Source organism: Jaculus jaculus, chromosome 18 (genome assembly GCF_020740685.1).
Source record: "Jaculus jaculus isolate mJacJac1 chromosome 18, mJacJac1.mat.Y.cur, whole genome shotgun sequence".
NCBI classification, from domain to species: domain Eukaryota; kingdom Metazoa; phylum Chordata; class Mammalia; order Rodentia; family Dipodidae; genus Jaculus; species Jaculus jaculus.
The window spans coordinates 20634460-20696868 of record NC_059119.1 but is presented as its reverse complement, the minus strand read 5'-3'; the positions used below and the strand labels follow the sequence as shown (position 1 = coordinate 20696868).

Here is a 62409-nt window from a genome sequence, read left to right as displayed (position 1 = left end):
TATCCAAAATCCACTCTTTAAAAATTTTTATTAAGTGTGGGGGTGGGGAGGGAGGGAATTACCATGGGATATATTTTGTAATCATGGAAAATGTTAATAAAAATTTAAAAAAAAATTTTTTTTTTCTTTTTGTTTTGTTATTCAAGGTAGGGTTTCACTCTAGCCCAGGCTGACCTGGAATTTACTATGTAGTCTCAGGGTGGCCTCAAACTCATGGTGACCCTCCTACCTCTGCTGCCCCATTGCTGGGATTAAAGGTGAATGCCACCATGCCCAGTTTAATTTATCTATCTATCTATCTATCTATCTATATATATATGTACACATACATACACATACATATATATATATATACACACACACATATACATATATATATACATATACATATATATATATATGTATATACATATACATATATATATATATTTTTTGTTTGTTTGTTTTTTGTTTTTTGGTTTTTCGAGGTAAGGTCTCACTCGAGCCCAGGCTGACCTGGAATTCACTATGGAGTCTCAGGGTGGCCTCGAACACATGGCAATCCTCCCACCTCTGCCTCCCGAGTGCTGGGATTAAAGGCGTGCACCACCACGCCTGGCTAATTTTTTAAAATATTTTAAAATTATTTGCAAGCAGGGAGAGAGAAGGGGGGCCAAATGGGGGCACCAGGATCTTTTGCCACTGAAATCAAATGCTTGTCCAGTTTTATGTGGGTGGCTGAGGGATTGAACCTAGGCCAGCAATCTTTGTAAGCGAGCACCTTAAACCATCGAGCCATCTTCCCAGGCTCAAAATGTATAGCCCCCGTTGGCTTTGAGCTCACAACAACAATCCTCCCACCTCCAGCTGGGACTCATGGTTTGAGCCAGCACAACTGACAATGTTTTAAATATTTATTTGCGCACCTGTGTGTGTGTGGGGGGGCACACCATGGTCTCTTGTCCCTGCAGACAAACGCCAGATGCTTCTGTCACTTTGTTGTTGTTGTTCTAAGTAGGTCAGCCCAGGCTGACCTGGAACTTACTCTGTAGCTCCAGGCTAACCTCAACTTCTCAGCATTCCTCCTGAGAGCCTCCGAGAGCTGGGATTAAGACGTGTGCCATTGCTCCCTGCTTTGTCCCATCTTTTGAATCTGGCTTTATGTGAGTACTAGAGAATGGAACTGAGGCCAGTAGGCTCTGCAAGCAAGCATCTTTAACCGTAAAGCCATCTCCCCAGCCCCAGATGTAACACTTCTGAAAGGGAGCTCTCTCTATATAATGTTTTGCTCAAAGTTATTAAGAAATTGTTGATGAGGGCTGGAGAGATGGCTTAACGGTTAAGGTGCATGCCTGCAAAGCCTAAGGACCCTGGTTCGATTCTCCAGGTCCACGTAAGCTAGAGGCACATGGTGATGCATGTGTCTGGAGTTCGTTTGCAGTGGCTAGAGGCCCTGGTGTGCCCATTCTCACTCTCCCCCCTGCCCCCATCTCTAATAAATAAATAAATAAAAATAAAATCTTAAAAAAAGAGAGAGTGTTGATGAGATAGAGATGTTTTACATCCCCAATGACATTCTTTCAAAACACAGGAATCAGCCCTGGTGTAGTGGTTGTGATCCCAGCTCTCCACTCAGAAGGTAGAGGCAGGACAATCAGGAGTTCAAGGTCATCCTTAGCTACAAAGCAAGTTCAAGGCCAGCCTGGGCTAGCTGAAGTCCTGTCTCAAATAAACAACACATAATTAATATACTAACTTCTCATTCATTTTCCTCTTCTATTTTGTATATGAGTATGTATGTATATATGTGGATTGTGCATGTGTATGGGTGCTCATGTTCATATATGTGTGGGCACATGGGTACACATATGGATGTGGAGGCCAGAGGTCAATGTTGGGTGTCTTCCTCAATCACTTTCCATTTTATTTTATTTTAAGAAGTTTATGTTATTTATTTATGTATTTGAGAATGAGAGGGACACAGAGAGAGAATGTATGTGCCAGGGCCTCTAGCCACTGTAAATGAGCTCCAGACACATGTGCCGCACTGTGCATCTGGCTTCTGTGGGTACCAGGGAATCGAACTTGGGTCCTTAGTCTTCACAGGTAAGCATCTTAACCACTAAGCCATCTCTCCTGCCCTCCATGCTATTATTATTACTATTATTTTGAGGCAGGATCTCTTACCAAACCTGGAGCTCCCCAGACTCACTTAACTAGCTAGCTAGCAAGTTGGGGGCTCCTCTTGCCTCTGCCTCCTCAGCCCCGGGAGTCCAGACACAGGCCATCACCCACCCACCCACACTCAGGACCTCACGCGTGAGCAGACACTTAGTGACCGAGCCGTCTCCCCGGCCCCTAGCCTCTCATTCTCTGGAATTTCTCACATAAAGTTGAAGAGATTTGGCAACTTGAACAGAGCATTACAGTTCTTTTGTGTGCATCTCAATACCGAAACACAATGACTTCTTTTGTATGCATTCTGAGTGCTTTTACCTATCTTAGCTCTGTAAGTTTCTAAATTGTTGTTTTGCATGAAAACATGAAATTTCGCTTTGTTATCACATCTGTGTACCACTACTCAGCTACCACAAATTTCTGCACATGTAATGACTTATTTCAGTGTCAAATCATAGTGTGATGCCTTAGATTTTTTAAAACTTTATTATTTATTTATTTATTTGACAGAGAGAGAGAGAGGAGAGAAGAGAGAATGGGCACGCCAGGGTCTCCAGCCACCACTAATGAACTCCAGATGCATGCGCCCCCTTGTGCATCTGGCTTATGTGGGTCCTGAAGAATCGAACCAAGATCCTTTGGCTTTGCAGGCAAATGCCTTAACCGCTAAGCCATCTCTCCAGCCCAGATGCTTTAGATTTTTATAAAGAAAGCAAGTGTAACACATCGAGTATAAACAATGTACAGACCTCAACTAAGGGGTCAATGAACTGTGCAGTGATGACCATATTGGCACATTCAGGCCATGAAAACAACATCACACTGCCATCCTGTCAGTAGCAATTGTCAAGTATCGTTGGCGGCAACGTATGACCCAATTTCAGAGATGTACAAATGTGAAAGTTCAAGATGATAAGATTTGTTTTTCTACAAGTAAAGAGAATTTAGGGGCTAGAGAGATGACTCAGTGGCTAATGGCACTTGCTTGCAAAGTCCAGTGGTCCAGGTTAAATTCTCTAGTTCCCATGTAAAGCCAGATACACAAAGTGGCACATACATCTGGAATTCATTTGCAATGGCAAGAGGTCCTAGCATGACCTTTATCTCCCTCCCTCTCTCTCTCCATGCAAATAACACACACACACCACAAATGTTTTTTTCAGTTTTTCCCAATAACTGCCCTACATGAAAAAATAAAAGCCAATTACTTTACCAATACCTGAAAGCAAATATCATAAGTGAAAAAAATACTAATTTAAACAAGGAACTAGCTTTGTACCTCTATAGTAGTGGAGTGTTAGCAATTTCAACCAAAATCTAATAATTAATATGAATATTGGGAAAGAAGACTGTCTCTTGTTGCTCATGACATGACTGCATCCCTAGATGTCCCAAGGCATTCTATTGAAAAATTGGTTGTGGGCCTGGAGAGATGGCTCAACGGTTAAAGGTGCTTGCTTGCAAAGCCAAAAGAGTTGAGTTTGGTTCTATAGTAAAACCAGATGCACAAACTGGTGCATGCATCTGGAGTCCGTTTGCAGCAGCTGGAGGCCCTGGCATGCCCATTCTCTCTGCCTGTATCTCTTCTATCTTTGTCTGTTTGCAAATAAATTTTTTAAAGTTTGGAGTTAATTAACCAGCTTGAGATTTTGCTTAAGCGGTAGGTAGAATGCTTGCCCAGCATGGACAAGGTATGGCTCAACCACCCAGCCCCTTAACGTAATGGCTGTATTATTATTTGTAATAATAAGAAATCTTTTTGCATGCCACAGCACATGTGGTTTGGGGCATGTGTGTAGTGTGTGCACGTCAGTGCGTGTGCCGATGCAGTCCTCCGAGAGCACACAGTGGGAGCCGGGGGAGAAGGTCAGGTATCCCTTCCTATCGCACATCTGCCTGTTCTCTCTCATTCCAGAGCTTGCCATTTTTAGCAGTCCTCAGTGATTCTCCAGTCTCTGCTTTCAACAGAACAATGGTAACAGGCGCGCGTGTGCATTTGTGTGTGTGTGTGTGTGTGGTGTGTGTTTTCACACCCAGTTGTTTCCAGGTGTGCTGGAGAACCGAGCTCAGGCGGTCTCAAGTCCTCATGCTTGTATAGGAAGTCCACTTAACCCCTAAGCAACCTGTCTAGCCACAGAAAATATTAATATGTAATTTACTGTGCTCCAAAGCCTGTTCTAAGTCTTCAGATGGGTTACTTTATTAGATACATCCAGCAACCTTCACAAGCGTTGCTATTCGTTTGATAGAAGAAGAAGCTGGCCAAGGAGAGTAACTTGCCAGGGTCACACATCTAGAAACCAGTAAGGCTGGAAGCAAGTCTCTTGTAGTTTGAGACTATAACATTGCATGTACTGTATTTCCTCTCTAGGGATGATTTAGGATGGTGGTAAGATATGAGGGATTTGTACCTGAAAGTACCTTCGGACATTGAAAAAAAAATTCCATTCACAATCTTGACAAATGTTAAGATATTTGTATGGGCCTATATTGAACCATAGAGATGCAGGAAATGTTATTAAAATTCTTAAAACAAGGGCTGGAGACATGCTCAGTGGCTAAGGCTCTTGCCTGTGAAGCCTAAGGACCCAGGTTCAATTCCCCAGTATTCACATAAGCCAGATGCACATAGGGGCATGTGTGAGTGTGGGGTTCCTTTGCAGTGGCTAGAGGTCCATTCTCTGGAATGGCCATTCTCTCTCCCAAATAATAAATAAATAAATAATTTTAAGACAAGATCAAAATAAACCAAGAAACCCATCAAATGAAAGAACTTGAATATCTTGAAAACATCCTTTTAATGAATATATAAATTTAATGTGTTTCAAATTGGAAGCATCAAAGTGTTTATTTATAGAACTATATAGCGTGGGCATGGTGGCCCACACCTTTAATCCCAGCACTCAGGAGGCAGAAGGATCGCCATGAGTTTGAGGCCATCCTGAAACGACATAGTGAATTCCAGGTCACCCTGGGCTCGAGTGAGACGCTACCTCAAAAAATCAAACAAACAAACAAACAAATGGCATAGCAGCTAGAATGATGGCTCAGTGGTTAAAGGTGCTTGCTTGCAAAGTCTGACAGCCTGAGTTCAATTCCCCAGTACCCATGTAAAGCCAGATGCACAGAGCAGAGCATGTGTCTGGAGTTCGTTTGCAGTGGCTAGAGGTCCTGGAGCACACATTCTTTCTCTATCGCCCCTTTCTCTCTTTCTCTCAAATATATAAATAAATAATAAATAAAAAATATTAAAAATGACATAGACAAATGTTAAGGTGTAGCTAGACACTATTTTTTTTTTTTTTTTACTCAATAGTAAGTTGTTTGCCACTAGTTTCTTCAAACAGAACTGTAGTTGGGTCTAAGAATGTGCAGACAGGCTTTACTTTTAGTGCAAGTTGCTCCCTACATAATTCCAAAGAGTTATGACTGTTTATAACCACTAACTGTAATTTCACTTCTCTTTTTTTTTAATTTTAAATTTTATTTTATTTTATTTTATTTATTTGCAAGCAGAGAGAATGAGAGAGAGAGAGAGAAAAAAAAAAAAGAGAGACTGAGAGAGAATGGGCGTGCCAGGTCCTCTAGCCACTACAAACAAATTCCAGACACATTACCACCTTGTGCATCTGGCTTACGTGGGTCTTGGGGAACTGAACCCGGGTCCCTTTGGCTTTGCAGGCAAGTGTCTTAACCACTAAGTCATCCCTCCAGCCCTCCCTTCTCTTTTGCCAGAGATTTGGCCAAGAATGAGTATCTGATCTAGTTTTGCCTAATGAGATAAAGGGAATCTGATTTGTACTCTACTGAGGCCACCTGAGAAACGTATTTTATCCTTAGGGTGGTAGAAGGGAAGACAGATGATTTCATGAGGAAAAAATTCCTGCTTCCCGCCTTTGGGTATAGTTGCTGTGCCCGAATCTATGCAGCTGCATGATAATGTGGCAACAAACAGGATATATTTATTATCAGCGGCTGAGGGTGATGAGGTAGAGGGGGAATAAAGTCTGTGTTTCGACCTAATTCTGGACAGTTTACCCCTGAGTGTCTTGTGAGTAGACTTGGGGTGGTCAGGGCTATTGCTCGTTGAAGGAGGAGGCAGACTTTCTCTGCACTCACTTTGGCCTCCAGAGAGGAAAAAAATCACTCAAAGATTTTTCCTGCCTGGGTCTTCTGTTTAATGATTCCCAGTCTTTGTCCCTCAGTTGCCATGAAAGTGGCTCCTGTGCAGCCAATAACAATGGCTCCTTCCAGCTCTCCCAGTGGAGATTCCTAGGGTAACATGGCCTTTTTGGAACACTCACACTTTGGGCTGGAGAGATAGCTCAGCCATTAGGGCATTTGCCTCTCAAGCCTAAGGACCCAGGTTCAATTCCCCGGAACCCACGTAAAGCCAGATATGCAAGGTGGCCCGTGTGTCTGGAGTGCGTTTTCAGTGGCTGGAGGCCCTGGAGTACCCATTCTCACTAAGAAGTCTGCACATGCCTGCTGCTATCGGGCCATACTGCCCTCTGACCTATCTCCAACTCCCATCTGCCTGGATGCACATGCTGTCTCCCTCAGGCTAGATTGCCTGCCTTAGGCCTTCTGCCTGTAAAACACTTCATGCTCAAACGCCCTCACACTGCGTGTGGGCTGCTTCCCCTCCATGTAGGCTCCTATAGTTAGTTCCTGCCTATACTGCCTCAGTCCCTCTCTCAGCCTCCTCCACTCGAGCCTCTGGGTCAAGGGCAGAGAAGAGAACTTGCTGGTCCTGTCCCTGTCCCCAAACAAGGAAATGGTGACTCTTATAAGAAGAATGGCTTGCCCCCCTCCACCCCGTACTAAAACCACCCTGGCAAGAGAGAAGATATTACAAGTATCTTATCCACCCCCCTCCCTGCAAAAAAAAAATGTGTTGTTTTCACAGAATGTACTAAACATTGTTTAGATCTAACAAAAGATTAAAACAACTCATAAAATTGTCTCCAGTGGGGCTGGAGAGATGGCTTAGCGGTTAAGGCATTTGCCTACAAAGCCAAAGGATCCCGGTTCGATTCCCCAGGACCCACGTAAGCCAGATGCAAAAGGGGGCACATGCATCTGGAGTTTGTTTGCAGTGGCTGGAAGCCCTGGGGTGCCCATTCTCTCTCTCCCTGCCTCTTTCTCACTCTCAAATAAATAAAATTAAATTTAAAAAAATGTCTCCAGTGTAACAAGGAGAGAAATTTCTTCAGTTTTGATTTGTTTTCTTACCCCTTGGCTCCTGAGCCTTGCAAGCTTTAGGGAAGCCATCTTTGGTTTCCAATTTATCCTTCTAACAACCACCATTTGATGTTACATATGGTGTGTTCCAATGTGCACAATCATGTATGGAACAATTCCCTTACCTGGAAGAAGTCATGCTGAGTGACTGAATGCAGAGCAGCAAGAAGTTGGCTTTCTTTCTTTCTTTTTACATATTTTATTTATTTATTTGCAAGGAGAGAGAGAGAATGAATGAGCATGGGTGTGCCAGGGCCTCTAGCCACTGCAAATGAACTCCAGCTATATGAACCATTTTGTTCAGTTGGCTTTATGTGGGCACTGGGGAATCAAACCCCAGTGGTTAGGTATTGCAGGCAAGTGCCTTAACCACTGAGCCATCTTTCCAGCCCCAGGAAGTTGTCTTTCTCCTTACCTCTATCTTATAGAGATGAGTTATTCTTCACAGTGGACATGATGGGGACAGGAATGATAGATAGGGACCCTTTAATCTATATTGTAAGGACACATTTGTGCTTCATATTCTAGAAAGGAATCTGAAAGCACATGCTATTAAGCACTTCACACAGACATGCTGTGAATAGTTTGTTCCGAGTTAGACTTCTCCAGCGCAGAGCACCCTAGAGGCCTTTAGGGTTGATACCAGTAGACATGAGCTAGACTCTAGAAGGGTCTGAGCCCAGACATCCAGAGAGTGAGGGTATGTAAGTGTGATAACAAAAGAGGTGCAGCCATCACAAATCTCAGAAGCCTGGTTGACCACCTGAGCAGAGGGGAGCTGAGAGATGAAGCTGGGGAATGATTAATTCCCTTCCCTTCTCCTTCCCCATATAAACTGCCGGCTAGAGATGAGAAGTCAGTTTTAGGGTGTTAATCTGCTCCCTCCTCAGACCACTAGCTCTCTAAATAAAGCAGAAATTAAGGATTTAATTCCTGTCTCTACTCACTGGTGTTTGTGGCAGTAGACAGCAAGATCTCCTGAATTCAAGTCACAATACCATCCCTAGCCAGCCAACATTCGGACTGGGGTCCAAACCCCAGAACGTTTCAGTGGATCAACTCAGGTTTTTGTTACAGTTTTCCCTGCAGAAGAATCTGAATAGAGCTTACTTCCTTCTAGAACTAACAACCAGGCACTCCTCCACTCAAATATTAATCATCTCAAAACCACCTAAGAGTCCTTTCGCTGCCCCATTAAGTCACCATGCTGGGGGCACAGGTTCTCAGGAACATGCCTTCACATCTGATCTTTGGCCAGACCTGTCCATCATGTTACCCAGGAGAGGAAAATCAACACCTTTCTTTCAAAGGAGACTGCATGGATTCTAAATGTTTTTTCTCCAGAGGACCTTATGCATGGCTGGCTTTACAGGATGTTTGTCTGCATACCTGGCAAGTAGTCGCCCACATTGCCAACAAGTCAATGCACAGCTCATTGGGCAAATGATTTATAGACCAGGCACCCATTATCTCCCTGAAAAGGGTTTCCTGATACTATTGTGGCTGGAATTGTTACCGTGCTAACGCAATACCAGGGCTTCCTTTGTAAGACCCTATTATAGCTCATTTGGGCGGTTCTGCGTTAAGATCTTGGTGTCATTTGACTCTACAAGTTTCCTGAAATGAAGGCGTCATTTGACTACAAATTTCCTGAAACGAAGGTCTCCTGTGGCCACTGAAGTATCAATTTCAAGTTGATCACTTTTTGAGAGGCTTGCTGTTATTTTTAACAAGGTAGTAAAGAAACTTGCAACTGAACTCATTTCATTTTTTTTTTTTTTTTGCGTATGTGGTGTGGCGTGGTGTGTTTGGTGTGTGTGTGTGTGTGTGTGTGTGTGTGTGTGTGTGTGCATGCGTCAATGTGCATCCCGTGTACTTATGTGTGCAGAGGCCAAAGGAGAATGCCACCTGTCCTCTATCAGGCTTCTGCTTGTTTCCTTGAGACAAAGTCCCTCCTTGAAACCAGAGCTGCCATTTTCTGCCAGACTGGCTGACCAGTGAGCTTTGCAATCCTCCTGTCATTCCCCCCCACCACCCCCGCCACAGGACTGAGGTGACAGGCTTTGTGGTCAGGCCCAGGCTTTCATGAGGGTGCTGGGGAATCAAACTCGGGCAGTCTCAAGCCCTTGCTTGCTTCATGCTTTTGTGGCAAGCAATCGCCCACAGAGCGGTTTGAACCAGCCCCATGTATTGATTGCATTACTCACACAGTCATTCATTCACCCGTTTGTTGACTGAACTCATTTCATCGTAAACCTGAAGGGCCAAATCAGGTCTCAAAGAAATATTTGCACGCTCACGTTCGTAGCCGCATCCCTCACAGAAGCCAAGATCGGGAAGCCACTCAAGTGTCCGTCAGCAAAGGGCTGCACGAAATGTGAGCTGCGCTGGTTTCCCTTGTAGCCAGAGCGTGGAAATTAACCCAGAATTTTTTTTTTTTTTTTTGATGAATTGGTCTGTTTGGCCTAAAGTTTTTCTCTAAAGGGGATTTTGTGATTAATGACTAGTTATGTGTGCACCTCAAAGAGCAGGCACACCTGCACTCAAATATTAATCATCTAACAGCCCCGCCGCCCTCCTGAGTCACAGAGCTGCATACGTACATTCCAATGTATAGTCTGGCACAGGGACAATACAGAACATTTCTACACACAGCATATATACAAATATCTACCATCTACCTACCCGGTGCAACATTATTCAGAAAAAGGAAAGAAAGCCATGCACTGCAGCATAAATGAACCATGAGAACATTCATGTTAAGTGAAATGAAACAGTCACGAAAAGACAAATGTCATGTGAGTCCACTTATGTGAGGTACTTATGTCAGTCAGATTCTCAGAGAAGCAGAAAGTCTAGGAAGACCAGGAGGTGGGGAAGGGAGTTATTGTTTAATGAAAACTGAATTTAAAAATATTTTTAAAATATTTGTTTATTTGAGAAAGAGAGAGAAAGAATGGGTGCCAGGGGCCTCTAGCCATTGCATACCAACTCCAGACTCATGTGCCATCTTGTACATATGGCTTACGTGGGTCCTGAGGAATCGAACCTGGATCCTTTGGCTTTGCAGACAGCGCCTTACCTGCTAAGCCATCCCTCCAGCCCCCTCCCACAATATTTTCATTTATTTATTTATTTGCAAGCAGAGAGAAAGAAATAGAGAGAAGAGAGACAGAGAGAAGGGCATGCCTGGGCCTCCAGTCACTACAAATAGACCCCAGATGTATACACCACTTTGTTCATCTGGCTTTACGTGGGTACTGGGAAATCAAAACTGGGTCGTAGGCTTTGCAGACATGCACCTTAACTGCTGAGCTATCTCTCCAGCCTGAGTTTTAAATTTGCAAGACGGACAGTTTCTGGAAATCTGTTGCATACTATTGTGAACACACTTAACATTGTTAGACTATCCAGTTAAGTCCAGTTAAATGGTAATTTTATGTTCTATTTTTTATAATCCACAATAAAAAAATTAAGCAAACAGTCTAGTATGGTGGCGTACACCTTTAGTCCCAGCACTGGAAAGCTGAGGTAGGAGGACCACTATCCAGGCCAGCCTGGGCTACAGTGTGAACTCTATGTCAGCCTGGGCTAGAGGGAGAGCCTGCTTCAGAAAAAAAATAATAATAAGCAAACAAAATACTGAAGAATCTTCAGGGCCACCCGGCCCACCCTGTCACTACACACACGCACGCACGCACGCACACACACACGCACACATGCACACATGCACACATGCAAGCACATATAAATACATATAACCAAATACATATAACACACATATAGCTACACATAACTACGGAAATGATTCTCAGGCATGGCCTTGGGGTCTGACAAGGGCAGAAGTCCTGAATGTTGAGACAGAGTGGCAGAGGGGACACACCCAGTCCCTGGGGGATTTCTTTTCTTTTTTTGAGCCCTTGCTGGATAAGGAGCCTCATTCCTAGCAGACACCACCCTTCCTCAGGGCGACTTTCCCACCCTCCTTGTTGGGCTGGTTGTTGGCCTGGTGAAACTTTTCAGTTGAGGCTCAGGGCGATTTTGCTTTCAAGTTGGAATTCTCCTCATTGCTCCTCCTCAGAGCACCCGGGGAACTAATGCACAGCTCCTTTTGAGGTTTCCAAGACTTCACTGATCTACTTTCCCAAGCCCAGCTCCTTTAGAAGCCAACGCTGCACAGTCGTTAAAAGCGTGGTCACTGGGTCAGGGTTGAACTCCACATTTAACAGGCCTTATCTTTGTAACCAGAGATAGTCATTTATCTCCTTAAGCCTGTACTTTCAGTAAAGTAAAAGAGCAGCAGTGTGTGTGTGTGTGTGTGTGTGTGTTTTATGAGATATGCATCAAATCTTAGCCCCAGAACACTTGCAGGCACTCTTTAAAGTATTTGGACACCAGGGCTGTGGTCACTGGCACAGAATATTCCAGCAGAATGGGCTCAATTGCCTCCATTGAGTCAAGGTCTCCATTCCAACCTCTGCTTCTTTTCTGCTCTGCAGCCCCCCCCCCAAACACTGCCCGACTGATACCGATTTTGAAAGTGGCAAGGCTCCTCAGTACCTTGAACTGGGTGTGGTGCGATGAACCTGAAATTCCAGCACATGGGAGGCAGAGGCAAGAAGATCAGAAGTTCAGATGCACAGTAAGTTCAAAGCCAACCTGGGTTATGTGATCCAGTCTTATTAAAAAAAAAAAAAAAATGAAGTTTTCTTGGGCTTAGGATATTTCCTGGGCCCATCTGGCAGGCTATAGGCTGTGCTCCAATTCACCCACAAAAGGGAGCTCTGGGAGGTGAGGTGGGATTCCCTCTTGGTTCCATGGGCCTGACCTCTGGCCCTCCATCTCCTTTCCATGTTGTATCCAAAGATCAGACCGATTCTCATCTCCAACGCCCAGAGCCAATGCTCCTGCCTTGAACCCTTGAATGCTCTGAATAACAAAAGGTAGGAGCAAGGCAGCCCTCTTTTGCAGGTAGCTAGGCAGGGTCACAGGCCCAGATAAACATAAATATCTACATGCCCTGAAAAAAGTAGCAGTCAGCTCTGACGGCACAGACGCCTGAGGATGAACTATCAGAGGAATTGAAAAAGGCCCAGTTTCTCCTTGGGCTTTTCCTAAGCCTTCCTTCTTCTACTCAATCCCTTGACTAATCAGGACTCCCCCTCTACCATATATGTCCAAATTAACCAAGCAGGCTCACTCCAACTTGATGCCTATTTTGCATGTGACCAATCAGGTTCATTCTTTTTTTTTAAAAAAGTTGTATTTATTTATTTACCTGACAGAGAGAAAGGGAATACAAAGAAAGAGAAAAGGAGAGAATGGGTACACCAGGGCCTCCAGCCACTGCAAACAAACTCCAGATGCATGTGCCACCTTGTGCATCTGGCTTCCATAGGTCCTGGGGAATCGAACCTCGGTCCTTTGGCTTTGCAGGCAAGTGCCTTAACTATTAAACCATCCCTTCAGCCCCCTTAAAAACTTTTTTTTTTTTTTTTTTATTATCGGTTCATTCCTGAAGTGCTACCTGGTAACTCCTTTTAGGGCTCCTTGTTATTGTAGGGAACTATTATTTTTCTTTCCCTTCTGAATAAAGATATTGTTTCTTGCTTCTGCTGTCCTCAGTCGTCACTCTTCATGGTCATGAGACAATGAACTCTGACCCAAGGAGCCAGTGACTGTGGGACTTGCGGTTCCTATCCTGAGGCATGACTCCAGTGCTCACTGCTCAACTATTGGGTGAGAAGGACTAGGGCAGGGATTATGTTGGGCCAATTTTTCTTTATAAATTTTACTATTATTATTAGTGTGTGTGGTGGGTTATATGAATATCTGCCATATCCCTGAGGCACCACATGTGCTCATCTATAGCAGGATGCACTCATCGGCGCTGGACTGAGCAGGGTGTGGGTGCCCCATTATATTGTTCTGATGCCCATTCTTATTTTATCCAGAGTTGTCTTACTGATCCTGGGGTTTATTGGTTTTTTTTTTTTTTTTTGATTGTTTGATTTGTTGTGTTTTTGTTTTTTTCAGGAATATAAAGTTCAGGAGTGATCAAGACCTCACAAACCACTCTGAGGCAAAAATGAAAGCTTTTATTTGGGAAAAAACCCAAGTTGCCAAGGACTGACTCTCAAGAGCGGAACACAGCCAACCTGAGATTCCAGATAGTGGGCTTTATAGGGCTTCTTCAGTTGGGGGAAGGTGAGGAAGGGAGAAGAACTCCTTTGTTCTTTACATTAACCATTTCAAATAGCCAGGGTTTGAGACCAGAACAGTGAGCAGGTGACTTAGAAGATAAGGGCACAGGAGACCTAGACCTGGGGCATTGTTAGGTAAGGAAGGGATAATGGCTGGGCGGTTTCTTGAGGAATGTGCGTAACCTACTTCCTTTTGCCTGTTGTTACTCTTCTGCTGTCCTTGGTGATTCCATTTTGGGAGCTAACAAGGAACTGTGATAATTCCTGAGTCTCTGCTCCTCTATGGCTCTAGGGTTATAGATAGGTCTGGCCATGCACAGCTGTTTATATGCCCCAGGGATTGAATTCAGGTGGTCACTCAGGCTCTTATGCTTGCAAGAGAAGAGCTGTTAACCACTGAGCAATCTCTACAGGCTCTCTTTTTAAATTTATTTTTTTAATTTTATGTTCATAAGCAGAGAAATACAGAGAGAGAGAGAGAGAGAGAGAGAGAGAGAGATTGATTCATGGTTTGTGGGGAGTCCAGGAAAATCCTTGAGCCCCAAATGCTTAGTTTATACCTGCTTTAATTTTTTTTATTTTTATTAATTTATTTGAGAGAGGGAAAGAGAGAGGGAGAGAGAAAAAAAGACAGTGGGTGTGCTAAGGACTCCAGCCACTACAAATGAACTCCATTGTTCATCTTGTGCATCTCGCTTACATGGATCCTGAGGAATCGAACCTGGGTCCTTTGGTTTTGCAGGCAAGCACTTTAATCACTAAGCCATCTCTCCAGCCTGGTATCTGCTTTTAACAAAATAATTGGATAGAATAAGACTAAGAAAGACAATTATTAAATTATTATATTTATTTAGGGAAGTACAAAACAAAGAGCAATTCCTACTTTGCCACCAGCTGGGGACCTAGTTTTCAGAATACATAAGCTTATGGGGCAGGGGACACCTGAATCAAGCCACCACTCATGCTAAGCAAAAAGCATCAGATTGGAGAAGTCAAATGTCAAGTTTTCTCTAATGTGCATCATCTGGACTCAGTATATCTATATTTATGTGTATGTATGACACAAAAGTAAAAGGGGGATATTTGGGGGGTGGATGGGGAACAGCAAGGAGTGGGGAACACAAGATAGTCATGGGGTGAATATGAGCAAAGCATATGATGTACAAGCATGAAATGTCATAATGCCGGGCATGGTGGCACACGCTGCCTTCAACCCCAACACCTGGGAGGCTGAGGTAGGAGGATCGCTGTGAGTTTGAGGCCAGCCCAAGACTACATAGTGAATTCTAGGACAGCCTGGGCTAGAGAGAGAGACAACTGAAAAAAAAATTGGAAAAAGAAATGTCATAATAAAGCCTCTTATTTTGTACAGAAAGAAAGGAATCTACACCTACAAATTAATAAGAAATTGACAAGTAGCAGTAGAATACGGGCCAGCAGTAATATAGTTTCAAACCACGGAAGCAAGTATTTCAAAGCATTTGACATAAATTTGGAAACATGTTATTCCCTATGACATTAGTGCTTTTAAAGGGAAATTATCTTGGAACTTTTAATCTATAAATTGTCTTGCACGTGGATTTATTAGGCTCAGGTTAAAGGACCCAATCAGTGTTGCTGAAACTGCTAGTCATTTTGCGATGGTTCCTCAGTGTCATCAGAATGTGCATGTAGTTCGTGGAATGCACATTTAAACCCCTCTTTCTATGTCTGGTTGACATTTACAAAACACTGTGAAATGGATAGGGGTAAGAATGAATGTTGGTTCATGAGTTTGCATTTGCTTAAACACACAAGATGCAAGCTGCCTCTTCTTTGTGTCCACAGCCATTTCAGATTAAAGCACATGAAATAGGGACATGGTATGTGAAGCAAACAAACAAAGAAGAAGAAGAGGAAGAGGAAGAAGAGGAGGAAGTCAGAACTCCCTTATAACAAGAAAAACTACAAGATGGATGAGTTTTAGTGGACCCATCAACAAACTGAGATGACAGACAATTTAAAAATATATTCACTTATTATTTGTAAGCCAAGACAGACAGAGAGAATATGAGTGTGCCAGGGTCTCTAGTTGCTGCAAACAAACTCCAGATGCATGGGCCACTTTGTGCATCTGGCATTCTGTGGGTACTGAGGAATCTAATCCAGGCCATCAGGCTTTTCAACGAACTGCCTTTAACCATTGAGCAATCTCTACAGAATCACATATCATCTTTCTACAAAAAGAAAAAAGAAAAAAATTACAAACTTTCCAAAAGGGAAGCATCATCTGAAAAGATGAAGCAAAGATCCAGGCTGAACTGTGATGCAGATGTTAGAGCAGACAGGGAATCAAGTGTAACTATGACTGGAATGTAAAAGGCCTTAATAATAAAAATAAAGACAACATGCAATGCTCGTGAATGCTATAAATCAAGAAGTAGAAATTTAGCCGGGCGTAGTGGCGCACGCCTTTAATCCCAGCACTTAGGAGGCAGAGGTAGGAGGATTGCCATGAGTTCAAGGCCACCCTGAGATGACAGAGTTAATTCCAGGTCAGCCTGGACCAGAGTGAGACCCTACCTCAAAAAAAAAAAAAAAAAGAAGTAGAAATTCTATAAGAAACCTGAAGGGAAGGGCACCACCACAGAGACCCCGCCAGAACTGTAGGGCTTCTGTTTTCAGCTGTGGCCCTGGGAGAGCTTCAACTTCAGCCCCAAAGAGCAGCTTGCCTCTTGGATTGAGCCTAGCAGAGCCACAGGAACAGAGCTGCATGAGGCGCTGGGCTCACGACCCTCGCTTCAGGGGGCTCAGGGTGGTGGGCATAGGCTCAGATCGTTCTTTAAGACTTACTTCTTCTATTTTCTCTTTAGTTTCAGATTCATTTGGGATCATTCATTTGTTCTTGCTTGTTTCTCCTGTCAGGAATGGGAATGGCCACTATACCACTATACTTTGGACCCCACGCTGTTTATTAATTTCCCTCTCTTCTCAGCGCTCCTGTCCTCCTCACCATGAATCTTTTGAGTCCCATGTACCACCCCCCAATACCCCCGCCCCAGCCTGTTTCTTCATTTCACTAGCTCACCACTGCAGAGGAATTTGCCTCAGGATGAATCATGCCTTCTTAATCTCCCTCTATCTGATTCAAATAAGACTCTGCACTTTGAACTTCTGAGTTGCTGGAGGTGGTTAAGGCTTTGGGGCTGTAAGGATGGAACAGCGTCTTACATGTGAGGAGGACATGAAGTCGGAGGCTCAGCAGCAGAATGCTATGGTTTCTACGAACTTCCCCACCTTCCCACCCTTACACGACAATGTCAACAGGGGGCAACTAAGAGATGACGAGGTCATGGGCTGGAGGGAGGGCTCAGGAGTTAAGGTACTTGCTGGCGAAGCCTAAGGACCCAGGATTAATTCCTCAGTACCCATGTAAAGCAGATGCATATAGCGGCGTATGTGTCTGGAGTTTATTGGCAGTGGCTGGAGGCCTGGTACACCATATTCCCACAGCCCCTCTCATATCTCTGTATGCAAATTCAGAAAAAAGAGAGAAGATGAGGTCATGGAAAGTTTACTCACATGGTTTGATTAAAGTTGTCATCGTCACTGGGAGTAAAAAGTGGGTTGGTTGTCACAGCAGTGGGGTCCCAATAAAATAATGAGCTTGGTTCCTCTGTCTCTCATTCTCTCTCTCTTCTCTCCCCCACCTCTCTTTCTCACATTCTCTTCCTTCTATTTTTCACCAGAGTATAAGACAGTCAGAAGGCCTTTATTACATGTAAACCTCTTGACTCTTGACTTCTTAGCCTCCAGAACTGTAAGAAATAAATTTCTGATCTTGAGAAAGTTCCCAGTCTCAGGTATTCTGTAAGGAGCACAAAATGAAATAAGATACCATTGATAAAATTGAAAAGAAAAATAGTTAGCTCTCCAACGGGATACTCACCCTCTCTGCTGGTAATGAATAGCTCCAATACACGGAAAGTCAGTACATATAGAATCCCCTAAGCAATGCCATCCATCAGCTGGATTTTACTGACATTTATAAACCACTTCACTCAATAACCTTAAACTACTCACTCTTTGCAAACTGTTAAATTAAATTTGACCTAAAGCTGCCTCCATATGTTATGAACTGTAAACTAACTGTAACTAACTATAAACATATGCACTCAAGCTCAAGACTATATTCCTTTATTTTTTATTTAATTTGTTTGCAAGGAGGGACTCTTGCCACTGTCAATGAACCCAAGATACATGAGCCACTTTGTGCATCTGGCTTTACATGGGTACTGTAGAATCAAACCTGGCTCATCAGGCTTTGTAAGCAAGTGCTTTAACCACTAAGCCATCTCCCCAGCTCCAAGACTATATTCTTTTTATTTATTTACTTTTTATTTGAGAGAGAGAGAGAATTGGTGCACCAAGGCCTCAGCCACTGAAATCAAGCTCCAGATGTGTGTACCACCTAGTGGGAATGTAGGTAGTGCCAGGCACTGAGAGGTCATGAATATTCAGGGCATTTTGTGTCTGAAAGAGTATACTGTAAGCCATCCTGCCCTTCCTTTGGATCTTAAATTTTTTTCTGCCAACTCTTCCACAATGGAGCCTGAGCCTTGCAGGGCGCAACAGAGATGGGGGACTGTATTCCTAAACAAACAGCAACCTTGGCCAATGATGACAGCCAATCATAGGCTACATGTTGCTTAGACATATCCAGATAAAACCAGTGCTGAGTTTAATCCGATCAGATTATCTGTGGAAATTTACACAACACTGGTGAGATAAATTTGAATAAACAGAACAATTGTATTCTCATGGATTGAAACTCATGGATTGAAAGACTTAAGATTGCCAAAAATGTTCATTCTTTCCAACTTGAACTATAGAATCAATGCTTTCTCAGTCAAAATTCTAGTAAGGCTTTGTGTATATATCCACAATTAAAAAAAAAAAAAAGTGTTTCAGGTTGCTGGAGAAATGGCTTAGTGGTAAAAGGTACTCACTTGCAAAACCTGACAGCCTGTGTTTAAATCCCTAGTACCCATGTAAAGCAAGATGCACAAAGTGGCACGTGCATCTGAAGTTCGTTTGTGGTGGCAAGATGCCCTAGCATGACCCCCTCTCTGCAAATAAATAAATAAAAAGATTGTTTAAATGTTTAAAATTTTGGAGCTGGGTGAGATTGCATACACCTTTAAACCCAGCACATGGAAGGCTGAGGTAGGAGGATCACCATTAGTTCAAAGCCATCCTGAGTGAATTCCAGGTCAGCCTGGGCTAGAACAAGACCCTACCTCAAAAACAAACAAAAAAGAAAGAAAGAAAGAAAGAAGAATGTTAATTTTACATATCAGGTATAGTGACACACACCTTTAATCTCAGCACTTGTGAGACAAAGGTAGGAGGATTGCTGTGAGTTCAAGACCAGCCTGGGACTACAGAGTGAGTTCCAGGTCAGCCTGGGCTAGAGTGAGACCCTACCTTAAAAAAAAAAAAAACAGCTTCATAAATTTTATATGTCCATGTATGTGTGGTGTGTATGCATGTGCATGTGTGAGTTCATATGTGTATGTGTGTGTATGTGTGATGTATGATGTGTGATGTGTGAGTATACATGTGTATGTGAGTGTATATGTGCGTGTTTGTGTGAGTACATGTGAAGGACAGAGGTTGAAATCACATCAGATATCTTCTTCAGTTGCTTTCCACCTCTCTCTCCCTCTCTCTCTCTCTTTTAAAATTATTATTTGCAAGTGGTTGGAGGTGTGAGTATGGGCGCACCAGGGCCTCTGGCTGCTCCCAGTGACCACCAGTTCTTGGTCTCCCTTTTACATCCTGCTTAGGTGGTGGTTTTGGAATTGGATCAGGGTGATCAGGCTTTGGAAAGCAAGCCCCTTTAACCACCAAGCAATATTCTCAGCCCCTCCACTTCAGTTTTTGAAAGAGGGTCTCACTGTTTCAAGCTCACCAATTCGGCTAGTCTGATCACCCAGCACGCCCTAGGATCCTCCTGTCTCTGCTTCCCCAGCGCTGGTATAGCCAGCACGTACCACCATGCCCAGCATTTACATGGGTTCTGAGCATCCAAACCCAGATCCTCATGTGGGCACAGTAAGCACTTTAACCACTGAGTGGTCTCTCCTGCCTGATATCCACAAATTGAATTAGAAGGCAAAATTTCAGAATATCTAATACCATAGGGAAAATAGTGAAGTAGAAAAAGGCTGGTGTTCCTTCATGACCCAATCTCAAAACTTCCCATAAATTGAGGTCAAACGGTGTAGTCGGGGCTGGAGAGACGGTTCAGCGGTTAAGGTGCATGCTTGCAAAGCCTAACAGGTGGGGCTTAATTCCCCAGAACCTACATAAAGCTAGATGCGCAAAGTGGCGCATTCATCTGGAGTGTACAGTGGCAGGGGGTCCTTGTGTGCCCAAACTCATTCTCTTTGTCTGTCTGTCTGTCTCTCTCCCTCTTAAATAAAATATTAAAATAAACTGTACAGTGGACACAAATGTGTTCATGCAGAGAGTAATGGAGTAGGTGAAAATACAGAAGCAGATCCATGCAGGTGAATGATCTTTGACAATTACTCCAAGGTGATCAACTGAAAGGTAATCTTTTTTTTTTATTATTATTTTAGAGAGAGAGAGAATTGGCACACCAGAGCTTTAGCCGCTGCAATTGAACTCCAGACGCTTGTGGAAGATTAACTGTCTATGCTGGCTCTGTATAAGTAGATGGAGTGAACCCAGAATCCCTGCCTTTGAAAGCCCCCTCCCACCCTTTTTTGGAATAGAGAAGTAGCCATTTCAATTGGAAGTTTCCAGAAGCTAAAGTGTGGTGGGAGTTTGAAGAGATATTAGCCAAAGGATATAAAAATTCTGCTAGATATGAAGAATAAGTTCAAGAAACCTATTATTCAACATGGAGATTTAAAATCACCAAAGAGGGGCTGTTGAGATTGCTTAGTGGTTAAGGCACTTGCCTGCAAAGCCAAAGGACCCATATTCAATTCCCCAGGACCCACGTAAGCCAGATGCACAAGGGGCACATGCATCTGGAGTTTGTTTGCAGTGACTGGAGGCCCTGGCATGCCCATTCTCTCTCTGTCTGTCTCTCTTCTTTCTATCTCTCTCTCTGTGCTTGCAAATAAATAAAATAAAATAAACAACTCTATGTCTACTAAAAAAAAAAAATCACCATACTAAGTAGATTTTAAGTGTATTCATTACTTTAAAAAGGCAAGAATGTGAAGTAATGCACATTTTAATTAGCTCTATTCAGCTATTTTACACTGTATACATATTTCACAACATGTTTACACTGTAAATATATATCATTTTATTTGTTAATTGTGCAGACTAAAAAAAAAAAAACTAGCTATTTCAAGTTTGTGGGGTACTGCTGCCACCATGTGGCTATACAAGAGAAAACATCCTGTTTATTTTGTGGTCACTGTAGACAAGAAAATAGTTTGTGTGTTTGGGGAGTGCCGGGTTGAGCCCCAGCAGCCATAAGAAGTGGCTTAAAATCATGCACATGGGTCACAAACACAGCAATGGCGGGGCCAGCAGTGGCACTTGGATGTACAGGGCGTTCCTTGTGACCTGGATAAGACCTCCTGCATTCACGTGCTCCACATGAATTTATTTGTCAGAGACAAGTGGAAGTTGGCAATGGAGTTCATGTTGGATGTCTGGAGAATGAAGGACAAAACCTGGTTAAAAAAAAAAAAAACATGTTAAAGTATTGATAGTCATAACCATGTAAGCCAGATGCACAATGGGGTGTATGCATCTAGAGTTCATCTGCAGTGGTGGGAGACCCTGATGTGCCCATTCTCTCTCTCTCTCTTTTTCTCTCTGCTCCTCTCTCTCTCTCTCTTAAATAAATAAATAAATACTAGAAGAATCCTGCTAAAGCACAAGGACTGTCCGGTACTGTAGAGGACTGTAAAGGGACGCTCCACATGGTGAAGAAATCCTGCCATGTGCACTCATGTTGATAAGTTTTACTTTGAAAAATATTTTCTCCAAACAATTTTTTAAAATTTATTTATTTATTTATTTATGAGAGATAAAGAGAGAATGGGCACGTCAGGGCCTCTAGGCACTGCATACGAACTCCAGACACGTGTGCTCCCTTGTGCATCTGGCTTACGTGGGTCCTGGCGAATCGAATCCGGGTCCTTAGGCTTCATAGGCAGGCAAATGCCATAACCGCTAAGCCATTTCCACAGCCCCCACTTCTTTTTAACTTTAGAAAGGACTCAGGATCATTATAAAGTACTTGAAGTGCTATAGAAAAAGCATAATAAAACATAAATTCAGTGATAATCCTATCGCTCAAATGACTATATTTCCAGATAGTTAGTTCCCTATGCATAGACACACAAATGAATATATTCACGTGCATGCATGCATACAGGCACACACAGAGACAAATATGTACATTCATGCTGAGATAACACATTTGCGATGTCAACAAGTAACATTCTACATTATTCATAATAGCCATATAGAATAGTTGTTTTTTAAAGTATCTTTGGCCAGGCAAGGTGGTGCATGCCTTTAATCCCAGCACTCAGAAGGCAGAGGTATGAAGATCGCTGTGAGTTCCAGGCCAGCCTAAGACTACATAGTGAATCTAGAGCGAGATGGTACCTCCAAAAAACACAAACAAAGCTGGATTTAGTGGTTAAAACACTTGCCTATGAAGCCTAAGAACTCATGTTTAACTTTCCAGGTCCATAATGAATATTTCCCCTTGAAACTGTAGGATGAAAATAAAATCCTTTCCTTCCCTAAGTCAATTCCTTTTTAAATTTTTGTTTATTTGTTTGTTTATTTGAGAGAGAAAGAGGGAGGGGAGAGAGAGAGAGAGAATGGGCATGCCAGGACCTCCAGCCACCTCAAACGAACTCCAGACACAAGGACCACCTTGTGCATCTGGCTTATGTGAGTCCTGGGGAATCAAACCAAGGTCCTTTAGCTTTGCAGGCAAACACCTTAACCGCTAAGCCATCTCTCCAGCACCCTCCCCCCCCACCCCGGCCTCATGCCAATTCTTGTGGAGTATTTTGTCTCAGAAACTTACCAGTACAAACATTATGATAACAGCTCAGTTCAGGGGAAGTGAGAAAGGGTTTCAAGAAGAAATCTTATCATAAATTCTGCCTCATTCTTCATTAAACTGAGAGGCTACTCCACTCTCATGTATCCACTAAGCAGCTGCACAGTTACCCACGGTTCCTTCGGATCTTTCTGAAGTGCTTGGTGCATCCTTAGAGCTGGTCTTGTGCTATAGCTTTTGGAAGACTGTTGAAAAGTAAATCGTCAATAACTTCACTGTCGTTCTTCATGTCTAAGAAATATCACTTCCTCATTGAAGTGAAAAGGGTATAGTTGCCCATAAAATAGACACTGTCATGAAGGAATGTGACTCAGGTAAGAAGCAGAGGCGCTGTTTAAATTAGCAGCCTCTGATACTTCCTGGGAAGTGCCTCTCCAGGATGTCCCAGGTCCTCAGGCACTTGGGCTGGGCTTCCTTTGGATGGCATTTGCCAGGGATCTCCAGTGAACTGAATCCTTTCCATAGAGTTTCTCAGAGCACTTTCCAGGGAAAGTTGCCCTGACTGAAAGTATCCACTACTTTTTCTTCTCCTAAGGAAGTGCTCAGAAGACTTTTGTCATTGTTAATTTTATACTTGAACATGAAAAAGAAGGCTCCAGGGCTGGAGAGATGGCTTAGCGGTTAAGGCGCTTGCCTGCGAAGCCTAAGGACTCACGTTTGACTCTCCAGGTCCCACATACGCCAGCCGCACAGTGACACAGGTGTGTAAGGTCACACATGCGCACCAGGGGTGCATGTATCTGGAGTTCAATGTCAGTGGTAAGGCCGTGGCAAGCCAATTATCTCTCATACTCTCTCGCATTAAAAAAAAAAAGGTCAGTTTGCTGGGCTTGTCTAAAAAAATTCTCCAGACAACATTACACACACACACACACACACACACACACACACACACACACACACAGACACCCCATTACATAGTATACTGTTATTTTAAAAAACTAAACAAGCCCCTCGCCATCAGCTTTCCTGCTAACCAAGAGGCTCTCCAATAAAGTGTGATCAAGAAGGATCTTCGTTTGCTGGTCGTTCTTATCCTGCTGGTCAGGGGGTTCGCCGCAAAGTGGTGCCGAAATCCCGGGACGCCGGGTGCTTTGTGGTCACCGGGCGAGGGGCCAAAGAGGATCCAGAACTTGACACACGGAGAGGAAGACGTCGGAACAGGATTCTCCTCATTGGGTTCCAGCCTGGCTGGTGAGGACAGTCAAGCGATCTCCAGAGGAGGGTCCAGAAGACAGTGATGTCCATCAGGGCGGAGATGATAAAGGTCTTGTGGATAATCTTCCTCCTGTGCCTGGAATCCATTAAAGGAGAGCCACGTTGGGGTATTCTGTCAACCTTTCCCAAACCTATGCCGGTGCTCCATTCTGCCACGGTCTTCCCTCGCTTCTTTACAACTCCATTTTCAAAGTGGATTTTATGTGGAACAAATGGCAGCTGCACGGACTTTACACCCTTTGTACTGTTACAAGGAGGACTTGTAGCTTGCAATAATGTGCCCGGGACCCTCCATACGGAGAATCAAGTGGAAGAGGAAGAGACACAAGATAAAGGGGCGTTTTGGAAGCGCCTCAGTACATCTGGGGGTGTTAATGACATTGGACATGGCTGTGGGAGGAATACTTCCTTTGCCCCTGCGCCGGTGTGTGTTCATCCACCGTTTCTGTTCGTTCTTAGTATGCTATGGTCCTTAGGGTGCCCCGGTGGTCCCCGTGCCTGTAGAGGCCCCCCAGCACGCTATCGCTATTCAGACAAAAAAGAGATTTTGGTATCACGGCAGCGGTGATAGCGGCTGTGGCCGCAATAGCAGCTGCTGCCACAGCAGCCGGTGTGGCCATGGCCACTTCGGTACAGACTGCTGAAACTTTGAATAGTTTGGCCTCCTCCACTACCGTGGCCCTGGAGACTCAGACAGCCCTAAATTCCCATCTAAAGAGTGTTCTCTTATTTTAAGGAATGGGTAGGAGTGGGAATGTTCCTGGTGTGCTGCCTGGGAGGATGCATACTTTGCCTCTGGTTGATTTGCCGCCTGCGAACCCAGACCAAGAGAGACAAGATGGTCATTTCTCAAGCTCTCACTGCCTTGGAAAGTGGTTCCTCCCCCCAAATTTGGCTGTCAGCTTTAAAAGGCAAATAGCTCCCCTGGCCCTTGCACCCTCAGGGTCTCAGAGTACCCATTGCACGAGGATGGGCAGGGATCTGGTAGCTTTCGTTTGACTGCCGCCTTTGCACTCTCAGGGGATCTGTCCCATTGCACTGAGGAAGGGGAGGTTGAACTTCTTCCCTTGATCAGTCAACACATCATGAGGTGCGGACCTGATCAGGAAGGTGGCTATTTTTCCTGAGCTATGCCATAAGTTAATAAAAAAGGGGGAACTGTAGGGAGCCAATGCAAACGCCATTACAAGATGGCGCTGGCTTCCTGCCAGTCTTGAGGTAAACAATTCCTTATTTAGGCAACGCCTTGGCGCCAACCTCGCTTGAGGTTGCGCATGCGCTTGACGTACCTTCTCCCAAGCCTATCCCGTGGCTCCTGTGGGCGGGTGAGCCTGTGGCAGCCAACCAGCAGGCGCCCCATAGTATTCTGCCCTATAAAAGCAGCTACACTCCTGCGCCCCTCGCCCCTCGCCCCTCGCCATCAGCTTTCCTGTTAACCAAGAGGCTCTCCAATAAAGTGTGATCAAGAAGACAAAAAAAAAAAAAAAAAAAACTAAACAAAATTAATTTATTTAAGAGGGAGAAAGAGAAAGAGAGATAGGAGAATGGGCGTGTGCCACCATGTGCATCTGGCTTACATGGGTACTGGGGAATTGTACCTGGGTTCTTAGGCTTTGCAGGCAAGCACCTTAAACCACTGAGCAATCTCTCCAGCCCTATACTGTTATTTTTGGTGACATTTTCTAAGAAATTTGTTCTTTTTATTTTTTCTCAGCCCAGCTGAGAAATTTGTTCTTGACTTAAGAGCTTTGCTCACAACAATGATAATTCTTTTGATATTTTATCTGAAGGGGTCCTGGTGATGGGTGTTAATGGGACTAAAGACATGTTCTCAAGAATATCACCCCGTGGAATCTCATCAGTGGATGTGGCTACTCCTAAAAATCTATGCTAAGAAACCAGGCTTCAGAGTTTGTCCTTATATTTTGTTTTTATTTCCTCCTGATTTCAGAATTGGCTGAATTTTGTTCTTTCTCATTGAGTCAGTGCTCAGAATCTGCCTCCCGAGTGCTGGGATTAAGGGTGTGCGCCACCACATCTGGCTTCTTTCTTTCTTCCTTTCTTTTTCTTTCTGAGGTAGGGTCTCGCTGTAGCACAGGCTCACCTAGAATTCACTAAGCAGTCTCAGGTTGGTCTTGAACTCACAGTGATCCTCCTACCTCTGCCTCCCAAGTGCTGAGATGAAAGGCGTGCACCACCATGCCCAGCAGAGAGAGAATGGGTATGCCAGGGTCTCCAGCTGCTACAAATGAACTCTAGACACATGTGCCACCTTGTGCATCTGGCGTTACATGGGTCCTGGGACTTGAACTTGGGTCGTTAGGCTTTGCAGGCAAGTGCCTTGACTGCTGAAGACATCTCTTTCTAGATAGTGTTTTTTCTCTTTAATACAAGGGATTAAACCCAAGGTCTTATGCCTACATTCTAGATAAGTATTCTACTGTATAGCATTAATCTTAGGTCTCTTTTTACTTAAAAAAAAAAATTAACACAGAGTCTCACCGAGTTGCCTAGGCTGACTTTGAACTCAGTCTGTAACCCAGGCGGGGCTTGGAACTTGTGAGCCAACTAATTCAACCTCTGAGGTAGCTGGGATTACAGTCCTATGATGATGTTTTTCAAGTAATTATGTTCTAAATGTGGCAGTGGGAAAGTTTCTTCCAGACCAGAGTTTCTGGGACATTTTCCATCAATTTAACTCAAAGGCTGTGGAAGTGCTGGTGAGACATCGTATCTTGGTCAACCTTTCTTCATGGTGACTGTCAATGAAGGACCTGCTTACAGAATTAAGGCCCAGTTACATTTGTATATTTGGTGGCATATCTATACTGTCACTCACAGAAATGTGCAACCGTCTTTGTAGAATGGAGAGTGTGGGGGGGTGGATGTAAGGGGGGCTGCGTCGGTGTGAGTGTGCGCACGCGCTGCTCTTTGAAGAGCTGTGTCATCAGCGACTTGAGCATCTGAGGTTTTCAAAGCAGCCTCCTAGACTAATTATTATGTGGTTAATTTGTCTTCAGCAAGTTATTTCGTGATGTCCCATAAACACTGATTTTATGCACTGGTTACAGTACTAATGACTACAAAGGAATTTTTCCCTGGTTGTCTTTTCATGAAATTGACTTCTTGTTTATTTATTCTCAAACACAGAAAGGGAGAGAGGATGAATAGGCATGCCAGGGCCTCTTGCTATTAGCAAATGAACTCTACATGCATGGTACCTTACGTGGGTACTGGGGATTTGGATCCGGGTTATCAGGTGTTGTAAGCAAGTGCCTTTAACCACCAAGCTCTCTCTCCAGCCCATTAAGTTGATTTCTATTAACCATCTCTATCGTCTATAGAGCATTTCCTCAAAATTCATATGTTGAGGGCTGGAGAGATGACTTAGCAGTTAAGCGCTTGCCTCTGAAACCTAAGGACCCTGGTTCAAGGCTCAATTCCCCAGAACCCACGTTAGCCAGACGCACAAGGGGACGCATGTTCTGGAGTTCGTTTGCAGTGGCTGGAGGCCCTGGCGTGCCCACTCTCTCTCTGTCTCTATCTGCCTCTTTCTCTGTCACTTTCAAATAAATAAATAAATAAAATTTTTTATAAAAGCTTGCCACGTAAGCTTGACAACCATAGTTCAGGACCTTACATAAAGCCAGACACAGCAGTGCAAGTGTCTGTGATGACAACCACACCCCGCCAGCGAGGAGAAGTGGAGACAAGACAACCCCAAAGCTCCCAGGCCAGCATTTCAGCTCGAACGAGAGACCCTTCATCACACAAGGAAGTGGTGAGGTTAGACACCCCAGTGTTGTCCACTGACCTCCATATATGCACTGTGACACCCATGTGCCCATACACACATACACATATGCACACACACACACACACACACACACAGGTGGGGCCTTGGAGAGGTCATTAGACCACAGGGCTCTGCTGGTCAGTGGAGTTAGTGCTTATGTCGAAAAGGCTTGTGGGTCCTTGCTTGCCTCCTCTGCAGTCTATGGAGAATGGACACTTCCCAGACACTAAATCTGCCAACACATTGATCTTGGACACCCTAGCCTGTAAAACTGTAAACAACAAATCACGCTTCGTACACTCCCGAGTTTAAGGCATGTTGTCAAAACACCCCATGTGGATTTAAGCATTGTTATTCCTCAGGGTTTTCCTTGGCCAGGACCATCTGTAGAATTTATCTTCTCTGGTGATAACTCTTGCAATGTCTCTCTTTCGCTCCTCAGACAAAAGATCAGGAGGGGATCCATCCTGGGCCTGTTGTAGTCTGGAATATGTCCCCCATGGTGGCATCTTGTGGCTGATGTAGGAATCATTTGCACTTTGGCTCGTTACAGCCATGGGTGGCATCACTAGGAACAATGATTCTACATCAGTTTATCCCTCTGGGTGTTGCACACAGATTCTTTTCTCATGTCTTTTGTAGAACCACTTTGCCCAATAAATCTCATCTGTGAACTTTGCTTTATTTATTTTTTATTACAGAGAGAATGGACACACCAAGGCCTCCAGCCATTGCAAACAAATTCCAGACGCATGTGCCACCATATGCATCTGGCTTACATGGGCACTGGGGAATTGAACCTGGGTCCTTAGGCTTCACAGGCAAGTGTCTTAACCACTAAGCCATTTCTTCAGCCCAACTTTGCTTTTTCCAATTTTGTTTTTCAGTGCTGAGGACTCTGCCCAAGCTCTTGAACATACTAGCCAAGTACTCCACCACTGAGCCCTGTTTCAAGCTCTGGGATATTTTCCATGGTTCCTTCTCACTTTCATTAAACTTATCCAAAAGTGGAAGTTGTCCAGGCAATGAAAACTTTGGGTCCCTGCCATTTTGTTTCTGGAGATGATCCTTTTGATGACAGCTGAGGAATTTTCTAATAATTCCTTTGGAAACAATATCTTTTAAAAGTAATTTTATCCTTTGGGTTAGAGAGATGGCTCACCAGTTAAAGCGCTTGCCTTTGCAAAGCCTAATGACCCAGGTTTGATACCTCAATACCCACGTAAAGCCCAGCCGCACAAAGTGGCAAATGCATCTGGAGTTCATTTGCCGTGGCTAGAGGCCCTGGCATGCCCATTCTCTCTCTCTCATTTTCTCTCAAATAAATAAAATCTTTTTATTTAGAAAACTGAAGACTTTAAAGGAACTTTCTTTTCTCTGTGACATTTGGACTTGCCTATTGGTAAAAGACATTAGGGGAAGCTTTTTCATGATAAATGAAATGCTGATACAAAAGCCAGGAAGAAGTAAGTACCTGTCCTTCATTCCCACGTAACATGCAGAGCGACTCGGCAGCCAGCCGTCCTGCAGGAGTGGAGGCTCAGCCGTCTGACTACCTTCACAGAGATCATGCATTCTAATCCTGCTTCGAATAACCATGCGTCAGCTTTTCCTTGCTGACAAGCATCGTCTAATTCACAGTTTTCATTGCTTTCAGCCATTTCATTCTCCTGTTCTGAAAATAGCTGGCTGTGATATCACAGTTCTTATATTTATTTCCCCAAGGGAGAATTCTTTCCAGAAAGGATATTATTCAACCTTTTGAAAAATATTTATGCATTACAGAAAAATATAGGAATGATATGCCTCTGTATTTATTATTCACATGAATGTTTTCAGTGGAAGTTAATAGTCTCTCACTGGGAAGAGCTTTAACTTACGGTCTTCATCATTTATATTGTTGTAGTACTGTCTCTAAATGGTCTGACATGAATTTTTGAAGTATCCTGTTTGGTGTTATAAATGCTTAGAGAGTTGGTTAATTCTGCCTCCTAATCAAGACAAGTAAAATATACACGAGAGAACTTAAATGCCTCTGAGTAAGCTTGGTCATTTGAAAGCTCCGTGAAGGTTTCATTTCATCCAACGGGCAAGAAAGAGATTGTAATTAACTTGAAGCAAAATATCCACCGATGGAGAAATTCTACTTCTGTTATAAAGTGTTGAAACACCTGGTATGACCAAGGGACTGTGGGCTCCTGACACACTGGAGCACTACCTCCTGGCTGTCTGGACTTGGCCGTGGCTATGAGCCTTGCTGAAGCTTGTGTTTTTTGTTTTATTGTTTTTCCCCACATTCATAAGGTGAAAGTTTTGGAGCCCTATGAGAATTAAACAAGACAATATATGGAAGCTTAGCACAGTGCCTAACTCGGGCTAAACAGCCCACACCAGACAGCTGCTGGCATGGAAAGCCAAGGCTTATAAACTGTGTCTGCTTCTTTCCTTAAACACGAAGAGGAATAAACCCGACTGGTAAATGGGAATTCTTGCGCTCTCTTAGAATGGGACATTGGATAAACATGTTCTTTTGGGGCATATGTGTTCCATCCTTGATCCTACCTCTTTGGAAATGGCTTTGATCATAGTCACTTTATTTTCTGTTTATTTTAAAAAATGTATTTGCAGGCAGAGAGTGAGGAAGAGGGAGGGAGAGACGGGGGAATGGGTACACTAGAACATATTTTGCCACTGCTAATGAACTCCAGATACATGCACCACTTTCTGTCCAGGCTTTCCATGGGTATTGGAACCCGGGCCATCAGGCTGTGCAAGCAAGTGCCTTTAATGGCTGAACCATCTCTCCAGCCCTCTTGGACACTTTAAAACCAAGTAGTTTGTGAACAAATTTACCTAGCCCTTCCATTTTTCCCAGTTTTTTGTTTGTTTGTTTAGCATACCTCTGACTCAACCCTGTGACCAAAATACCTGATAAGAAGGAGCTTAAGGAAGGTAGCTTTACTGCAGCTTAGTGGCAGGAACACGAGGCAGCTAGTCACACTGTGTCTACAGTTGGCATGGAGACATGATGAATACCGGTGCTCTCTTCTCTTTCTCCTGTGTACACAGTTCAGATCCCCCAGCCCACGTCACGTTTAAGGTCCCCCACCCACTTCAACTAACCTAATATAGAAACTCCCTCACAGTCCTTCCCATGCACCTCTGGGCCGCTTGGGCAGGGCTCACTCCTGCCCACGTGTCTGTGCACGTACCCTGCTCAGGGCCAGCCGCTGCTCTGCCTTGGGCGTTCCCTCAGTGCCCCCTGCGCTGGGAATCTCGCTGCTGTCACTGGACATCTGCCACGTGCTCAGCACTGGATCTCTCCTCGTTCTTGCCCATCGCAGCTGCCCCTGGAGTAGACGGGATTAAAGAAAGAGCCGCCGGCCGCAAGAACCAGAAAGTGAGGAAAACACGACAGTCTCTTCGATTTACCGAAGACAGCCATACAAGCTTGGCCAGAACAGACATACATGGCGCTTAATGTCACGCCCGTGTGAGTCCAGGGGAATCTCTGCTGAAGCCCCAGTGCTGAGCTCTGATGATGGCTCAGAGATTTTATAGATCATATGGCCGGCAGTTTGACGTCACCTTGAGTTCTTCACATTATTGGTGGGTTGAACCTCTGGGTTATGTCACTGGCTATTACAAGCACAAAGTTATAGAAGCTCAAAGGAGTTTGCCTATGGCTGCACTAACCGTGTAACCTGTTACAAGTAGAATGCAGCTGCATGGATGAGGAGGAGAGTCAGGGTCAGGCTGTCTCTGCGGCTAAGCCTTGTACAATAGAAATTACAGAGCAGGATCCAGGCTGGGGACAAAGGGCTCCAGAGCATCATCTGGGTCTGGCCTCTCTGCCAAATTTCTCCCACCACAATGCCCATCCCTCTAGTAGGTAATACACACTCAGCATGCCCACACCTGGCCTTCTTCTGTCCTTTACTGCCAGAAAAGTCACCACCGCCTTCTTATGGGATCCCAGCTAGTGACTTGGCAGCCATCTTGGATTTCCCACACTCCCATTCTCCCCACATGGTCAGCGACCAAATTCCCTTCCATTTCCTTCTTACATCTTACACCCATGTGGGCACCACGGTGCGGTGGTTAGGTGCAAAAATGCTGGCATTCCATGTGGTTCATAGGCAGGGCAGAGCACTGATGAGCCTTAAGAAGAAAGAGATTGCCGACCTATGATTACTCAGGTGAACCTTGAGGACATATTATACTGAATGAAATAATCTAGCCGCAAAAAGACAAATGCCGCGTGTCCATTTACATAAGGTGCTTAGAACAGTCCAAATTGTGAGGACAGAAAGTAGGATGCTGGGCCGAGGAGAGGGGAACAGAGTTATTTAACGGGCTGTGGCTTCAGCTCTGCAGCGTGAGGAGCCTGGGCACTGAATGGTGCTGATGGCGGTACATGGCCGATGCATTAACACCACTGAACTGTCCATCAGGACTGATGGAGAGAGGAACTTGTTTTTTCGTCATTAGGAAAATATATTTTTTTAAAGTGCCGACATACAATGGACAGAAAACACCTGCTATTAGTGACAAGGGCTGAGGGCAGCCTCCAGAACCCACACAAACGTTCTGAGAGGCCTGACTGTACAGTGCATCTGAAGTTAACACATGAAACTAGGTGTGCAAGCAAATGCAGGTAACCCCAGAACTTGAGAGGTGGGGGTAGCGGGATCAGGAGCTTAAGGCCACCTTGACTAAGTCTGAAGGCAGCCTGAGCTATGAGACCCTGTCTCAAAGCAAGAAAGAAAGGAAGGAAGGCAGGAAAGAAGGAAGGAAGAAAGGAAGGAAGGAAGGAAGGAAGGAAAGGAGGAAGGGAGGGAGGAAAATTAAGACGTGAGCACATGAGAGGGGTGTTTTCACTGTGTAATCTCAAAAAAAAAAAAGATTAAATCAGGAGAAAAGGTCTCATCCGTTTAATTATATTATTTAATTTTTAATTTGAGTTTATTTATTCTATAGCTAGTTCAAATTTCCACATGATATGGGGGTTTTACAGCTAGTCCTGAGGTTGACAATTCCCTACAGACACCTCCCTCACTGCCCCCAAATCTTGATTGACATCAGGCAATACTGAGGGAGGGGTCGTCTGAACTATCCAGTCCGGGTCATCTAAGGTGAGCTGGAGCTAGAGGATGTTTCCTCCACGTCTTTCTGAAGAGACACCTCCTGGTTGTTGCTTTCTGGTGGAGTTTCCGCGATGAAGTCAGTCTGGCCGCCTGCCTGGGAGAGCAGGTTCTGAGGAAGTGTTTCTGGGATCACAGCCGAGACACCTGGAAGGGATTCCCTCGAGGCCTTCTTCTCAAGGGATTTGGGCTCTCCTTGCATGGCTGCGGTCTTTTCCGGGGATACAGCCGTGGAGAGCTGATCCTAAGTAGAAAACCCAAAGCAAAGAGGGCATGAGTAGATCAGACGCACGTGACAATAGCAAGGGCACTAAATGGCTGTTTGCACGCCCAAGGCTAAGAGCACAGCTCAAAGAGACTGTCTGTGACAGAGCCTGAAGCCAGACCTACCAGGAACAAAGTGGGTCCCCAAGAATGTACCTGCCTGCTAGGACAAAATGCAATGCCTCTTAAAGGAAAACCACAGTCTAGACTCCTTGCAAAATAAGACCTGCCATGCCCAACATACAAGTAAAACTTACTAGAGGAGGTAAGAAAAGGAAGAAGATATTGAACACCAACCTCAGAATGCCACAGGTGGTGGAACTTGGAAGATAACAGCTTAAGAAAATCATTATGTATTTTCAAAAATTTAAGGGAGAAATTGCCCACAATGAGTAAATGTTAAGAGATGTTAGCAGAGAAAATGGAAATTTTATAAAACAAAAACTAGAAATTCTAGAACTGAAAAATATATCTGCAAGAAAGGAGTTCATAAAAATTCCTAACAAAGGGCTTGAGCGATGTATAATGTGCCGGCCACTCAAGCCGCAGTACCAGAGTTCAATCCCCAGGCCCCACATAAAGAGCCAGAGGCCATGGTGCGTCTCCTTAATTCCAGTATCCTGACACTCAAGCCAATGGGAGATAGGGGAGGGTAGAGACAAGAGAATTTTCTAGAAAATCAAGGTAAGCAAGGCAGAGAACAACAGAACAAGAATTCAGAATGAAAAAACCCTGCCTCAAATGAGGTGGACAGGAGAGAGCTGACCAGAAAGTTGTCATGTGCACCTATGTTCACCTGTGTACACACACACATGACACAGAAATAAATAATAAAATAAAACAAAAATTTTAAACATTTCCTAAGTAGGATGTTGGCTATATAAAACTGATGAATAAACTTGAAGGCGATCAATAAACATTATCAGCCTGAAGCAAAGAGGAAAAAGGATTGAAAAAAAAAAAAAAGATGAGTGCCCTAGGGACCTATGCCAGTGCCAAGTACTCTGATATCCATGGCAATGCAGCCCCTGGCTGATGTAAGAATCCTTGCACCGGAAGCCCCGTGGGCCACTTCCACCCGTCTTTGCCTGGAAGTTCCAGACCTCCACTCTGTCCAGGGATCGGGGCAGAAAGCCCTGGGAAGTGCCTGCTCACATGCCCTCCAATATCCTAACTTCAATGTGCTGACACTAGGCAGCAGATACCTGTGTTGATTCCATGAAAATGTATTGTTTTTTAAATTTATTTTTATTTATTTATTTGAAAGAGAAAAAGAAGGGGCGAGAGAGAGAGAGAGAGAGAGAGAGAGAGAGAGAGAGAGAGAGAGAGAGAGGGAGAATGGGCACACCAGAGTGTCCAGCCACTGCAAACAAACTCTAGACACATGTGCCACTTTGTATATCTGGCTTACATGGGGTCTGGGGAATAGAACCTGGGTCCTTTGGCCTTGTAGGTAAGCACCTTAACCACTAGGCCTTCCCTCCAACCCTGAAAATGCATTCTAAACGTTAGTGAGGCTAAGATCTTTATAAATAGTAGGAACTGAGTTGAAAATAAACTTATGTGTTGCTTGTCCAAAGCTCCCCTGCTTAATGAACAGAAATCAATAGGAGACCACCTTTGCAAGTACTCTTCAAGGCTGGGTTCAAGCGTGATCTCCTCAGTGACACTCTCCTGGGTTCCTATTTGGAAGACAGCCCTGCCACATCTATTGCTCTTTTATAAAAAAATTTATTTTTATTTATTTATTACAGAGAGAGAAAGAGAGAGAGAGAGAGAATGGGCACATCAGGGCCTCTAGACACTGCAAATGAACTCCAGATGTATGCTCTACCATGTGCATCTGGCTTATGTGGGACCTGGAGAATTGAACCTGGGTCCTTAGGCTTCATAGGCAAGAGCCTTAACCACTAAGCCATCTCTCCAGCCCTGTCCTCCTCTTTTGATGCATCCACTGGCCTAGGAGCATTCAATATAAGGAACTCAAAGAGCTAAGCAAACAGGGACTGCAAAGATGGCTTAGCAGGAAAAAGCGCTTGCCATGCATTTATGAGGGTCTAAGAAGGCCTGAGTTTGGTCCGAAGGTAAGAACTGGGCATGGACACACACACACGCACACACACACACACACATACACACACACACACGCACGCACCCCTATCGCCCCCTGAACCCCCAGATTTGCAAGGGGCAGAGACTAGTCAATCAGTCTGACCAAAAACAGTAGCTCTGGATTCATAGAGAGACAGAGAGAGAGAGAGAGATTGCCTCAAAAACAAATAAATCTAATAGTTAATAATAATAATCTAATTTATGGGAATGCTAAGCACATTAGTATAAATGTAAATATGCTTAATGTGCTTGTGTCTCCAGAGCTTTGGAAAGTAGCAATGGCTAGTGACTTGTAAGGACTGCATTGAAGGTGTCAATGCACATGATACGCCGATAGCTAGTTTGTCTGATATCAACCCTACTGTTGCAGGTAAGTGAATTCCTTATCCAGATATCTTATAAAATGGCACATTTTAAGAGGAGTTTTCAAAGGAAGAGTATAAGAGATAAAAGGTATGCTTGTCAGACTGATAAAAGCAGAGTTGCTCCCAACTATTCTGAGTTAATAACTTATAATCATTGTTGCATCATACAGCAAATATCTGATGCCTAATAAATAAATATAATAAAGTGAAGAATATGCACTGATACTCTTATTTATCTTCTGAATAAAATTCTGACTAAGTTTTGAAAAAGACTCCAGGGAGCTCATAGGAAAAAAAAAATAACTGTTATAGGTCAATAGATTTTTTTTTAAATCTGGATTTTTAGTTTATTTTAGTTAGTTAGTTAGTTTTTGGTTTTTCAAGGTAGGGTCTCACTCTAGCCCAGGCTGACCTGGAATTTGCCATATAGTACCAGGCTGATCTCGAACTCATGGAGAGCCTCCTACATCTGCCCCTCCTCCCCAGTGCTGGGATTAAAATCATGCATCACTATGCCCATCTTAAATCTGAATTATTTATTTATTTATCTAGTTATTTATTGATTGATTGATGAGAGACAGAGAGAGAGAGAATGAATGGGCATGTTAGGGCCTCCAGCCACTGCAAATGAACTCCAGATGCATGCGCCACCTTGTGCATCTGGTTTATGTATATGTACTGGGGAATAGAACGTCGGTCCTGAGGCTTCGCAGGCAAGTGCCTTGACCACTAAGCCATCTCTCCAGCACTAAATCTGAATTTTTGAAGCCAATAATGTCAATGATATTGTCTGAAATCTAAAGTACATTTATCTTTTCATATTTACTTGTTCACTGACAAGGATTTCAAGGACATGATTGTCGGTGACATTGGATTATGCACACCCTGGGACTATGGGGGAAATGTGGGCTAAGGGAAGCCACAGTATGCTTTGCACAGGCCAGGCTGCCTTGTGGATTCATGCTCTGGACCCCCACTGGAGTGTGGCTGAACCAATACTCGACCCTCCCTCCCTACCTTGTGACACTTTCCACACTCCAGTTGAATCTGATATTCCTCTTGTTTCAGCATCTCTGCCATTTCTGCTTCCCTGAGGCTTCGGTCATATTCCTCCTTCAGCTGGATCTTCTCTTGCCTCTCCTGGGGTGATATGACAGGCAAATCCGACACTGGGAAGTCTTATCAATTAGCCTTCCTCCCTCTCTGTGGATTGACCCCGGACCCTTCAGAGCCACTGAGTTTCCTCCTGTAGCTCTTCAACTCCACAACCCTCTCAGTGACTTTCCTCCTTTTCCCTCAAGTGCCCACACTGCAGGGCAAGCTGGGCCCAGCACTCCACAAGGAACTCCCAAAGACAACTCCAGGGACTCTGCTCTGGATTTCAAATTGATCTAGGCAAGCTGATCACTCCTGAAACAGACCCGGCAGCTACACACCTTTTCTCTGACCCTCATTACCATCCTGTAATGATAAAGCCAGTGGGCCAGGTACTCTATGGGGTCGCTGGGCCGCGCCTTTGCCACCTCTGCCAATGCCTGGGACAGGGAACTCCCAAAACACTTCTTCAGGTAGGCGCTTTCCATCCTGGGACCTGGAAAACATCAAAGCAGAGACACTCTTTCAAATGCCACCCAAAGTGGAGAATAGAGATATCCTAGCCAAGTGAGATGTGCTTCAGGACACCTAATATGGAAAATAGATCCATTCTAGCCAAGTTAGATTTATTTCAGTCTTCCGGATCACACTTGTATTGGTCAGCATGCCATCCCTGTAGGAAAAGATCTGAAATACTCAGCGTTTAGGAGAAAAGACTTTGGCTCGTGGGTTCTGAGGTTTCCGTCTTTGTTCACCCAGCCTCGTTACTTTTGGTCATGTGGTAGATCAGAGAGGTTATCTCAAGACAGCCAGGGAGAAAGGAAGGAGATAAATAATAGATAGATAGATGATAGACAGACAGAGAATATGTGAATCACATATTCCTCCAAGTGCGTGTCCCTAATGACCCAACTTTTCTTCTTCCACTAGGCTCCAACTCTTAAAGACTTTGCTACCTTTCAATAGCATTACAGCGTGGAATTTTTTTATTTTTCAAAGTAGGGTCTCACTCAGCCCAGACTGACCTGGAACTCACCTTACCCTAGGCTGGGCTTGAACTCACAGCGATCCTCTTATCTCTGCCTTTCCAAGTACTGGGATTAAAGGTGTGCACCACCACGCCTAGCTACAAACAAGTTATTAACATATGTTCTTTGGGGAACATTTAGGATCCAAACCATAACATTCTGCCACTGGCCTGATGTAAAGGTTCATGTCTATTTCAAGTGAAAAATGTGCCCAGTCCATCTCCAAGAGTCCCTAAAATCTTCTGTTGTCTGCGTTTTGAGATCTGGTCTTGCTTCTAACTCACCATCCTCCTGTCTCAGCCTGCTGAGCTCCGCGGAATTGCTGGTGTTCACCATGGGGCTGTGGGTTACGAGTTGTGAGAGAAGAAGCCAGTCATGGGGGGCGGGGAGGGCAAGGCCTCCCCCGCTGTTTCACCTGCACTTTTGAGTGTGTGCCTTTTCTGGCCAAATTGAAAAATTCTTTTCAACCTTTTTACTTTACTTTTTGCCATCCATTCTCATGGTAAATCAGTGTCACACAGTCTCAGGGTATGAACAAAATGTAGACAACTTGTAGCCAGATTCCAACACAAATGGCCTCGAGTTCAATTTCAATAGAGTTCTCAGTAAAATAATCATTTACCCCCCCCCCCATACACACACACAGAGGGGGAGAGAGGTAGAGCACAAACGAGAAGGAATGGCAACGGGAGTGCCAAGGACTCCTGCCACTGCAAACGAACTCTGGACACACAGGCTGCTTGGTGCATCTGGCTTAATTTGGGGGAACCAAACCTAGGCCAGCAGGCTTTGCAAGCAGGTGCCTTTAACCCACTGGGCCATCTCTCCAGCCCTACAGTTCTCGTTTCTATCTGAAACCTGATGGCTGTTTTCCTCATTCTCCACATTCCTTTCAGCATTCTCTTCTGAGCCCTCCACCAGAACTGCCCATTAAATTTCACTCTAGCTTTCTATAGCTCATCTCCCCAGGTTTCCCCCCACCCCCCAATTTCTTCCACAGGCCAATTCCAGGGGCTTCTGAGCCCCACTGTCAGGTACGGTCAAAGCAACGACCTTACTCCTTAGTACTGAGTTCCTGCATGAGAAGTCGTGGCTTTCCTTATTGTTGTCACAAAGCCCTGGACCAAAAGCAGCTGATGGCAGGAAGGATGTTTCTTCGGCTTACACTCTTGGGGAAACTCCATGACACTCTTGGGGAAACTCCATGATGGCAAGGGACAGCGTGGCATGAGCAGAGGCTCGACATCACGTTTGCCACACCAGGTGAAAAACAGAGTGAGCTGAGCCAGGCGTGGTGGTGCACACCTTTAATCCCAGCACTCGAGAGGCAGAGGTAGGAGGATTGCCCTGAGTTCAAGAGCACTCTGAGACTACACAGTGAGTTCCAGGTCAGCCTGAGCTACAGTGAGACCCTTCCTCAACTTGCCCTCCCCCCCAATAAGAAAGAAAGTGAGCTGAACTAACACAGGAAAGTTAGGGCTAATAAACCATCAAGTCCACCCTAGGCATCATGCCTCTGACAGCAAGGCTCCACCTCCCAAATTGCCATCAGCTGGGATTCAGAACACATGGGTGTATGGTGTATACCTAACTCCAATCATCATATAAGCTCTCTGTTACTGTGACAAAATGCCCGAGGTAATCAACTTAAAGGAAGAAAGATTCCCTTTGGCCCATGGCTTCTGAGGTTTCACTCCATGGTCACTTGATTCCACTGTTTCTAGACCTGTACAAGGACAGAGCATCACAACAGAGCCAGGCTACTTACCTTAGGGTGCCCAAAAAGCAAGCCAAGGAGGAGGGGGGTCAGGGCCCCACAATCTCCTTGAAGGGCATGGCCCCAATATCCTATATCCTCCATTAGACCTAACCCAGTAAAGGTTCCATCGGCTCCCAGCAATGATGCATGCTGAAAAGAAAAGCTTTAGCACATGGGCATTGGGGAATAGTTAAGATCCATATCATAACACCCCCATTCTCAGAAGGCCCAACAAACTTGTACTTGCCAGTAGCTGCTATATGCCAAGGAGCTGTCGGGCTGGTCAAGGTGAGACAATAGGTCCTGGGCTCATCTGTCTTGATAGAGCTTGAATACCAGTAGGTAAAGGCGGTGAAGGCCTTTAACTTATGTGCACATATTTACTCTTGAGAAAAAGAAAAATCACTGAGCTCCCTGGGAGAGGACCCAAGGATACAGCAAACTGCTATTGTGAGGATGTGGCAGTCTATGACATAGACAATAGGGGCTCATTTGCTTTTACAGAGGACCACGGAAAAGTCCTGGGGAGAGCAAAGAGGGAAAATGAATGGATCTTCGGCCACTGTTAACACAGTATTCCAATCTTTAGGGCTTTGGGCAAGAAATCACTTTAAAGCCGGGCGTGGTGGCGCATACCTTTAAATCCCAGCACTCGGGAGGCAGAGGTCAGAGGATCGCCGTGAGTTCGAGGCCACCCTGGGACTACACAGTGAGTTTCAGGTTCAGCCTGGGCTAGAGTGAGACCCTACCTTGAAAAAAAAAAAAAAAAAAAGATAAAAAGGAATCACTTTACTATGAGTCAGTGCTCAGCAGACAATGTGGCTGGAGTCCAAATGCTAACTTAGGAGCAGCACTGATCCAGAGGGACCGGCGCAGGCATGTCCACACCAGATAGTCCGGCTCACAGCTGTGCGGTCTTCAGCAAGCTGCTCGGTCTCTCTGGGTCTTTGTTTACACTTCGGTAAAAACAAGAATAAAATGCATGTATCATATAACTGACAGGATGGATAGGCCTGGGAAATATACGGAAGGTGCTGTGGTGGTTTCAATGTGAAATGTCCCTCAGCACCTCACGTGTTTCTGATTAAACCTCTACACAATCCCCAGCTGGAAGAGCTTTGGGGAGGTGGAGCCTTACTGCAGGAGGCGTGTAACTAGGGGTGCACTTGAGGCTTAGCCATCTGGCTTAGAGCCTCATTCTTGCTGCAACTGCCCAGCTGCTGTGGCAGCTCTGCCATGCTCTACCTGCTATGATGGAACTTTTCCTCAAGACTGTGAACTGAAATAAACCCTTTCCTCCCATCAGCTGCTTTGGGTCAGGTGTTTTGTCTCAGCAAAGATAACTGCTGCAGGTGTCCAGCATGGCACATACTGGGAATTTAATAAATGTTGAGTGAGTCAAGAAATGGTCTAGTGCACTACCTACACAAGACCATCATGATAGGAGGAAAAGATCATGACATCCAAATAAAAGAGACTGATTGAGAGGGGAGGGGATATGATGGAGAATGGAGTTTCAAAGGGGAAAGTGGGGAAAGGGGAGGGAGGACATTACCATGGGATATTGTTTACAATCATAGAGGTTGTTAATAAATAAAATAAAATAAAATAAAATAAAATAAAATAAAATAAAAAGAAATGGTCTAGTGCACCTGGTCACCTTGACCAATTCTCTAACCCCAGTTTCCAGTTTAAGAAAGGAGAGATAGGTCAGTATATGGATACAGAAAAAAGTAGGTATTTTCTATCTTTTGATATTACAAAGGTCTAGAAGGCCAAACACTGTATCAGTAATAAGTACTCGGTGTATAGAGCTTTTTGTTGTTTGTTGTTTTGAGACAGGGTCTTGCTATGTATAGGCTGGTCTCGAACCTTCTAGATACTCAGGGTCACCTTGAACTCATAATTGTCTTGACTAAGCCTTGAACTCACAATTCTCTTGACTAAGCCTTCTGAGTAGTGGGGCTATTGGTGTGTCCAGGCACACCCAGCTTCAGGATTTGTTAAGAACGTTCTTCATCACTTAAAGGGATCAGAGCTACATGAGGAGGAGGAGGAGGCAGATTGCACGGTTGGGGCAGGGAAGGTTTGACAAGTTAGAGTAAGAAAACTCTTATAAGTAAAATAACTGGGGGGACAGGATACATCGTCAAGGCTTGTTCTAGGGCCAAATACCGGCTCCCCAAAATGTCCATGTTCTGGAACCTCTGTTACCATATATGAAAAAAGTACTTGGCAGATGGAATTATGAATTGAGATATGGGGCTAGAGAGATGGTCCTGTGGTTAGGGCACTTGCCTGAAAAACCTAACAACCCCGGTTCAATTCCTACGTACCCACATAAAGCCAGATGCACAAAGTGGCACATGTATCTGGAGCTCGCTGGCAGCAGCTGGAGGCCCTGGGTTGCCCAATTCTTTCTCTAAGAACTGTAAGAGAGTACATCTGTGTTTAAAGCCAATAAGTTTGCGGCTGAGGTTTGGGCAGGTAGCATCTCTCTGCCAGTCTGACCAGACTGAGGGCATGCACTGGATAAGCAATAGCCCACACCCTGTTATTACCCAGGTCTGGGTCTGGTGACTGACTGTTGAAGGGCGTGTTGAAATGCAATTTCCCCATTTAAACAAAAATCCCTGTGCATTTCGCAGCTACAGGTCACTTTGTGCCTTTCTCACTCTAAAGGCCCCGAGGCCATTGCCCAGTCTCCTCTCCCTTTCCTGGCCACTGAGTGGCTGTCACACTGCTTAGGTGTTACAAAGTCTTATGGGGAGAATCTTAGGTGCTTGGCACACAGTGTGTGCTCTGTAACTAAGTCTCCTGGGTCCAGAGAAGGTCTTTATGTTTTCTTTTTCTTTGTTAAATATTTTATTTCTTCATTTATTTGAGAGAGAGAGAGAGAAAGAAAGAAAGAAAGAAAGGAAGAGGCAGAGAGAGAGAATGGGCCTGCCAGGGCCTCCAGCCACTGCAAATGCCAATTCCAGACGTGTGAGCCTTCTTTTTTTTTGTTCATTTTTTATTTATTTATTTGAGAGCAACAGACACAGAGAGAAAGACAGATAGAGGGGGAGAGAGAGAATGGGCGCGCCAGGGCTTCCAGCCACTGCAAACGAACTCCAGACATGTGCGCCCCCTTGTGCATCTGGCTAACGTGGGACCTGGGGAACCGAGCCTCGAACCGGGGTCCATAGGCTTCATAGGCGAGCGCTTAACCGCTAAGCCATCTCTCCAGCCCCGTGTGAGCCTTCTTGTGCATCTGCCTTACATGGGTCCTGGGGAATCCAACTGGGATCCTTGGCAAACGCCTTAATGGTTAAGCCGTTTTCCTAGCCCCAATGTTCTCGTGATCCAACAGCGCCCTCTTTGCATTTATCAAGGCCTCGCCTGCTGGGCGATCCTAGCCCCAAGTAAGTCGGAGAACAGGAGAAACGTCTGGGCAAAGGGCCTTCACTAGATTGCTAAAGCCAAGAGTGCGTGGCTCCCGGCTACCCGGAAATGGGAGCTTCTGAAAGGAGCCCAGCAGAGGGCCTTTGGCAAGTGCAAAGGCGCAGTCTTGAAACTGCAGGGCCACGGTGCTGACAGGGACAGGTCCCCCGGGATCTCTGGGGGTGTCTCGGCTTTCATAGACCCACAGGCCCTTCGGGTTGCTCCAGGGAAAAGATCGCTGTCCTTTCTTTTAGCCAGGGTCCCCGGCGCTTCCCCGCTGCGCATCCGCGCTCCCGCCGCGCCTTTGATCTGCGCGCCCCGCCGCAGCCCTGCGCCGCGCTCCCTCCCCGGCTGGACCGCCCCCGCGCGCGCGCTTGTTGCCTGGCAACCGGACGCGACCGGCCACCAGCATCCCTGTGGCTCACCGGAAGGCAGCAGCGGTTTCCTTCCCAACTGTTGTTCCTCTGGCCTCACTGGCTTTCCCCGGACAGAGGCAGTGCTCACTGTCGCGTCCAGAGAGCCGCGTACGTCTCACCCTGGAGACCAGGGGAGCTCAGGTCCAGCCAGGGCGTCCTGGTGGGCTGGCCGCTTGGTGGGCAGCTCCTCCTCTTCCGCCTCTTCCTCCTCCTTCTCCTCCTCCGCATCCCCATAGGAAGACTAAGGTGTCCTAAGTGGATGGTCACCTAGCTACAACTTTCAGGCAAATGGGTTACTTTTTAGCACACATAAAGTATAAAACAGAATTTTTCGTTGTTCCTCTGACATCGGATTTGAACTGGGTGTGCTGAATCTGGCATTTTGCCCAGGTTCCCTCTCCTACTCAGCTGCGGTCTCTTGTCCTGGTCTGGGCAGAGGACCTTGGTCAGCGGCTTTGTGTTACCACAAACAACAGAGTGACACATTAAACAATGATGGCTAATATTGTCACCATGTAATAGGAAGTTTTCAACTCCTCTGTAGATTTATGAGACCATCGTGTTCACAGTTGACTGAAATATTATTACATGACATACAATTGTAGCTAGAGTTCTTTTAATTGTAGTAAAATCTATATGTAACCAAGATTGATCATTTCAGTCAGCTGAAGGGGGTACAGTTCTGTGGAGTTAGTTGTGTAACCATCACCTCGATCATATATATATATTTTAATTTGGAGGCTGAATGTTTATTCTTCGGCTTTGAAAATGCACAAACTTTTAGAAAGAGATGGATGCTGTGATGTTCGGTAAAAGCAGCTCTCAAGGCTTAGGGGGAGCATCTTGTGAGTTGAGGCTATCCTTAGGGCTCTGGATCTAGAAGAGGTGTATGCCCTACCTTCGTCTGCCAACGGAATGCTCTGAATGGTCCACTTAAGCTCTTTAAGCCTGGTTCCTTCTCTGCACAGTGGGGACTATAAGACTCATTTTTTAAGGGATATTGTGAGGTGTAGAGCCAACATGAAGTTAATAATGGCTAGAATTGGGCTGGAGAGATGGCTTAGCGGTTAAGCGCTTGCCTGTGAAGCCTAAGGACCCCGGTTCGAGGCTCGGATCCCCAGGTCCCACGTTAGCCAGATGCACAAGGGGGCCCACGTGTCTGGAGTTCGTTTGCAGAGGCTGGAAGCCCTGGCGCGCCCATTCTCTCTCTCCCCCTCTATCTGTCTTTCTCTCTGTGTCTGTCGCTCTCAAATAAATAAATTAAAAAAAAAATAATGGCTAGAATTAGCCCGACGTGGTGGCACACGCTTTTAATCCCAGCTCTGAGGAGGCAGAGGTAGGAGGATTTCTGTGAGTTTGAGGCCACCCTGACACTCCATAGTGAATTGCAGGTCAGCCTGGGCTAAAGTGAGACCCTACCTCAAAAAACCAAAAAAACAAGTACAAAAAATAATGGCTAGAATGCTTTTCTGACCCTTAGACAAGACTGGACCACCCTTCGGGATATGCCTATGCCTTTCCTAAGGAGAAATGCCCACAGCTGGTGACAAGGTTGGACTGCTCCGATGGCCTCACTGGACTTTGCTATTATTGTACCTTTTGTGGAAAACTTTCTGCAATGATGCACATTATTTCAGATTTAAAAATAATTTTACAATTTAGAAATGGAGTCAACATATCTTCGAGGGTGCCTTGGAACCTGTCTGACTCAAGGTCTCGCAGAGGTGGCAAGAACTCGCCCAGTGGATCCAGTTGAATATCTAGCCCTGTGGATTTACAAGTATAAGGAAAATGAGATCATAGAGAAACAGGTAAGTGTGGATCTCCTCATAGAAAGCTAGAAGACCTTAATAATGATTAAATACCATTGCTTTTCATTAATTTGTATTTTAAAAAAATTTAAATGTTTTTCTATTACAAGTATGTTTATTATATAAAAACTTTGGGGCTGATAGCTCAGTGGTTAAGGACACTTGTTTTCAAAACTGATGGCCCAGATTCAGCTCCCCAGTACCCACATAAAACCAGATGCACAAAGTAGCACATGTTGTCTGGAGTTCACTTGCAGAGGCAGGAAACCCCGGCATACTCATTTATTCATTCATTCTCTCTCTTACACACACACACACACACACACAAATAAATGAAAATATTTTTTTTTTGTTATAATTGTGCATCACTTTTTTTTTAAAATTTTTATTAACATTTTCCATGATTATAAAATATATCCCATGGTAATTCCCACCCTCCCCACCCCCACACTTTCCCGTTTGAAATTCCATTCTCAATCATATTACCTCCCCATTACAATCATTGTAATTACATATATACAATATCAACCTATTAAGTATCCTCCTCCCTTCCTTTCTCCACCCTTTATGTCTCCTTTTCAACTTACTGGCCTCTGCTACTAAGTATTTTCATAAATGAAAATATTTTTAAGAGCTGGGCGTGGTGGCGTACTCCTTTAATCCCAGCACTCAGGAGGCAGAGGTAGGAGGATCATTGTGAGTTTGAGGCCACCCTGAGACTACATAGTGAATTCCAGATCAGCCTGAGCTACAGTGAGACCCTCCCTTGGAAAACCTAATATATATGTATAATTTAAAAAAAAAAACTTTGGACAATATATAAAAGTAGAAAGGATTAAAAAAAACTGAACGACTTCTGCTTTGATGTTTAGGTGCTTACATGTTATTGGACCTCTAATAAGCCATGTGCTTTTGTTTTTATGTATTTTTTTTAACCAATGCTAGAGGCAGGAGGAAATGGCCAAGCTGGAACAGGAGAGGATGCTAGCTCTGATGGAGCAGGAGATCTCGGAGCAGCTCAGAGCAGAAGAGATGCTGTTTCAGCAGGTGAGACAGGGAAGAGCTCGGGGGTGGCTGGAATGTGTTCTTTCGTGTAGCGCAACCCAAATGGTGACGTACTCCCCAAATCTAGTCACTTGACTATGGCTCTCTGATGATGTCACCATCTTTCTTTGCTGGAGAAGCAGCAGCAGGAGGTAAAAGGACAACACAGAGCATGTGCTGTGGTGGGGAGAAGCCAAGGGGATAGACACACTGAGACGGCCTTCTTACTTGGGGGGACAAGGTTTACTAGGGGAGGGTTAGTAGCATTTGGAGACCAAGCATTCATAATCGTGCTATTGGCTTGGCGGCATGATTATGATTATGTGATTTTCTCCAATAGTAGATTTATTTTTTTTTTCCTTTTGGGGAAGGCAGACCCTTGCTTTGAAGTAGATCTGGAGTGATAGGGCTGGGGAGCTAAAGATGTTGGTAAGGCAAAGATTGGAGGGGTCATGAGGCCTACACTGCATAAGGGACAGTTTTAGCATGGCTTCTTAGCATGGCTTCTAAACTAAATTCACAGCAAATATCTGAAGTTTCGTCATGTAAGCCACTGCGCCACTTCTGTTATACGAGTATTTCACTTTACAGTCTCGACCACCATGCCCTTACTTAAAAATGGATAGAAGCCTACTATTTGCAAATATGAATCAAAAGAAAAATCCAGACCTCACAGAGTGTCTCAGACAAATCTCCCATCCTCAATGCCAAAGTAGAAATGTCTAGACAGAAAGGCTCCTAGACCCACAGCAAAACTGTTCAAAGCCTGCCTGGCTACTTCTTCATCTTCACTGGGACTTACTCTCGGGTGGAGGTTGTGATGTGTTGAGTTGTATGTCAACTTGTCCTTGGGACTGCAGCTGCACTTTAAAAAGTAAAATTCTCTTTTTTTTTTTTTTTTTTTTTCCGAGGTAGGGTCTCACTCTGGTCCAGGCAAAATTCTTTTTTAGAGAGAATTGGTACACCAGGGTCTCAGCCACTGCAATTGAATGCCAGACACTTGCGCCACCTAGTGAGCATGTGCAACCTTGCACTTGCCTCACCTTCATGCATCTACCTTATGTGGGATCTGGAGAGTTGAACTTGGGTCCGTAGGCTTCACAGGCAAGCCCCTTAACCACTAAGCCATCTCTCCAGTCCCAGCTGCACTTTTGAATGAGGACTCATCCTTTCTTTTAAAGCTCTTAAGGCTGGATCTGTTCCTAACCTATCAGAATAAGGAGGCTTCCCAGCCATCTCTCCTCCTCCAAGGCGCTTAGATCACAGTGAGAGGACACTTCACTTTCTTTGACACATCGACTTCTTACTTAATGTGGACGTACTAGAAGAAAGATGCTGATTGAAAACAAGGGCCAGTTTGGTAGAGAGACACTGAGACAGGTGTCTTTCTTTGGGGGAAAAGGTTTAGAAAGGAGGTGTTGTAGTTACTTTCTCATTGCTGGGACAAACACCTGGCCAGAAGCAGTTTATGGGAGGAAAGGGATTATTTCAGGCTTCCAGAGTTCAGGAGAAGTTCAACCACGGTGGAAGAAGCTGGCTCACCTCCGTGGAAGCCTCCACAGAAGAAAGAAAAACCAATACCAGTCAGCCAGCATCAATAGCCTCCTCAGTGACACTTCCTTAAGTAGGAAGTTCAGCCCTAATTTAAAAAAAAATCCCTGGGGGCTGGAGAGATGACTTAGCAGTTAAGGTGTTTGCCTGCAAAGCCAAAGGGTCCCAGTTCGACTCCCCAGGACCCACATAAGCCAGATGCACAAGGGGGCGCATGCATCTGGAGTTCGTTTGCAGTGGCTGGAGGCCCTGGTGTGCCCATTCTCTCTCCTCCCTCCCTCTCTCTCTCTCTCCTCTCTCTCTCTCTCTCCCTCCTTCTCTCTCTCAAATAAAGAAATATATTTTTAAAAAAATCCCTGAGGCCATGGTGAACATACATTCACATTCAAACCACCACAGAGGGCTAGTACCTAGTGTGGTGAGGTCACTGAAGCCAGAGAGCAGTTTCAGCTGACAAAGGACAAAGGGTGTCTTGCTTTTGTAACTTCTCAGGGGGGAGGTCAGCTTTTACTCTGTGGTGGCTCAGCCTCTCTGCTGGGAACCACAGAGGTACTGGATAGGACCCAGCGTCTTGACCCAGGGGGCCTGGGGTTTCCCTGGCAATAAAGAGTTGTTCCTGTGCAGCAGCAGACAGGGTTGGGGTGAAGCAGGAAGGCACATGGATAAGAGAGTAAGTTATAATTCAAGGTTGCCTCAGCTCAGCTCAGGGGAAGGGAGCTCTGAAAGGGACTAGATGTGTTCTGACACTTAGATAAGATTTGTCAACACAAGAAATTGGCATTTCTCTAGCCATGTTGACCAGCAGAGCGAATCTGCTTGGTGTTGAGCCCAATGCCTATATCATAGTACATAGAAGATAACATGGTGATCCTCCTACCTTTGCCTTCAGAGTGCTGGGATTAAAGGCATGAGCCACCACACCCAGGTTGCAGGAGATTTTTAAGGACAGTTAAAAGAGTGGGTTTGTGGGAGGAATAAACCTGAACTTGCCATTGTGGTTGGTTAAGCTCAGCGCCCCCAAAGTTGGCATCATGGCCAGTTAGCTCAGCCCCCATTCAGAACCTATAAGTGACCCCATTTTGAGTCTCTAGATGGGTTTTACCCTCTCCTGCCTTCTCATGGGCAGGAGTTCTTTTTAATCTCTCCTCTTTCCTTCTCTCAAACTAATAAAGTCTCTCTAAACTTTTTTTAAAAAAAATTTTTGTTCATTTTTATTTATTTATTTGAGAGCAACAGAGAGAGAAAGAATGGGTGCGCCATGGCCTCTAGCCACTGCAAAAGAACTCCAGACACGTTCACCCCCTTGTGCATCTGGCTAACGTGGGTCCTAGGGAATTGAGCCTTAGGCTCCTTAGGCTTCACAGGCAAGTGCTTAACTGCTAAGCCATCTCTCCAGCCCTAAACTTTTTTTTTTTAAGACTAAATTTATGAGCAGAAATAAACAAGAAGAGAGGGAGACCAATGGCTAGGGAGTGGGGCAGAGGTGAAAAGAAAGATTTCCCGGTGTCCCCTACAATGCATAAACCAGAGGTAGGGCGTCTCTGGCTTCCTCCTGTGAAAACTCCAAACTCAGAGCCTGGGCAATCTTGAGAACATTTATCGCTCATCAAAGAACAGAAAAAAGGCACGTTATTGCTTCTCTGTAATCCCTGGGGTGGAAGATTGAGGCAGGAGGGTCTTGAGCCTCAGGCTAGCCTGAGCTATATAACAAGATTGTGTCAAAAAAAAAAAAAAAGAAAATCAAGCCAGGCGTGGTGGCGCACACCTTTAATCCCAGTACTTGGGAGGCAGAGGTAGGAGGATCAACGTGAGTTCAAGGCCATCCTGAGACTACAGAGTGAATTCCAGGTCAGCCTGGGCTAGAGTGAAACCCTACCTCAAAAAACTAAAAAAAAAAAAAAAGTCAACAAGCTGAGGGAAAAGATTCAAAATCACTTGGCGTTTGTAAGTGACCTTTGATTATTGCTCCCAAAGCCAAGTCTTTTAGCAACTGCCATCACCAAATAGCTAGTAACCTAAACAAATTAATATTGAAGGTAAACTTGTTTTATTTAACTCACGGTTGACGAAAATAGTTCCTTGCTTGGAGAACATATGAACTTTTGTTTTATTTTAATCAAGGTAGGGTCTCACTCTAGCTCAGGCTGACCTGGACATATGAACTTTTTGTTACAGCCCTGTTTTCACCTTTAATTTTTTTGTGTGAAGAAATTCTGTGATAATTCTTTCTAAATTTCCTTATTTCGTTCCAACCTTTGCTTTCATATGAGTTTAGAATATTAGGATGCATGTTTGATCTGTGGATATTGACATGAACTGAATTCTTTTTAGCACAGTGTTATTGTATAAAATATTTTGCAATTTAAGGTAGATATAACCCACACTCCACTGTGCTTTCGATGTGCACCATTTCAAGTTCATTTCTTATTTTAGTTTTGTGTTACTGAGGCAGGGTCTCACTATATATCCAGACTGGCCTCCGACTTTTGATCTTCCCAGCTCAGGCTCCCAAAATCTGGGATTAGAGGCATGGGGTCCTACTTCCCAGCTCCTTCCTCACTTTGTTGTGATGGGGATTATTTTTTAAAATGTTTCAGCATGGTGACACCAAACACTGCCAGGGCACAACATTGCCTGCGTGACTCGTAAGCGTTCAGGTCACCAGTGTGAAGCCAGGCGGTGCTACACGTGGTCTCTGCGGCCGCGACATAGCTCTGCTGTAGCAGGAAAAGCAGTCACGCTATTCATAAGCAAGTAAGCATAACAAAACTTTACTTATGGGCTGGACAGGTGGCGCACGCCTTTAGTCCCAGCACTCGGGAGGCACAGGTAGGAGGATCACAGTGAGTTCGAGGACACCCTGAAACTATATAGTGAATTCCAGATCAACCTGGACTAGAGTGAGACCCTACCTCAAAAACAAAGTAAAAAAAGCAATGATTAACTCTCTTCATACCAGGTGGGAGATGTGGCTCAGTTGGTAAAGCGCTTGCCTCGAGTGCATAAAGCCCTGGGTGCCACATACACTGGGTGTGGCAGTACATGTCTGTCACCCCAGCCCTCGGGATGTACAGGCAGGTGGGAAGGTCAGAAATTCAAGGTCATTCTTGGCTATGTAGAGAAATTCCTGGGCAGCATGAGACCCTGTCTCAAAAAAAAAAAAAAAAAGCAAAGCAACAGCCCAGTGAAAAGAGCACTCAGGTCACTTGGTGGCAGCGGCTGTCTGTCCAGCTGTAATGTGGTTTTGTGTCTGTGATACTTAGCAACAGCTGGCAATCCAGCAGGAGATGGAGAGGCAGAAAGAGGAAGAACTTCAGAGAGCTGGGCAGCAATCACAAAGGGTAAGTTGAGGGTTTTGACATGTCTGCTTATTTACAGTTCTGTTTTAATTGACAACTTCTGTAATTACAGACAATAAATGATAATAATTCCCTACTTTGCCCTTCGCAAATCCCCTCTCCCTCATATCCCCTCCCCCTCTCAATCAGTTTTTCTTTTATTTTTTATTTATTTATTTTTTTAATGTATTTGAAAGCGACAGACACAGAGAGAAAGATAGATAGAGGGAGAGAGAGGGAATGGGCGCGCCAGGGCTTCCAGCCTCTGCAAACGAACTCCAGACGCATGCGCCCTCTTGTGCATCTGGCCAACGTGGGACCTGGGGAACCGAGCCTCAAACCGGGGTCCTTAGGCTTCACAGGCAAGCGCTTAACCGCTAAGCCATCTCTCCAGCCCAGTCTTTCTTTTATTTTGATGTCATCATCTTTTCCTCCTGTTTTGAGGGACTTGGGTAGGTAGTGCCAAGCACTGCGAGGTCATGCGTACTCAGGCCATTTTGTGTCTAGAAGAGGGCATTGTAAGGAGCCCCATCCTTCCTTTGGCTCTAACATTCTTCCAGCCATCTCTTCTGCAATGGACCCTGAGCCGTGGAGGGTGTGATAGGATGTCTCAGTACTGAGCACTCCTCTGTCACTTCTTCTCAGCACTATGGTGCCTTCTGAGTCATCCCAGAGGTCACCGGCATCTGAAAAGAGAAGCCTCTCTAAGCAAAAGTGAGAGTAGCATTAATATATGGGTACTAACATTAAAAGAAGTGTTTAGCGGGCAGTTTCATAAGCATAATATATGCATTTAGCCAGACAGGCTGCCATGCTTTGCCCGCAAGCAAGCTCCTTGAACCACTGAACCATCTGAGCAATACTATTCTGATTTTTAGCAAAACTTTCATTTCATCACTTTGGACATTTGCTGATGTTTTTGCTGCACTTTCTAATTTTTATTCATTTACTTGCAAGCAGAGAGAGATGAGAGAGAGAGAGAGAGAGAGAGAAAGAGAGAGAAAGGGTGCATGAGGTCCTCTAGCTGCTGCAGCGAACTCCAGGTGCATGCACCACTTTGTGCATCTGGCTTTACGTAGGTACTGGGGAATCGCATCCGGGTCATTAGGCTCTGTAGGCACTTTCCTTAACCTCTGAGCTCTCTCTTCAGCTTCAGTTGTGATGTTTCAAATCCTTTTAGTTTCTTAAAGTTTTCATTACAGGGCTGGAGAGATGGCTCAGTGGTGAAGAGCGCTTCCTGTGCAAGCATGAGCGCCCGAGGCGGCTTTGGAAAACTGCTGGAGTTTGATCCCCAGGACTCACGTGACCAGCTCGGCCTGGCCACAAGGGTCTTACGGTGGTGTGGGCAGCAGAGACTGGAGCATCACTAGGGCTTGCAAAACAAGAACGCAACAGGCCTGGGGATAAGAGGCTTGGGCTCAAGTAAGAACAGGCAGAAGAGCCATGAAGTGGGACACCTCATGTTCTCTTCTGGCAAGTGCGTGCCCCCCAAAGGAGGGCACACTCAGTCCCACACGGGCACATATACCCACGCATAGCCCACACTCACCATAACGCCCACACCAATTGCAAAAAGTATATTTGACTCAAGTTTATAAATAAGCATAGTGGTCTATTAGCATTGAGTATTAAGTAAAACTGTGAGCCACAGTGTTGTGTTGGAATGTATTTAGACCACTTCTTCCAGAAGGACATTGTTTTTGCTATTGATCTGGTCATAGCACTATATAAAACTCAAAATGCTTGAAAACTAAAGATGGAATTAAGCGCTGTGTATTCTAAGAGTTTTCTTAACTTTTATGTACCCTAGGAGGCAGCAATGTACATGGATAACACAGCTAGGGACGAGGATTGGCTAATTTCAGAGGTGAGAAGGAAAAGCTTCTCTATGTTATGTTTCATTAATAGAGAGCCTGGAATAAAAAGATCCTTGCTTTATGCATCAGTAGCTAAAAGGTTTTTTGATGTTGTTTTGTTTTTGTTTTCTCGAGGTAAAGTCTTGCTGTAGCCCAGGCTGGATCTCACTCTGCAGACTCAGGGTGGCCTCGAACTCACAGTGATCCTCCCACCTTTGCCTCCCGGGTGCTGGGATTAAAGGTGTGCGCCATCATGTCTGGCCAGTACCTAAGATTTAATGACGTTACGCACACATCTGTAATCACAGCACTTGCGAGGCTGAGGCAGGAAGATTGTGAGTTCCAGGCCAGCCTGGGCTGCATCCTGAGTCTCTGTCTTAAAAAAAAAAAAAACAAAAAAACAAGGGGTTGGCAAGGTGGTTCAGTGGTAAGACTGCTTGCTGCACAAGTGTGAAGACCTGAGCTTAATCCCAGTGCTGGATCCATACACCAGGCATGGCCGCACGAAGCCCAGCCTGGTGGGGTCGGGGAAATGGAGACAGGAGGGTTGTTGTTACCTGCCGGTGAGACAGCCTAACAGAAAAACATCCAGTTCCAGGTTCAGTGAGAGACCCTGCCTCGGGAAAGTAAGGCGGGAGGGCTCTAGGGGAGGACACCCAATGTCCTTCTCTGGCCTCCACATACATGTACATTGGAAGTACACATCTGTGCACACATACACACAGACGTGCACAAACCACATATACCACATACACACACCCTAGATCTTCCCCCAAAATTGAAAGTCCAAATATATTATATTTATATTTATATATATAATATATGTATATATAAATACAAATACATATACATACAAATACATACATATATATATAATTAGTGATAGGTCACAAGTATAAATTGCTTTGAAGCAAAATCTCTTAAGTGGATAAAAAAATGAATACCCACTGTGCACTTGTATTTTTGCTTTGTTTTGTTTTTGTTTTTCGAGGTAGGATCTTACTCTAGCTCAGGCTGACCTGGCATGCACTATGTAGTCTCAGGGTGGCCTCGAACTCATGGCAGTCCTCCTATGTCTGCCGCCCTAGTGCTAGGATTAAAGGCGTGCACCACCACACCTAGCCTTGTGCTTGTAGTTTTAAATGCTAGAATTTCCTGTTATAGTGTCCCACAGAATCACTTACAAATTACATTTTTAAAAATTCTGAATGTATTTTTAGAAATTGTGGTGCTCATTACTAGGATTTTCTTCCCATTGATGGGTATGGGTTATTTTCACTAATTAACAGAGTTAGACTTAATGTCGTAATTCAGAAATTCCATATCAAACTTGGAAGAAAGGTTGCATGTGAATTTTGAAGCCATGTGAAAGTAAGAGCGAGTTTTATGGCTGTAGGAAGAAAGGATAGAGTCAAGGAAAACCCTCGCTGAGATCAGCGATCGATACGGCGCGCCCAACTTGAGCCGAGTGGAGGAACTCGACGAACCCATGTTATCCGATGTAAGTACCAAGATGTTTCATGAATACCAGATCTGTGTGTGTGTGTGTGTGTGTGCGCGCGAGTGCATGCATGTGCTTTTACTTTCATAAAGTTTAGTCATGTGAGGCCAGGTTGGCTGGCTGCTGACCAAATAAATATATATTTTTTGGTCAGCAATAAAATAAATATTTATTGATTTTTTTAAATCATTGTACAAAGAATTAAGTTTCCTTATGGTATTTTCAAAGAACTTTTTTGTTTCATTTCCCCCTTTTTTCTCCTCTTTTCCTTCCCCACATATTCCCCCCTACCAATATGGCCTCTTTTCTACTTTCATAGTCCATGTTTCCTTTTGATCCTCTCCTCCCCTTCTCATTACCTCTCTTCCCCTCTCGCGGCTTCCTATCTGCAGACATAGCCCACACTCACTGTCACACCCCCTTGTTAACATTCACACAAACCTTGACAGTTGGGTTCCACACATAAACACGTAATTTTTTGGTTAATGGGCATTCTGCCCGTCTATGAAGTGTCATGGTTCTACCCACTCATCTACTCAAACTGCATCTCCCTACCTGTCTATGCCTATACCCTTTGTATCTGTGTACTTCAGAATCATCAAAATATCTTCAAAATACACATGCAAAAATAATGCTGTGGCAGACATAATCTTTACATTTGGAGGGTGAGGTGGGAAGAGAACCATCTAGGTTTTTGGGAGAAAGACCTGGCAGCAGAAATATCCTAATGAGAATGTATGCTTTTGCAGTCAGTGGGTGCATCTGACTGTTTAACAATCTTGTTGTGATTTCTTTGTTCCCCGAGCACTGTGCTAGATAAACTGAGAATCAGCCAGGTTTTACTCTGTGGAGTTGGCTGCCTCGAGGGGCAACCTGCAATGAGAGCAGTATTTGACGGTGATTGTTAGAATGAACAGGACATCTGTGCTTTTATGAAGGAATAGAGGAGCAATGAATGACCAAGCCAGATAAGCAGGTGTGCTGGGACTGTCCTGACAGGAAGGCACAGGGGCCACTTGGTTCTGTGTGCACTGAGGAGGCGGACGTGCGGACGGTGGAGGAACCCACCTAAGTAAGGTTCTGACACCGAGGCTCCAGACGAAAGCAGGTGACCGCTGCTCAGTGTCGTGGAGGGGATGCCGAGGAAGCGTCCAGGCAGAGAGTGAGGATCCAGGTGGGGGGCGGGGAGTACAGAGTGAGCTCCAGAGCATGAGGAAGAGATGGGAAGAGAGCAGGAGCCCGATCCGGAAAGGCCTTTTAATTCCTGCTCACGGGCCTCGATGTTTTCCCGCAGGCCATAGAGGCCAGGTCAGAGTTAGGTTCATCATCTGGCTGGTGTGGGGACAAGAGTGGGGGAGGTGAGTGTGAGCAGACCCTTTAGGCTTTGGTAGTAATCCAGAGAGAATAAGATACAGATGGCTTAACGTGTTTCCAAGAGCTCTTCAGGAAGTGGGGCTGGAAGGACGCTAAACAGCCTGGGGTAAATTTCTATTCAATGCCTGGTATCATTTGGCACCTCAAAGGAAGCTAGAAACAGTATTAAGTAATACTAACTATACTGCTTACCTTTGGGAGCCACGGACCAGTGGCAAGGTGCTATCCATGAGGGACAGAACTGGGAGACGTGACCTTGTCAAGTCAAGTGCATAAGATTCAATGTCTTGGCCTGAGATGAGCCCAGAGGTTGATAGGAGAGCGCAAGATGCCATCAAGGGCCTGAAGCCGTCCAGGTTAATGTCTGCCTGGGTCGCCCAGAGCTAGAGGTGTGGTGAGACTTAAAGCCGGAGAGGGGGAAAGGCACTGAGTCCTGCACGATGGATTAAGAAGTTTGGACATAGTAACAGTGGGAGCTACGGGAAGGATACACAGATTAGATCTGTGGTTTTACAAGGTGGAGGGTTGGCCTGGAGCCCACCCTGAAGACAGACCACGTAGGAGAAAGCTGCAGCGTTTCAGACGTAGTAAGACGACTAGGGCCGGACAACACAGAGCAGAGTGGACTGGGGTTTGTCTCAGTAGAAAAAGGAGAGATGGCTGGGCTGGAGAGATGGCTTAGTGGTTAAGTGCTTGCCTGTGAAGCCTAAGAACCCCGGTTCGAGGCTCGACTCCCCAGCACCCACGTTAGCCAGATGCACAAGGGGGCGCATGCGTCTGGAGTTCATCTGCAGTGGCTGGAGGCCCTGTTGCGCCCATTCTCTCTGTCTCTCTCTCTCTCTCTGCCTCTTTCTCTCTCTGTCTGTCGCTCTCAAAAAAATAAAAATGAACAAAAAAGTTAAAAAAAAAAAAAAAAGAAAAAGGAGAGATGGAGTCAAGGATGAAACCCAGCTTCTTCCTTGGAGAGCTGAGCTGGATGAGTTGATGCGCATAAGGAATAAAGACAGGGTTTTGGAGAAAGGCAGTTTCGATAGGGGTGGCTTGACTCTCAGGTGACTCTGAGATTCACAGGTGAAAATGGCCAAGAGCGGGCTGGAGAGATGGCTTAGCGGTTAAGCGCTTGCCTGTGAAGCCTAAGGACCGCGGTTCAAGGCTTGGTTCCCCAGGTCCCACGTTAGCCAGATGCACAAGGGGGCGCACGCATCTGGAGTTCGTTTGCGGTGGCTGGAGGCCCTGGTGCGCCCATTCTCTCTCTCTCTCCCTCTATCTGTCTTTCTCTCAAATAAGTAAATAAAAAAAAAAAATGGCCAAGAGCACTTCATGTGTGGTGTGAGGAGACAGGAGAAAGCCCCCAGAAGAGATTCATGAAATTAGCTTGGGGAGGGAGCAAAGTACTGAGGGGAGTGTGCAGTGTGGGATGACACCCCCCCCCCCCGCGCAGGCTAGGGAGAGCACTAGGAATTCCAGTATCTAAAGGAGAACCCCTACTCAGGAGAGATGGGAAAGGGAGCAAGAGAAGTGGGCGAACGGATGGGATGGTGACTCCCCTGGGAAGGTAACTTATGGTAATATGCCATTTGGGTATTCTTCAAAATCCTCAGACAAGTTTCATTTGTATGATTGCACAGGATGCATTTAAGCTGTTTCCTCTGGCTCCTATCTGTTCTTGGCAGTAAAGTACATTTGTTTTGGAATTTTGCTTTTAGGTTGCATTAAACATGGATCAAGATTTGTAGCACCCTCCGACCTAAGGGAAGTCAATTTCTCTGCTCGTTTCACTTTCGAAATTATGAAGTCCCTGATTTGTACTTTCCCCCTCCAAACTTGAAATCTACTTTGTCCCATTAACTTGATAAATACGCTTCAAAGGGCAATTTTAAAACACATTTTGGCAGGTTCAATTCCCCCGAACCTATGTGAGCCAGCTGCACAAGGACATGCATCTGGAGTTAGTTCACAGCAGCTGGAGACCCTGGTGTGCCCGTTCTCTTTCTCTCTCTCTCATTCTCTCTCTCTGTCTTTCTGCCTATTTTTCTTTCTCAAATAAATAAATAAAAATCAAATATTTTTAAAATGATGGGTTGGATTCCACAGTTCAGCTGGTTTCTTATGTGGTCCATTGAAGGAACAGGAGAGAGTTTGCTAAAACAACCTGAAGAGGCAAGAGATGAGCTGAAAGACTGTGTACCTCTGCTTCAAACAAGATGGCCTCGAAAGAAAGTTCTAGAAAACAAGCTGCCAGGAGCCTCAGCTAACCTGAGATAAGACATCTCCCCTGTGCATGAACTGAAAGCTTTCTCCATGCAGAGGCAAAGCCTTCACAGGAGCTCTCAGTCACTGCTCCATGACGTGGCTGGTTTAGGGAAGGGATATCCACCATGTTCCTGCTGGGAGTGTCTTCAAGCCTAGTCTGGGTCCTGTCTTCTCCTCAGGGCCTGTGAAGGCAGGGAGCATCCACACACGGGAAATGGAGTAGAGACCAGAGTCTTGGAGTGCCCGGAAGCATCATTTCTCTGGGTCAGTAGGTGGGGCACTGCGCGCAGGCAAATATCTCTGAATCCTAGCTACACTTTTTGAAACTTAAACCCCAGGCCTTAGGGAGAATCTTGTTATTTCCTTTACAAAGTTCTAAATCCAAGTCAATAGTCCATGGAGCCTTTTCTGTCCTTTTTGAGATAAGGTCTCACTCTGTCCAGGCTGACTTGGAATTCACTAGCTAGTCTCATAGTGGCCTTGAACTCATGGCAATCTTCCTACCTCTGCCTCCCAAGTGCTGGGATTAAAGGCATGCACTACCACACCTGGCTTCTTTTCTGCCCTTAAGGACACAGGTATGAGAACAGAAATTCCACAAAGAGATTCCTCTTCTTCTTTTTTTTTAATCTGTTCTTATATATACAATATACTTTTCCCAAGGCAATGAGAACAGCAACAGCCTAATTGTTTAAATGGGAAGAAAAAAAGGAATTAAATAGGAAAAATATTTGTTTCCTTAAAAATAAATAATATCTTACCATACCAGTTCTGTAAAGTTTTCAGAAAAACAAAAACAAAACCCCAGGGAGCTGGAAAGGCCTGAATGCATCCTTTGGGATTCAGTCTGCCAGGCACTGGGGGTCCGCCATGGGTCACCATCATTCGCAGCCACTCAAGCATGTGAATCAGATGGAGACCTGGGGTGCTGTATCCTTTCAGGTCGCAGCCTAGGAAGACTCTGTCTTAGGAGTCTGGGAGGGGTGGAGCATAGTTCTTGGGCTCAAACACAGACCAGAACAGTCCTCAAAGGGTGTGGATAGGTGCTGGGGTTTGGGTGGCAGAGTCTGACTTTTCCTTGGGACACGGGAACAAGCATACCCACTCCAAATAGGGCACCAATAATAGACCATGGACATGATACTGCCTAAGCTTAGTGAGCCAGTGAGCTTACTGTGGTTGCTTACAAGCAAATAAGTGACTCAACAGGCAGTTGCATTGCTGAAAAGCCACCCCAGGGGCTGGAGAGATGGCTCAGCAGTTGAAGGCACTTAGTTTCAAAGCCTAATGGTACAGGTTCAATTCCCAGGTACCCACTTAAAGCTAGATGCACAAAGTGGTGCATGTATCTGGGGTTCACTTGCAGTGGCAGGAGGCCCTGGCATACCCCTACTCACTCATTCTGTGTCTGCCTCTATCCCTCTTTCCAATAAGTTTTTAAAATTGTTTTTAAAGCCCACCCCAGCATAGGTGACAACTCACAAAAGCTGCATCCCTGGAGCTGTCTGCCCAACTTGCAGGCAACTCCACTGAAGAGTCTCATCATCTCCCCAGTAACTGTTAATGCGTATCTGCTCGGGGAGAGAGGGGGCCTTGTGAATCCCATAGCTCTCTGAGCTTCCTGAGTGCGGCCCAGCTCTCTTGAGGAAACAGCAATGCAACAGCTGGTCATGGGGGGAGCCTTTCGGTTCCAGGTAGGGTGCAGTCTTGTTTGAAGCACTCCTGCTCAGAACAGGGTGAAAGAGGGAGGAGGGGAAATAGATCACCAATAGACCAGCAATTCCCAGATGTCTCTCAGGGCCATAGAATTTCCTGTTGACGGCAGCTAGACAGAGTTTTGTGACCCCCCCCCCACACACACACCCAAGTCACACCAATGGGATGAACGGCTCCTAGTCTGACAAACGCTGCATGACATTAAGGCTGGGGGCTAGCGGGTGGGTTCTTCTTTTCCATCAGATAAAGAATCAGGAGCCGAGCATGGTGGCGCACGCCTTTAATCCCAGCACTCAGAAGGCAGAGAGGTAGGAGGATAGCCAGTGAGTTCGAGGCCACCTTGGGACTACATAGTGAATTCCAGGTCAGCCTGGGCTAGAGTGAGACCCTACCTCAAAAAACAAAGCAAACAAACAAATCAGGAGATGAGAAGACAAGGTGTAGCAAGGCAGAGTGAGGTTGCATTGACAGAAAAGTTCCCAGGAGCACAGGGAGGGATCCTGACTGAGTTGGTGTGGACTGCAGAAGGGATTGAGCTTTTATACTTTTGGATGTCCTCCCCATTCCTTCTCCTGTCCTTAGCTATCTCATGTTCGTGAGTAGAGACTCTCTCTCTTTCTCTCCCAGTCTCTCTCTCTCTCTCTGTCTCGGTGCTGCTCTGAGCTTATGACTGGATCCCGTGTCTTGGTCCATGCCCTACTTTGGTTCATGCAGGGCAGATCCTAACCCGATGTTTTCTTTGGGAACCAGAAGCCAGGGAGTGGAGATCTGAGCCTGGGATCTGGGGCCCTGTGTCATCTAGGAACCAGGACCACCCAGGGGAGATCTGCTTCCAGGATCAGGGTCCAGGAGAGGAAGAGATGCATAGAAGAATTTCAGTTATAAAGGACTGTAAGCACCGCTGATTCAACAAATCTTTTCCCACTGCAAAAGATGATACTATTAAAATATTTGTGGGTATGGACCTGTGGTGGTTTGATTCAGGCGTCCCCCTTAAACTTAGGTGTTCTGGATGCTAGGTTCCCCAGCTGATGGCAATTGGAAATTCAAGTCTCCTGGAGGCGGTGTTTTGTTGGGGGCGGGCTTATGGGTGTTAGAGCCAGTTTCCCCTTGCCAGTGTTAGGTGCACTCTCCCGTTCCTGTTGTCCACCTGATGTTGGCCGGGGGTGACGACCATCCTCTGCTCATGCCGTCGTTTTCTCCTGCCATGATGGAGCTTCTCCCCTCATGCCTGTAAACCAAAATAAACCTTTTCCCCCACAAGTTGTTCTTGGTCGGGTGATTTCGGCCAGCAATGCAAACCTGACTGCAACAGCACCAAATACACATTTTCCCTGACTCTTGAATGGAAAAGTATTAACATTCAGCAACGTCAAGGGGAAGTTGTACATCAGCTTCTGAAGTGTATCAGTAACGTGTATTATCTTTTGCCAACTCTTCCCCAATTTCCGTGTGTATGTGTGATTGATGGAGACCAGGAGCCAGGTAGTGCACATTGTAGGCAGTTTAGTCAGGGTTCACAGGCCCTCCAGGAGAGAAAAAACATTGATCTATTGATCTGCTGGGAAGTCAGACACTGACTCATCAGGAAGTCAGCTGACAGTATGTTTTTGCCTTGTTTCTCCCCATTTCTTTGATTCTTTTCTGTTTTGGTTTTTCAAGGTAAGGTCTCATTCTAGCCCAGCCTGACCTGGAATTTGCTATGTAGTCTCAGGGTGGCCTTGAACTCACAGCAATCTTCCCACCTCTGTCTCCCAAGTGCTGGGATTGAAGGCATGCGACACCAGACCCAGGTCTTCCTTTTTTAATTTTTATTTATTTGCAAGCAAAGAGAGAGAAAGAATAAAGGATAGAGGGAATGAGAGAAAGAGAGAAAAAAATGCGTGCCAGGGCTTACTGCCTCTGCAAATAAACTCCAGATACATGCGCCCCTTTGTGCATCTGGATTCACATGGGTGCTGGGGGATCTAACCCCAGCCTTCAGGCTTTGCAAACGAGTGCCTTTGACCATCGAGCCATCTCTACCCCTCCTCCCTTTTCTTGCACACACAACTTTCTTAGTATTTTGATAGGCCCCCTCCCCTTGAGCCTCCACAATTTCATCTTACCTCTTTACCAGTCCGAGAATCTCTGATGCATTTATGTAAATCAAACATGACCTGCGCCTATCCAATTCCTAATTTCCATAGGAGTCATTACTCTTACTTGTTCCAAAACTATGAAAGTCATTGCAGTCCTGAGTGCCAAAGACAACTCTTTTTGAGTCCTCCTTCCCTCTGTACAGGGAACTTAGCTCTCTCCTTGGTAAATCTTGCTGGCATACCCTCTTGGTATACCCTTCTGTCCTCATTAGTAGGACATGGAGAATTTGGGAAACTTACATGGTATAGCTACCATGGCTAACAGGATTTAACAGTTCTTCAGTGAAGTCAGCTAAAATTCCCTATGGCCCAGTGATTCTACTCATAGGGATATACTCCAGAGCCACAAACGTGTGTTCATACAAAGGCAGTATTATTCATTAGAGTGCAAAGCTATCACAGCCCAAGTGAATTTTTAAAATATTTTATTTATTTATTTGAGAGGCGGGGGAGGGAGGCAGATAGAGAGAATAGACACACCA

General features: G+C 45.0%; 2 protein-coding genes across 2 annotated transcripts; one reads left to right on the top strand and one right to left on the bottom strand.

Annotated features, from left to right (window-relative positions):
* Positions 1 to 32705: 32705 nt before the first annotated feature.
* Positions 32706 to 43498, bottom strand: Dydc2 (DPY30 domain containing 2). The gene is made up of 4 exons (XM_004657832.2): positions 43352 to 43498; positions 37058 to 37212; positions 36639 to 36761; positions 32706 to 33124 (listed from the first exon to the last, which is right to left on the bottom strand). Exons 2-4 carry the CDS (start codon positions 37202 to 37204, stop codon positions 32867 to 32869), a joined length of 528 nt encoding a protein of 175 aa, XP_004657889.2. The 5' UTR covers positions 37205 to 37212; positions 43352 to 43498; the 3' UTR covers positions 32706 to 32866.
* A 1508-nt stretch (positions 43499 to 45006) lies between these two features.
* Positions 45007 to 57553, top strand: Dydc1 (DPY30 domain containing 1). The gene is made up of 6 exons (XM_004658000.1): positions 45007 to 45153; positions 46099 to 46200; positions 51012 to 51089; positions 52897 to 52953; positions 54339 to 54443; positions 57524 to 57553. Exons 1-6 carry the CDS (start codon positions 45007 to 45009, stop codon positions 57551 to 57553), a joined length of 519 nt encoding a protein of 172 aa, XP_004658057.1.
* Positions 57554 to 62409: the final 4856 nt, after the last annotated feature.

Excerpts from the sequence above, each read along its gene's own strand:
- Dydc2 (XM_004657832.2), bottom strand. The coding sequence starts at position 37,204 with ATGGAAAGCGCCTACCTGAAGAAGTGTTTTGGGAGTTCCCTGTCCCAG. Across the intron at positions 36,762-37,057 it reads TAATGAGGGTCAGAGAAAAG|GAGAGGCAAGAGAAGATCCA; the intron begins GTGTGTAGCTGC and ends ATATCACCCCAG. Across the intron at positions 33,125-36,638 it reads AGTGTGGAAAGTGTCACAAG|GATCAGCTCTCCACGGCTGT; the intron begins GTAGGGAGGGAG and ends TTTTCTACTTAG.
- Dydc1 (XM_004658000.1), top strand. The coding sequence starts at position 45,007 with ATGGAGTCAACATATCTTCGAGGGTGCCTTGGAACCTGTCTGACTCAA. Across the intron at positions 45,154-46,098 it reads ATGAGATCATAGAGAAACAG|AGGCAGGAGGAAATGGCCAA; the intron begins GTAAGTGTGGAT and ends AACCAATGCTAG. Across the intron at positions 51,090-52,896 it reads CTGGGCAGCAATCACAAAGG|GAGGCAGCAATGTACATGGA; the intron begins GTAAGTTGAGGG and ends TATGTACCCTAG.